General features: G+C 37.9%; 1 protein-coding gene, 1 long non-coding RNA gene and 3 other non-coding genes across 5 annotated transcripts; 2 read left to right on the top strand and 3 right to left on the bottom strand.

Annotated features, from left to right (window-relative positions):
• Nucleotides 1–14,800: 14,800 nt before the first annotated feature.
• On the bottom strand, nt 14,801–14,907 carry LOC128295788 (small nucleolar RNA R71). The gene has a single exon (XR_008286339.1). It is a non-coding gene; the product is annotated as a small nucleolar RNA R71 (small nucleolar RNA).
• Nucleotides 14,908–21,135: 6,228 nt separating this feature from the next.
• LOC128295631 (uncharacterized) lies at nt 21,136–23,028 on the bottom strand. The gene is made up of 2 exons (XR_008286185.1): nt 22,656–23,028; nt 21,136–21,374 (listed from the first exon to the last, which is right to left on the bottom strand). It is a non-coding gene; the product is annotated as an uncharacterized LOC128295631 (long non-coding RNA).
• An 18,544-nt stretch (nt 23,029–41,572) lies between these two features.
• LOC128295909 (small nucleolar RNA R71) lies at nt 41,573–41,679 on the bottom strand. The gene has a single exon (XR_008286458.1). It is a non-coding gene; the product is annotated as a small nucleolar RNA R71 (small nucleolar RNA).
• A 9,906-nt stretch (nt 41,680–51,585) lies between these two features.
• On the top strand, nt 51,586–51,692 carry LOC128296109 (small nucleolar RNA R71). Its single transcript, XR_008286657.1, has one exon. It is a non-coding gene; the product is annotated as a small nucleolar RNA R71 (small nucleolar RNA).
• A 9,162-nt stretch (nt 51,693–60,854) lies between these two features.
• LOC128295443 (uncharacterized) lies at nt 60,855–61,283 on the top strand. The gene has a single exon (XM_053031022.1). It carries the CDS (start codon nt 60,855–60,857, stop codon nt 61,281–61,283), a length of 429 nt encoding a protein of 142 aa, XP_052886982.1.
• Nucleotides 61,284–72,089: the final 10,806 nt, after the last annotated feature.

Here is a 72,089-nt window from a genome sequence, read left to right as displayed (position 1 = left end):
ACTACAAACTCTTAATTTTTAAAAAGAAATGAAGGCGTCTATAAGAGAATTGACCATATCAATTGAGAAAATGAGTTCTCAAGGTAAGCTGCTGTCACAAACAGAATCAAACCCAAGACAACATGTAAATGATGTGACGTTCGAAGTGGAAAAGTACTGGTACCAATTTCTGGTAGGAATCTTGGCCAAGAAATCGGTTAGAAAAATCCCAAAAGTGACGAACAGGTCTAAGTGAAACCCCCATTGCCAAAAATTCAACCTCCATTTCCAGGATGATTAAATCAATGTCGAAAGGGTAAAGAAGACAAGGAGATCCTCGATACATTCAGAAATGTCAAGATTAACATACCACAGTTGGATGCTATCAGACAGATTCCGCGGTATGCCAAGTTCTTTAAAAACTCTGCACTAACAAATGAAAATTAACAGGTAATGAAAAGGTAAGTGTTGGTAAGAATGTATCTACAGTGTTACAGCGGAAAATGCCAGCAAAATGTAAAGATAGGGACATATTTGCAATACTATGTAAAATAAGCCATTTAGGAATTAAGAAGGCTATGTGTGATTTAGGGGCCTTCATAAATGTCATGCCTTTTTCTATTTATGAATCACTTAACGCGAGTTTTTTGACAACAAGTGTTATCATTCAGTTGGCAGACAGGTCCATTGTGCATATCGAAGGAGTCCTCAAGAACGTATTAGTCAAAGTCAATGGACTTATCTTCCCTGCAGATTTCTATGTGATAGAAATGGAGGCGGATAATACTTCTGGGTCTTCAGACATCTTGTTGAGGCGACCTTTCCTTAGCACTGCAAATACTAAGATTGACGTATGAAGCGGAACCTCACGATAGAGTTTGACGGGGAGATCGTGAAGCTTAACGTTTATGGCACTATTAGTCACCCAAGTGAAGTCTTGGCCGTAAACCGTGTTGACATAGTTGACTCATCAGTAGAAAAAACTTTTGAGTCATCTTATGGAGATAAATCTAAAATAATGTTTGATGATTTTGAATTTGTTAATAAATTCTTGGCTCCTATGGATACTAAACTTCTACCTTCTGTTGTGCAGGCACAAGATTCGAAATTAAAACCATTTCCCAAGCATCTCAAATTCACATTTTTGGAGAATGATAAGACCATTGCCGACTTAAAAGGGATCAACCCATTAGAGGAAAATATGAAACCAAGTAAAGAGGCGCAAGGACAATTAAACCCAAATATGGTGGATGTGAAAAAAAAGAGAATTTCCAAACCCATGCGAACGAAAGAATTCAGCTGGAACAGCCCCAATACTAGTTGAGGTGTCAAGCTAGCGATGTTAAACAAGCGCTTGGTAGGAGGCAACCCAATTTTTATTTCTCTATATTTTTATTTTTTATTTTATTTTAATTATTTATTATTTTATCTTAATGATTTATTACGTAATTATTAATTTTATTTTGGATATTAATAAAAATTCTCTTCTTCTAACTAGGTGAACCGAAACGAAAATAGGGAGAAAAAAGGAGAAAAGACAAAACCTGCAGCCAAACAGCTCATATTCCATCCTTATTCTAGCTTGAAATATCACATTCCTTCGATGACTGTTGAGCAACGTTTAGAGTGCATCGAGGTTTGACTTGACACTTTTGGCCAGCAATTAGCTGAACTCATTGCCATTATGCGTGAACGACAGTAATTACATGGGGAGTTCTTCTAAACTTTTCTTTCGCCTATTTATTTATTTATTTATTTATTTATTCCACATCGAGGACTATGTGTTTTAAGTAGCGGGAGACATTTCTCATTATTTCTGTCATTTTAGATGCTGATTTTTTTGTTGTTGCTGCTGCTTTGGTCGTTGCTACCCATATAAATTTTTTTAGAATATTCTGCCTCTTTTCATGCCCAAGAATTTGACCACGACTTGCTCACTGTTTGACCCACATGCATGATTTTTGTCTACTGAGTTAATTATGATTTTGCTTGATAAATTTCATCTCCACTGTTTTATTTCTTTTAATTAAAATAATTATGATTAATAAAGTTAACCCTATTTTTCTTTTAGTAAATTTGATTAAGTCTAAATGACAAGAAGACACTTAATACAATTGCATGCTTAAAATATGTTCATGACTATTAAGGTGGATGCTGAAACTTATTTTTGGCATTTAATTGTTGCTCCTAAGTCCTCCAAAATTAAAATTTCATTTAATAATAATAAAGTTTCCGTGGTTATGAGTGCAACTCAAAACGTGACTAGCTGAGTAACCGGGGTAGGGTGCTTGGGTTGTCATTCTATTTCGCGTCAAAAGGTTGTGTGACGTGTTAGGTAAAACTTCCTTAACCAGAATTAATTTTAAGAATATGTTGAGCTAAGTAACCGGGGTGAGGTGGTTGGCTGTCATCTCTCTTCGCGTCAAAAGGTTCGATATGTTCTTAAGAAAAATAAGAATTAGGAGTATGTTGGGCTGAGTAACTGGGGTGGTGCTTGGCTGTCATCTCTCTTCGCGTCAAAAGGTTCAATATATTTCTAAGTGAAAATAAATAATTTAAATTGAATAAAAAAAGAAAAAAATGAGAAAAAAGAAAAAAAAGACATATTAATAAAGTGTGGGGACTAAAGGTAGAAACGAATAGGGTGTCTTGATAGGTTTGGTAAATTACCTAATTTTCATGAAATAATCAAAGTCGATCTTAATTTTTGTGTGTGTTAATTGGAATACTTTTTCAATTTTACTTAAAGCAAGCTAAGGGTTCTCTTTATTTTTCTTATGCATTTTTGACTAATTTTTATAAAACTTTGGAGTAGTATTTCTTTCATGGCAGGATTTAATTTTCACAGTGGACACGAACCATACTTGAGGGCAAGCATGAGCTAAGTAGAGGGAATTTGATAATACTCTAGAACAACATATTTTATGTGCTAATTGCATGTTTATTTTAAGTATGATCCTACTAGACCTGCTCATGGGTCGGGCTACCCGACCCGGCCCGAAGGCCCGCCTGAAATGTGGGAGGGTTTGGGCAAAAATATAGGCCCAAAAAATGGGCTTGGACAAAAAAATGAGGCCCATTTAAAAAATAAGCCGGGCCTCGGGTAAGGTATTTTTGTTCCGGGCTCGGCCCGGCCCGACCCGAATTCACTAAATGACAAAAAAATTCTGCTATTTTTTTTTGTTTTTGAATGTTATTTTCTTATTGTTTTCTCCCTATTTTGCTACCATATTACTATTAGTTGCTCCTATGTTGTTGTTATTATTTGGATATTGTATAAAACTTATTTTATTATTAATTTTGTTATTATTTTAAAGGCGCTTGTTAATTTTATTATTATTTTAGAGGTATTTGCTTATTAAGTTGCATCTATCTTAGTGTTATTTAAGTCTACATATTTTTAAAATTTATTTTCAATTTGTTAGAAAATTTATTTTGATTTTTTACTATTTTGATGTATTATATATATTTAAAAACTATATAAAATAATATAAAAATAAATACTGGTGGTAGAAATGGGCTCGGGTTTTAGTATTTTTATTTGGGTCGGGCTTGGGCAAAATTTTAAGCCCATTTTTTGGGGCCAACCCTGCCCCAGCCCAATGAATGGGCCTAAATTTTTAGTTGAGCCCGGCCCGAACCCAGCCCGGCCTGGCCCATGATCACCTCTAGGTCCTACTAATTTGGGTTATTTTATGGTCTTTTATCTTTTAGGGACTAAATTGAAGGCAAAAGTAAATTTAAAGGCGAAAAGCGTGAATTTGGAGATAAAGTGGGCCAACATGCGAAGTAAGAGAGAAGTGGTGCCGAAAATGCAAAGTGTGGAAGACTTTTGGGGCCAAGATGCAAAAGAAGAGATTTTATAGCACAAGACTCTATTTAATGTTTTATTATATTAGGATAATTATTAAGGATAATTATTTAGATTTAAATTTAGGATTTATTTTTATTTATCTTCAATTATCTTTATTTATTTATATTTATCTTTTAGAATTTAATTAGGAATAAACTAGGTTTTTTAGTACTATAAATAGGGGATAAAGTGACACAAATTTTGTCAATCTTTTTTTGTAACACTCTCTCCCCCATAAATTTAGTCTTTTCATATTTCAATAAAAAATTTCCCTTTCTATTATTTTTTGCTTTTCCTCAAAGATCATGAGCCACTAAATCTAATCTAGCCGAAGGTTGTCAAAATTCTTCAAAAAGATTCATGAGACTTAGAATCCATGCTTAGCTTTCTCAACAGGGTATTCATCGCTTCTCCGCATTTCGGGGATGAAGCTTTCGTCCGTGTCCCTTAATAGGTGATCTTTTCAACTTGTGCAAGGAACGACCGCTTTGTACGTTTTGGGAAGATTGCACAGTCGGTTCGTTGGCTTTCTGCGTCAGAGGTTGACGAGTCCAAGAGACAAAATGGCGTGGTATTCGCCATTGGAAAGTAATGATCTAGCAGAAGATAGTCCCACAAAAGCGATTATTGGCTAGAGTCAGGTTTCACCAAATCTTAAGTCTAAATTCTTGGAGTTGGTGGTCGTAGGCATCCTCTTCCACTATAACTGGCTTATTCTGCTTGAGAAGGATCACTTAAAAGCCAAGGATTGGACCCAAGGAGAATCGAGACAATCGGAAGCTGGAATCTCGCCACATAAGAAACTCTTTTTTTTTTTTCAAATTCTGTTTATTTTTATATTCTCCATTTTAATTTTCGCAATTTATTTAATTTCGCAATTTCAATTCAACTTTTAATTCTATTTTTATTTTATTTTTCTATATCAAAACTTTTAATTCTATTTTTTTTTATTTTTCAGGAACGCAGATTTTCTTAGGCACGATTCTACCCAGGATTTTGATAAACAAGCATTCGTGCAATCCGGTACCTGAGGATTTGACCCTACTTCCCTTTTACTGTTTTTTTCATTATTTTAGGAAATAGGATATTTTTGGTGCTCTCAACAACCGCATTAACGGGTTTGACATTGTCATGGTTGAAAGCCAATTTTGAACATTTATCAATTAATGCCACTGAGCAGGAGGTGATGTGCGTAGCTCGAGTGTATATTTTGCATATTATAGGGGGTGTACTGATGTCGGATGTGAACAACAATAGGGTTCATTTGATGTATTTACCCCTATTAGCTGATTTGTAGAATGTTCGCTCGTATAGTTGGGGTTCCACAGTTTTGGCTATGTTGTATCGTGAGCTTTGTTGGACGACAAATGTAACATCCTGATTTTTGGGTTTTCGCGATTCTTGATATTTTAAGTAAGTTTCTAAAATTTGGTATGTGATTATGGAATTCATAATTTGAGTATGTAAATGGGCTTATGGAAGGCCCATGTGTTGGCCAAAACCCGGTAGAATTTTCAAAATTTGGACTTAAGAGTTAGGGGTTCTGGCTAGGTGACCTCATGTAAAGTTGTGGGAGAAATGTATCACAAAAAGAGCTTTGGTAAAGTGGCAAGGGTGACGCCACTAAGCTCCTAAAAAGGTGGCGTGTGGACCTTAAAGGAAGACATGGGATCGATTCCCTGTGTTGGCAAATAAGGGTAATTTATTTTTATGTGCAGGAAAGGTAAGTGTTGGAACCCAGGTGGATTCTGTTGGAGGAGTTTGAATTAGTCAAGTGCATGGATTAAGGAGGGATAAGGGGAGAGATTTTAGGGATTTGATACAAAGATAGAGTTGGCCGAATAAGGGAGATTGGAGAGGGGATTTTCGGCAAAGGGGGTTTAGTTAGGGATTTTTGGCACTTAGGTACTTGTGTGCCGTTTTCTCCCTTTAGGTTAGTCTTTTCTCTCTTTTTTCTTTTTGCAGTTGAATCTATTATCTCTCTATTCACCTTTTCTTTCTTCTCATTCTTTCAAACCAACCCACTATTTTCCTCTATTCATCCATTGTTTCTTTCTTTTATCTCCACTTCTGCTGAAATACCGCAAAAGCCGAAATCAGTGAAGCTGGGGGGGTGCCGAATCTTTGTTGACCAGCAACTCTCTATTTCCTTTTCACTTTTTGGTGTTCAATTCCCTCATCTTTTAGGCATAACGGATTCAATAGGAGAAAGACTGTGGTAAGTGCTCGAACTCTAAACGATTCCTAGAGTAACTAGTGGCCAAAAGCTGAAACCCTTGTAGGTTAAGGGGGTGGCCGAATAAGGGTATAGGCTTTATGGGGTTCTTCTTTTAATATTTTATGGTTTCTATAGTGGAGGACCAGTAAGGCGTAGTGTCAATTTGGATTAGCTTGGATCACCGGAGTGGCTAGATCTCGTCATAAATCTCGGTAAAGGTAAGGTACCTAAGGCCATTATGGATGGTGGCCGAATGTGTAAGTGTTAATATTGAATGGTTCTTGATTTGGTTCAATTATTGTGAGCTGATCTATTAACGGTTGATTATAAGAGAAATCGTGTAGGAGATTTCGTCGAGGAATATCGCAAAACAGGTGTGTAACGAACCCTTTTTCATAGCTTAAAGCGATAAATGCCGAAAAGCCGAAATGCTAAAATTCTGGCATTTCGAGGACGTGTGAGCAAGAGAACACTCATTAGTTAGGTAGATTCGTTGAGATGATAATCAGAAACATTGGAAACGGTAAGAACGTGATTTTTGGCTTTCATGGTAAGTTGGGCCTTGAGGGGCTGAAGTATGGCCAATGGGCTTTTGGGCCCATTTGTGTAAAAATTGGTGGAAAATGAAAACCTATTAAATTTCGCATCGAGACTGATAAAACCATTATGGAATATAGGCTAAATAGGCCTAGATGACAAAATCGGCTATGTAGGGCCCATTAAGGGTTTTAGGCCCAATAACTCAATTTCGCTAAAAATGGGTCAGAATCACTGTTTGCACTCATGAATTGTTAGTAACCGTTAATGAACATGGAAACCTTAATTTTTGATAAAATTACAGAATTACCCTTATAATATGAAAATGACCGTTTTACCCCTAGATAAAAATGACTATTATACCCCTAGGGTTTATATATGAATTTAATACATGTGATTTTGATAAACATGGTATGTATGATATGCACATGACATGTATGATATGAACATGATATGTATGATATGCACATGAGGTATTCATAAATGCATTGGGTTGGGTTTTTATATGGATGGAGGAAGTGCAAAAGGGCTTATGCCCCAGTTATTAAAAGGGCTTCTGCCCCAGTTATCAAAGGGGCTTATGCCCCAGTTATTAAAAGGGCTTTTCTCCCAATTATCAAAAGGGCTTATGCCCTAGTTATTAAAAGGGCTTATGCCCCAGTTATTAAAAGGGCTTTTGCCCTAGTTTTTAAAAGAGGCTAGGCCTCCAGTTATATGATAAAGCAGCTATGCTGCCAGTGGAGAGTAGTGTGTTGGTTGGTACGGGTGGAGAGTAGCGGATGGTGGGTCGAGTAGTCTCCCCAAATGGGCTTGTATTCATTTGTTGTTTTCATTGACGATACATGTGATATTGAAATGGGCCTATGGGCTAAACCGTTTATAGTAAAAGGCTTCGGCCCAGTTATATGATTTATGAAAAGGCTACGGCCCAGTATATACATATTGAGATTGGACTTGGGCTAAGGCCCAACAAAGTTGATATTGTTTTGGGCTCGAAAGGGCTTGTTGCACATCGAGTTTCCAAACTCACCCCTTTCCTTAACCTTGCGGTGAGCCTTGATGTGGGGACTTGGAGCCAGAAGGGATTGAGTGGCCACGATGATCGCTTTGGGCTTTTAAATAAGCATTGGTTTTCTTTAAATTTCCTTTAATTATTATTTATTCTTGGGTTGTAATAAGGCCATTTTAACTTTTCTTTTAATTCTTTTCGGGATTATTTTATTTTTAATAATTTTAAAACTGGTTGATAATTATACAAATGGGCTAGACTTAGGACGTGTTTTCAAAACGATACTTGATTTCAAAATATCACAACACCACGATTATTCTATTTATCAAAGACGTCCACTTAAACAAATTTAAACTCGATATAACAAAGTGTGGCAATGGTCGTAGGCATGTCTAGGATTGGATCCGATCAAAGAGCTTGGTACTTAAGCGACCTTCATTGCTCACCTCCTCATCTCGGATACCTACACGGTGCCCGACTTCCATTCACTTTGTTAACTCAACAAAATATATGGTTTTAAAACACTAAACGGAACATGGGTTTTCAACTCCAATGTGGCACGTCAGATTCGGCCATAACGTCTAGGCCGGGTTTGGGGTGTTACATTTAGTGGTATCAGAGCCTAGGTTGCAACAACTCGGCTGTGGATCAGGTCCGAAATTTTTTCGAAAACTTAGGCCTAAGAAGGGTATTTTTGGAAATGGTTTTTGAAACTTCTTTTCAAAGATGTTTTACAGAGTATACATGTTAAATGGTCCAAGTTTTTCTGTTTTAAATCAAGAGTTTCAAAATAAAGGGTGTTTTCAAATCAAAGTTTTTAAATTTCTATTTTCGGTGATCAAAAACATGGTTTTCGAGTTTTAAATGGATTGAAAAAGAAGTGGTGTACTGAATCCCCGGCACCAAGTCTGTAAGTATATTTTCTTTACGATATATGATATGATGCTATGAATAGAATTGAGACCCTACTATGATACTTTAGATAGGGTAGAGTTGTAAAACGGTAGAAAGGAGACTGTAGCTAGGCTACGAGGATACGAAAACAATTCTTGAACTGCTATATTTCCATAAGACACTTTCTTAATAAATAGTGGAACATTATACTAATATCATAAAACTCGTAATCAGATAATTCGACACGAGTACAAGAGGAGCTCGTGGATGAGGCCGCGAAAGTGGTCGCGGAAGGGTGCATGCTGAATCTTCATCCTCAGGGCATAGGCCAGCTGAGGAGGCATCTGTGCCACAAGCAACGGAGACTGGGTCTTATGATCGGGCTGCGGGGGATGATGTTTGTCTCAAGCCATGTTAAGGGTTCTAGAAAGGGTTGTTGGAGCTAGCACTGGGACAGTGAATAGGGGGTCCATATCGGAGCGACTCCGGGCCAACGGAGCAGAAGTATTTAGGGGTGTATCTGCAGTAGCCCCAAATGTGGCAGAATATTGGCTAGAGGCAACAGAACGGATCATGGATGATCTAGACTGCTCAGTGAAGCAAAAGCTGAAAGGAGCTGTGTCACTGCTACGTGACGAGGCATACCAATGGTGGATCACCGTAAGGGAGAGTACCCCAATTGAGCAAGTAACCTGGGAATTATTCAAAACTGCTTTTAAGGGGAGGTATGTTGGAGCTAGTTATGTGGATACTCGTCGGAAGTAATTTTTGAATCTGACCCAGGGTAATAAGACTGTTGCGGAGCTTGAGGCAGAATTTTTGAGGCTGAGTCGATATGCCAGTGGGATAGTGGCAACTGAATATGAGCGCAGTGTCCGATTTGAGGATGGCCTCCACGATGAGCTTAGGATATTGATAGCTCTATACAGGAAGCGTGGTTTTGCTACATTGGTAGAGAAGGTTAAGATAGCCGAGGAGGTGAAGCTGACTGAGCTGCAGAATCGTGAGAAGGATCGACCCAGGTTTAAGAGGGATTTTAGACCCTCAAGTGCCACGAATCGAAATGTTAAAAGAGCAAGGATGGAGGAACCGATTCGAGCAGTTCCATTAAATACTTATAGACCGCAGGTTTATGGGGGAGTGTTGGAAATGAACTGGAGCATGTTTTCAATGTAGGTCTAAGGAGCATAAGTTTAGAGAGTGTCCTCGAAGGACAGCTCAGGAGCTAGCTGCAGAGTAAATGGATGTCCAACCACGACGAGGAGGACCACCACCACAGAGGGGTCGTGGGCAAGGTAGAGGTGGCAATGGAAATGGACGAGGACGTGGGGCACCTGGCAGGGGTGCTGGACATGCTGAAGCTCGACAACCGGCATTGGTTTATGCTGCATGACGTCGGGAGGAGGGTGACGCTCCAGATGTTATAACTGGTACGTTCTTCATTCATAGAACGCCTTACACTGCTTTGATTGATGTGGGTTCCACTCACTCGTATATTGCTTGTGATGTATCTGGGGCTTTGGATGTGCTTCCTGAGGAGACTGTGAGTGGGGTATCGGTGGTAAGCCCATTGGGACATTCGGTTAAGGTAGATAAACCTTTTAGAGCAGTGCCTTTAATGACACAAGATAAAACTTTTGAAGGAGATTTGATGGAGCTACCATTTGGGGATTTTGATCTTATCTTGGGAATGGACTGGTTAACTAAACACAAGGCGACGTTGGATTGTGCTGTAAAGAGGATGGTACTAAGAACTGCTGAAGATGAGGAGATAATGGTCATAGGGGAACGAAGGGATTATTTGTCCAATGTTGTTTCGGCTTTAAGAGCCGAGAAGTTGATTCGGAAAGGTTGTGAGGCGTACTTGGCCCTTGTAAGTCAAACTGGACTTGAGGAGATCACAGTAGAGTCAGTTAGGACCATTAAGGAATTTCAGGATGTATATCCAGATGAACTTCCTGGATTACCCCCGAACAGAGAAGTCGAGTTTGGAATCGACTTATTACCTGGAACAGCTCCTGTGTCCATTGCGCCTTATAGGATGGCACCAAAGGAGTTGGTGGAATTGAAAGCTCAGATTCAAGAGTTGTTGGATAGGGGATTTATAAGACCAAGTGTTTCCCAGTGGGGTGCACCGGTACTATTCGTAAAGAAGAAAGATGGGACTATGCGTATGTGTATTGACTATCAGCAGTTGAATAAACTGACTATCAAGAACAAGTATCCGTTACCAAGAATTGACGATCTGTTCGACCAATTAAAAGGAGCCTCGGTATTTTCCAAGATCGACCTTCGGTCAGGATATCATCAGTTAAGAGTGAAAGAGGTGGATATTTATAAGACGGCGTTCAGGACTCGATACGGTCATTAGGAGTTTCTGGTAATGCCTTTTGGTTTGACTAATGCACTGGCAGCATTCATGGATTTGATGAATCAGGTGTTCTAGCCATACTTGGATTGGTTCGTAGTCGTTTTTATTGACGACATCTTGGTGTATTCGGAAACGGAAGAGAAGCATGATGAGCATCTTCGTGTAGTGCTGCAAGTGTTAAGGGAAAAGCAACTTTATGCAAAATTTAGTAAGTGCGAGTTTTGGCTGAAAGAATTTACCTTCTTGGGGCATGTTGTGTCTGCTGAGGGGATCAAGGTGGACCCTCGAAAGATTGAGGCAATTTTGGAATGGAAGCCACCGAAGTGGTAACAGAGATCCGAAGTTTTCTGGGGTTGGCAGGTTATTATCGGAGATTCATGGAAGGATTTTCTGTGTTGGCAGCACCGTTAACGAAACTTATAAGGAAGGGAGCACCTTTTGTTTGGACAAATAAACAGCAAGAGGCTTTTGAGAAGTTGAAGAAGGTTTTGACTGAAGCGCCGGTGTTGATTGACGAGTTTGGTAAGGATTTCCTTGTATGTACGCATGATGCGTCACATGTAGGTTTGGGCTGCGTGTTGATGCAAGAGGGTAAAGTGGTCGCTATGCTTCACGACGGCTTAAGCCGTGACGAGGTGAACTACCCTACGCATGACTTGGAATTGGCAGCGGTAATCTTTGCACTTAAGATATGGAGACATTACCTGTATGGGGAGAAATGCATTATCTATACGGATCACAAGAGTCTTAAGTACTTACTGACTCAAAAGGAGCTGAATCTTAGGCAACGAAGGTGGATAGAGTTGTTAAAGGACTATGACTGTTCGATTGAGTACCATCCAGGTAAGGCAAATGTCATGGCTGATACGCTAAGTCGAAGGGCTGTGGTGGAGTTGAAGGCGATGTTTGCTCGTCTAAGTTTGTATGACGACAGAAGCTTATTGGCTGAGTTACAAGTGAGACCAACTTGGGTAGAACAAATTAAGAAGCAACAGTTGAAGGATGAGTCGTTGGTTTCTCGATTTCAGCAAGTTGAGAAGGGGGAGAATCCAGACTTTGGGTTAAATAGTGAGGGAGTTCTTTGTTTTCGAGGGAGAATTTGTATGCCGAAAAACTCCGATTTGAGATTGATGATTTTGAAAGAGGCACATAATGGACCTTGTGCTATACGTCCAGGAGGGAGTAAGTTGTATCGAGACTTGCGAGAGCTATATTGGTGGCCTGGGCTTAAGCGAGAAGTGACCAAATTTGTAGGGAGATGTTTGACATGTCAACAAGTGAAGGCCGAGCATCAACTGCCTTTGGGATTGTTACAGCCGGTAAAGATACCACTTTGGAAGTGGGAAAGGGTAACTATGGACTTTGTAAGTGGGTTGCCGTTGACACCTTCTAAGAAGGATTCGGTTTGGGTGATTGTGGATAGGCTCACGAAATCTGCTCATTTCATACCTGTCTGAATCGATTACTCACTTCAGAAGTTATCCAAGTTGTATGTGGCGGAGATAGTGTGGTTGCATGGTGTGCCAGTATCGATAATTTTAGACCGAGACCCAAGGTTTACATCTCGGTTTTGGCAGAAGTTGCATGAGGCATTGGGAACGCTATTGGATTTTAGTACGGCTTTTCACCCTCAGTCGGATGGGCAGTCAGAGAAGGTTATTCAGATTTTAGAGGATATGTTGAGGGGTTGTACTATTGAGTTTAGGGGCAGCTGGGAGGACCATTTGCCATTGGCGGAGTTCGCGTATAACAACAGTTACCAAGCAAGTATTTAGATGGCTCCTTATGAGGCACTATATGGGCGAAGGTGCCGTTCACCCATTTGTTGGACGGAGTTGGGAGAAAGGCAAGTCCTTGGGCCAGAGTTTGTAGCAGATACCGAAGAAAAGATTAAGGTGATCAGGAATCGGTTAAAGGAGGCAGCGGATCGACAAAATTCTTATGCTGATTTAAAGAGTAAGGATATTGAATATGCAGTTGGGGACATGGTCTTCTTGAAAGTTTTTCCTTGGAAGAAGATATTGAGATTTGGCAAGAAGGGTAAGTTGAGCCCATGGTTTATTGGGCTTTACCGAGTTATTAAGCGGATAGGGCTGGTGGCTTATCAGCTAGAGTTACCTCCAGAGCTGGATCGTATTCACGCCCGTGTGTCATGACCATGTCGACATTAATCCAAGTTAAAATTGCACACGATTTTAGCACTTGTACACGGGCGTGGCACATGGCCATATCCCTGTTGAGCCCAAGTCTAGTTCTACTAGGAAAAAGGCCACTTTTGAGGGTTTGGAAGCATTCTAAAGCTTATATAAACACCCTAGAAGAGGATTAGAGGAGACACAGAGAGTTGGAGGCAGAAAATACTCGAGAATAGCTATCGGAATCACCTTGGATCCAGGATTTACATTAAGACTGAAGATTTCCATCCAATTTCCTAGAAGTTCTTTGGGTTTCTTTATGTTTTGTTGTTTTTCAAACTTTGAGATGTTTTCTATTAATATTATGAACTAAACTCCCTAAATACCTAAGGGAGATGAAACCTAAGACGAATCTTATTACTCTTTGATTTATATGATAAATACTTGTTCTTATTCTTAATTGTAAGTTTTAATTCTTGCTTAAATATTCCAGGATATTAATTTAGGTTTTCTTGATGTGCTTATTCAGTAGAGGAAAAGTCCCTGTTTAAGAGTAGATCATTCATAATTAAGCGGAGTTGCATGCAATCCTGAGATAGGACGACATAAATCTGCCGGATTAGAGTCAAATCTAATAAGGGAATCCATAGATCGAGTTAATGCGATAATAGGGGTTTTAATTGCAAAGAGATTTCGATTAATCAACCTAGAGTCAGTTGTTTTTAGTCTCGAAAGGGATAATAACATAAATCAGAGATTTCTAAGGAATAAGTCAAGTGAATAAATCGTCTAAGTCAAAGGTAATAAGTGAAGTCTAGGTGGATTCTTTCTTGGGTATTGTCTTCTCAATCGGTTTTTCAAAAGTATTTTCCAACTTTCATCTATGTCGTAATCTTAGTTAATTAGATAATTAGTTTAGTTTACAACATTCTCTTATATTTTAGGCTAGATAATAAAAAGATAGTAATTACTAGTACTTTTAGTCCTCGTGGATACGATATTTCCGGTCTCAGAATAACTATACTATTGTTTGATAGGTGCGCTTGCCTTAAGTCAAATTTTTAGTTAGTTTCACGACCATCAAGTTTTTGGAGCCGTTGCCGGGGACTAAGATATTAGAAACGCTTAATTTTTATTACTTTAGCAATTTTTTAGTGCAATTTAATTTTATTTTTGCTTAAATTATTAAGTTTTCTTTTATTTACTTCTAGTAGGTTTTAATAGTTTATGACTAGAAGAAACCTATCAGGACCTCTACTTTTTGATAGTGAGATCGAAAACACAACTTACAGAAACCGAAGAGAAATAAGACGAAGCCTACGGTACATAGAGGAAGGGAAAGAGGACGATATTCAAACCAAAACCGAGGAGATGGCTGATAATTAAAATAATTTGTTACCTTCTATGGCTGTTGCAAACTCAATAAATCAAGATCATGCTCCTTGTACTATGTATGATTATGCTAAACCTACTTTAATTAGATCTGAATCGAGTATAGTTAGACATTGCTGCAAATAATTTTGAACTGAAACCAAACACGATTCAAATGATATAACAGTTTGTTCAGTTTTATGGTTTGTAGGATGAGGATCCAAATACTCATTTAGCAAATTTTCTAGAACTCTGCGACATTTTAAAGATCAATGGCATTTCTGACAATGCCATTTGCCTTCGGTTGTTCCCATTATCATTAAGGAACAAAGCTAAACAGTGGTTAAACTCGTTACTACGAGGGTCAATCACTACTTGGGAACAAATGACCGAAAAATTTTTACTAAAATATTTTCTGCCAGCTAAAACGGCTAAATTAAGGAATGATATTTCTTCTTTTGTGCAGATGGATTTAGAAACACTTTATGATGCATGGAAGAGATACAAGGGCTTATTGAGAAGGTGCCTTCATTATGGTTTACCCCTTTGGCTACAAGTTCAAACTTTTTACAACGGTGTAACACCTCAACAAGGCAACTTATCGACGCAGCTGCCGGTGGAACCTTAAATAATAAAACACCTGAAGAGGCTTACAAATTTATTGAGGAAATTCCACTGAATAACTATCAATGGTAAGTCATGAGAACAAAGCCGATAAAAGCAGCTGGTGTTTTCAACCTCGATACGGTTACTATGCTATATAACCAGGTAGAACTTTTAAATAAGAAGATTGATGGTTTGTATGGTTCTATTCAGGTACATCCAGTAATGAGGTGTGATTCGAATGGAGGAGGAGTACATAACACAGAATATCAATACTTCAACCCTACCACCGAGGAGGAACAAGTCCACTATATGAGTAATAATAATTTTAGACCTCAAAATAACCCGTATAGTAACACTTATAATGTAGGTTGGAGGAACCATCCCAATTTCTCTTGGGGAGGTCAGGGAAATCAAAGACCACAAAATTCCCCAGGTTTTTAACAACCACCTTATCAGTAGGAAAAGAAACTGAACCTTGAGGAGATGCTAACGAAATTCATCTCGGTGTCAAAAACTCATTTCCAGAACACCAAGACAGCTCTTAAAAATCAGCAAGCGTTAATTCAAGGGCTCGAAAGTCAAATAGGATAGCTTGCTAAGTTGATTTCCGAATGATCACAAGGTAGTTTACCGAGTAATACTGAAACTAACCCAAGGGAGCAGCTTAATGTGATTACTGTTCGAGATGAAAAAGGGCTAGTTGAACCTGAACCAGAACCGAGGTAAGAAATTGTGGTAAGTAAAGGTAAGGATGAGGTGGACCACAATGAGCAAAAACCGGTAAGTAGAGAATATAAACCTCGTGTGCCGTACCATGGCACAACAAGGATAGATAACATGGATGAACAATTTGGTAAATTCTTTAAATTATTAAAGAAATTACATATTAACTTACCGTTTATTGAAGCCCTTTCGCAGATGCCAAACGCAGTTAAATTTTTAAAGGAGCTTTTAGCAAATAAGCAGAAGTTGGATGATGCGTCACATGAGGAGTTGAACACAGTTTGCTCAGCCATTCTACAGAATAGACTACCCAACAAGTTGAAGGATCTAAGGATTTTTACGTTTCCTTATTTAATTGGTAGTTTAAATGTTAACAATGCTTTGGCTGATTTAGGGGTGAGTATTAATGTTATGCCCTATAAAATGTTTAAACAACTAGGTCTTGGGAAACCCAAACAAACTAGGATGAGCATTCAATTGGCAGATAAAACAATCAGATTTCCTAGGTGTATTATTGAAGACGTCCTTGCTAAAATTGACAAATTTATATTCCCAATTGATTTTGTTGCTCTAGACATGGAAGAGGATAGTGACGTGCCTTTAATTTTAGGACGACCCTTTTTAGCAACTACTAGGACTATCATTGATGTTGGTACAGGTGAATTGATAGTTCCTGTAGGGGATGACAAAATTACTCTCGAAACTCGTGATTCTGCTAAAATATCTAGCAATCGAGATGATTCGAGTAACTTAAATAATGTTACAACTCAAACTTCTTTGCAGGAGTCCCTTAGGAAGAATGTGATGGAGCCTTATTCTAATCCATGCCAGAAAAATAGAGCGACTCATGAAGAACGAAGGCTTCAGATCGATGAACTAGATGAATGGCGAACACATGTCAAGGAGAAACCAAAAGTATACAATGAATCTAAGCGACACCATGATGAGTATAGGGATGAAACAACACAATTTAAGGTCGGGGACAAAGTTTTGTTAGATAAAAAGGACCCTCAATTTGATACTTTAGAGCACAATACAGATGAATCGACTCCCTTCACGATAATGAACATCTTCCCACATGGTACAGTCGAGGTAACACATACTAAATTCAGAACTTTTAAGGTAAATAATACTTAACTCATGCCTTATTTTGGTAAAACTGATAGAAGAAGTGAGGAGCTTCAACTCCTCAATCCACCGTAATCATGCGAATGAGAGGTAAGTCGAGCTTAGACTCTAAATAAGCACTTCTCGGGAGGTAACTCGAGCATTAACATCACTAACTAGTTTATTTTAGCTATTTTTAGTGTTTTTGTGTAGGTACAGTGACCCACATGGCCTGGACACACGGGCGTGTCCTTGGCTGTGTGGAAACAAGGTTAAAAATTTCCCAAGTATCGATCCACACGACCATTGAAGCACACGGGCGTGTCCTAGGCCGTGTGAAAACTAGAGCTAATTTTTCAAATTTTAAATAAGTCAGGGAGCCACATGGGCAAAGCACACGGCCGTGTGTTCAGACACACGAGTGTGTGGAATACCACATGGGCGTGAGAGAAGTGAAGGACTTGGCACACGGCCGTGCGACGCAACCGTATGCACCACACGGCCAAACTACACTGGTGTGTCCTCAGGCTGTGTGACGAATGGGTAACAAAATTTTACGATAAACACGGGCTAGGCTCGAGCCACAAGGGCGTGTGACACGGCCGTGTGGCCCAACACGGGTCTCACATGGCCGTGCTCCTTTTTAAACCCCCTAAGTCCTAATTTCTTTTTTCTTCTTCTTCTCAAAAATCTCTCAACCTTACTCGCCTCAGCCCCCTTTCTCCGGCCACCTTCAGCCGTCGACCACACCAGTAGCACCCTCCCCCTCATTTTCCTTCTTCCTTCCCCTTCTTTTCATCTTCTTCCCCTACCCCAACCCCAACCCCAACCCCAACCCCTACTCCCTCCCCACCCTCTCCCCTCTTCATGCCGCACAGCCTAGTCCCCACACCCGTGTCCATCTCCGCACAACAGCTCTTCGCTGTCCAACTAACCCACGCCCGAATGGCCTAGTTCCCAAGCCTGTGTCCCCCCGCAGGCCGACCCCTTCTCTTCCCTTTCTTTTTCCTTTTCTCCTTTTTTCTTCTATTTTCTTCTCTACCTTTAACCGTCGAACCACCGCTACCCGTTTCTTCGATAACCAGTAACAGTTTCCCCTTTTACCGCTCTCAATAATTATTATTATTCGATTTTATTTCTATTTCTGTTATCATTTTCTTTATTTTAGTTTTTTTATTATGCATTTCAGTTATTTTAAGTTTTCTCTTAATTTTTGTAACACCCCGAATTTGGGCCTAGAAGTATTGGGCCTTGAGTGCGGGTCCGTAAGGAGGTTGTATATAGGTATTTAATTGTGCAATGAAATGACACAATTAAATGTCTGCTTTGGTGGTTAATGGCCCTGAGAAGTGTTAGAGAAATCTTGGGTTCAAACTTGGGCTTTAGCAAAAATTTTGATATTAAGTGAAAAAAAAACCTGGATGCTTGGATGAGGGTTTTTAAATTATTGTGTTAAATAAATGACACAAGGAAGCTTGTAGTCTAGTGGTTGTGGCATCATTAAGGTTGTATGGAGCACTGGTTCAAGTCTTGGCTCTTGCAATTTATTTTGGTTTTTAAGGGAACTCGGACTTTGGCCTTTAGACCTTATAATTAATTGGGGATAAATTATGACACAAAAAGCCTTGTGGCTTAGTGGCAAGTAGCGTGTGAAGCATCTGAGGGGAGGCATGGGTTCGAATCCCATGGCAAGCAAGGAGCATTTATTTTGCTAACAGGGGGCGGCAAGAGTTGGTGTTGAATTTAAACTCTGATGTTGGAAGGATCCCACATCGAGAAGCTAACATAAGAGTGGTTGCGAAGCTGGCTTTAAATAGAGGGAACCATGAGGAGAGTAAATGTACCTTTCTTGGCTGATCCTTTTCGCTGTATGGCGTGCTCGTTTGGGTTGGGCATCGGCTAAGAGTGCTCGGAGCGTGGATTAACTCCAGTCTCCTATCAGGTGTGTATTTTCTCGCTACTCTAGCTGTAGGATGGCTACTTCGGGCCGTGATGAGCCGAAAGGGGCTATGTGGCCCAATGGGCTTACGGGCCCAATTGGATAAGTTGTTTGATTGTGTAGTAAATATTGGACTAGGCTAGGTGAATCTCATATTTGTGGCTAGATTTGGGCTAAAAGGGCCACACGAGTGTGTGGGCCCATTTAGGCTGAGAATGGGCTTTAGGGCCATTCATATTGTTATCCCTGTTTAGAATACTTTAGTTTCCAAATTACTAAAATACCCTCGACTTGTAAAATTACCAAAGTACCCCCGATTTATAAAATTACTAAAATACTCCTGTAAGATAGAATTATCGTTTTACCCTCGATTTATAGAATTACCATTTTACCCTCGATTTATAGAATTATCGTTTTACTCTCGATTTATAGAATTACCATTTTACCCTCAATTTACAAAATTACCGTTTTACCCTCAGTTTACAAAATTACTGTTTTACCCTCAGTTTACAAAATTATCATTTTACCCTCGATTGTGAAATTACTGAAATACCCCTATAGGATAGAGTTACCAAAATACCCCTAGTTTGTAAAATTACCGAAATACCCCTAGTTTGTAAAATTACTGAAATACCACTGGTTTGTAAAATTACATAAATACCCCTGATTTACAAAATTACAGAAATACCCCTGATTTACAAAATTACAGAAATACCATTGACTTTCTAAAAATTGTAGAAATACCATTGGTTTACAAAATTACTGAAATACCCTTGGTTTGTAGATTTACCAAAACACCCTTGTAGGATAAAATTACTAAAATACCCCTAATAGGTAAAAAGACCGTAAAACCCCATGTAGGGTAAAGTGACCGTAATACCCTTGTATGGTAAAATGACGAATATGCCCTTATGTTTCGTATGACTGATGTGCTTAGGATTTACATATATTGATATTGGATTAGTTAAGTTTGAGTGATAGGTGGTGGTTATTGTAGGTGATTGATTATGGAAACGTTTCAACTTCAACCCATAATAGGTGTGTACTAAGCCTCGTAGTAGCTTAGATTAATATCTGCTGAGAAGCCGAAATGCTAAACTACCGGCATTTCGGGAACTTGTAATGTTGCTTGTGGGTATAGATGCGATAAATACGATAAGATCGGTGTTTGGATCGATGGAACATGTAAGAACTTAATTTTGTGCACGATGGTAAGTTGGGCCTCAATGGGCAAGAATTGGGCCAAATGGGATTTTGGGCCCATTTGGGTAAAATTGATAGAAAATGGAATTTGGAAAAGTTGCATGTTAACACGGTTAGTATTGTTGTAAAATTGGGTTAGTGGGCTAAATCAGCATTCGTAGGGCCCATTAGGGGTTTTGGGCCCAAAAGCCCGAATTTGATAAGTGGGTTAAAGATCATTGTTTAAACACTCGAAAATATTGACAATTGTAATGAACATGGAAAGCCCTGATTTTTGGTAAAATTATGAAAATACCCTTATAATATGAAAAATGACTGTTTTGCCCTTGTAGGCAAGTGGTGACTTAATTTGTGTGGTTGTGGATTTGATTGTGAATATATGTTGGTGATATGAATGACTTGACTGTGATTGTTTGATTCAAATATGGGCATGACATTCTGCATACATGACATGTTGCATAGGTTAGGTTTTATAAATGGAGGAAGGGCTAAAAGGGCTATGCCGGTTGGGCCATCAAAAGGGCTTTGCCCAGTTTATCAAAAAGGCTTTGCCCCAGTTATTAAAAGAAGCTAGGCCTCCAGTTATATGATAAAACAGCTATGCTGCCAGTGGAGAGTTTGGTTGGGTGGGTTGAGTTATTCCCCACATGATGTGTTGGTTGGTACGGGTGGAGAGTAGCGGATGGTGGGTCGAGTAGTCTCCCCAAATGGGCTTGCATACATTCATTGACATTACATGTGATATTGAAATGGGCTTGCAAAAATTCATTGACATTACATGTGATATTGAAATGGGACTAAGGGCCATACTGTTTACAGTAAAGGCTTCGGCCTAGTGATATGATTTATGAAAAGGCTTTGTGTAACACCCCAAACCCGGCCCAGACGTTATGGCCGAATCTGACGTGCAACATCGGAGTTGAAAACCCACGTTCCGTTTTTAGTGTTTTAAAACCATATATTTTGTTGAGTTAACAAAGTGTATGGAAGCTGGGCACCAGGTAGGTATCCGAGATAGAGGAGGTGAGCCATGAAGGCTGCTTAAGTACCAAACTCTTTAATTGGATCCAATCCTAGACATGCCCACAACCATAGCCACACTTTGTCATATCGAGTTTAAATTTGTTTAAGTGGACGTCTTTGATAAATCGATTAATCGTGGTGTTGAGATATTTTGAAAACAAGTATCATTTTGAAAACACGTCCTAAGTCTAGCCCATTTGAACAATTATCAACCAGGTTTGAAGTTATTAAAAATAAAATAATCCCGAGAAGAAATAAAAGAAAAGTTAAAATGGCCTTATTACAACCCAAAAATAAATAATAATTAAAGGAAATTTAATGAAAACCAACGCTTGTTTAAAAGCCAAAAGACGATCACCGTGGCTACTCTGAATCCTTCCGCCCAAGTCCCCACATCAAGGCTCACCTGCAAGGTTAAGGAAAGGGGGTGAGTTTGGAAACTCAGTGTGCAACAAGCCCCTTTCAGAGCCCAAAACAATAACTGCCTGTTGGGTCTAAGCCCAAATCCAATCTCAAACATGTACTGGGCCATAGCCCTTTTCATATTTCATATTTCATAACACTGGGCCGAAGCCTTTTCAAATTTCATATTACTGGGCCGAAGCCTTTACGGTAAACGGTATGGCCCATAGGCCCATTTCAATATCACATATAATGTCAATGAAAGAATGCAAACCCATCTGGGGAGACTACTCAACCCACCATCCGCTACTCTCCACCCGTACCAACCAACACACCATGTGGGGATTAACTCGACCCACCCCGCCATAACTCTCCATTGGCAGCTTAGCTGCTTTATCATATAACCGAGGCCTAGCCTCTTTTAATAATCGGGCAAAAGCCCTTTTTATAAGCGGGGCATAAGCCCTTTAATAATCGGGCGTAAGCCCTTTTGATAATCGGGGCATAAGCCCTTTGATAATCGGGCATAAGCCCTTTTGATAAGCGGGCATAAGCCCTTTAATAATCGGGGCACAAGCCCTTTTCACTTCCTCCATTCATATAAAAACCCAACCCAATGCATTTATGAACATCCGTGTGCATATCATACATATCATGTGCATATCATACATGTCATGTGCATATCATACATATCATGTGCATATCATACATATCATGTTTATCAAAATCCCATGCATTAAGTTCATATATAAACCTTAGGGGTATAATGGTTATTTTTACCTAGGGGCAAAACGATCATTTTATATTATAAGGGTAATCTTGTAATTTTACCAAAATTAGGGTTTCCATGTTCATTAACTGTTACAAACAATTCATGGGTGCAAACAGTGATTCGGCCCATTTTTAGTTTAAACGAGTTATTGGGCCAAAAACCCTAATAGGTTCTACTTAGCCGATTACATCATCTAGGCCCATTTAGCCTATATTCCATAACGGTTTTAACAGTCTTATCATGCAATTTAACAGATTTCCCATTTTCTACCAAATTTACCCAAATGGGCCCAAAAGCCTATTGGGCCCTAATTCAGCCCCTCGGGGCCCAACCTATCTGTAAACGCCAAAATCACGTCCTTACCATTTCCATTGTTCCCAATCCTCATCTCATCGATTCCAACTAACTAGTGAGCGTTCGCTTGCTCACAAGTCCTCGAAATGCCAGAATTTCGGCATTTCGGCTTTTCGGCATTTTATCGCTTTAAGCTATGAAAAAGGGTTCGTTACACACCTGATTTGCGATATTCCTTGACGAGATCTCCTATGCGATTTGTCCTTTGCCGAAGTTGATGACTAGATTTAGTCACTCCGATGATCCAAGCTTTTCACACACTCCTCGATCGGTAGCCTTTAATCCTCACAAGAGATCTACTCATTGAAGAACGTTCCAAATACCTTCCTACCCCATATCCGTTGTGAATCCAACTGTTATGGGTTGAAGTTGAAACATTTCCAAAATAAATCGCCTACGATAACCACCACCTGTCACTCAAACTTAACTGATAGGAGACTGGAGTTAATCCACGCTCCGAGCACTCTTAGCCGACGCCCAACCCAAACGAGCACGCCATACAGCGAAAGGGATCAGCCAAGAAAGGTACATTTACTCTCTTCATGGTTCCTCTATTTAAAGCCGACTTCACAATCACTCTTATATTAGCTTCGATGTGGGATCCTCCAACATTAGAGTTTAAATTCAACACCAACTCTTGCCGCCCTTGTTAGCAAAATAAATGCTCTTTGCTTGCCATGGGATTCGAACCTATGCCTCCCCTTAAATGCTCCACACGCTACTTGCCACTAAGCCACAAGGCTTTTTGTGTCATATTTTATCCCTAATTAATTATAAGGTCTAAAGGCCAAAGTCCAGGTTTCCTTAAAAAAAAAAAAAATAAATTGCAAGAGCCAAGGCTTGAACCAAGGCTCCTATACAACGTTAATGACACCACTACCACTAGACTACAAGCTTCCTTGTGTCATTTATTTAACACAATAATTTAAAAACCCTCATCCAAGCATCCAGGTTTTTTTCACTTAATACCAAAATTTTTGCTAAAGCCCAAGTTTGAACCCAAGATTTCTCCAACACTTCTCAAAGCCATTAACCACTAATAGCAAACATTTAATTGTTTCATTTCATTGCACAATTAAATACCTATATAAAAGCTCTTTACGGACCCACACTCAAGGCCCAATACTTCTAGGCCCAAATTTGGGGTGTTACAATTCTACTCCCCTTAAAGAAATTTCGTCCTCGAAATTTCCAACTATCAACTAACCGTATTACTCAAGTCAAACCTCTATGCTTCCGCACGCACTCTAATTAAAAATAATTCTTAGTACGACCCGTAACATCTAATTACCAAAGTAAAGAAACATTTATCAAGCACGCATACAATTCATAACACATATTTAAATAAAATAAACTTGGCGATCCCGAGCTCGATGCTCCTTGGACCCACATCTAAGACATGCTCCTGTCTTCCTATGGCATTCACCCGGATGACGTCCGTTGCAGTTTTTGCAGATTGGATAGTTTGGTCGTGCCTTAACATGTTTCACAGAACGAGGCTTGGTTTTCTAAGAACTAGAATCCTTCTTTTTCTTACACTACAAGCACCCTGCTTGAAGCGTTTCCCTAATTTCCTTAATTTTGGTATCCAATACTTCCTCTACCACTTTCCTTACTAACTCGGCCAATGCCTCAGTACCAACCTCCGAGTTACCGCTACCCGAAGTTGGTAGACTTTGCTTACCCTCAGAATTCATATCAATACTTTACATTGCCAGTACACATATCAATTAACTACAAAGATCTAAAAAAATTTACTATTTATTCACATGTCTTATGCAGAGATAGTATTTTAAAGTTTCTATTTTCACTGATTCATAGCCTAGCTACTGATCTCAGATTCTAGAGTTTTAAGGTTGCCCTAGTTATAATGTCATGATATGGTCTCAGTTCTATCTACAGTAATATCTTAATACGAAGGCAATATGAGGAATGAAATACTTACGGACTTGGTGCAGGGGATTACGTGCGCCACTTCTTTCTCAATCCATTTAAAACTCGAAAACCATGTTTTTGATCACCGAAAAAAAATCTTTGATTTGAAAACACCCTTTATTTTGAAACTCTTGATTTAAAAGCAGAAAAACTTGGACCATTTTAACATATATACTCATAAAACATCTTTAAAATGAACTTTTCAAAACCATTTCCAAAATACCCTTCTTAGGCCTAAATTTTCAAAAATTTTAGACCCGATCCACAGTAGAAGTTGTTGCAACCTTGGCTCGATACCACTAATTGTAACACCCCAAACCCAATTTCGGACGTTATGGCGAATCGACGTGCCACATCGGAGTTGAAAACCCACGTTCCATTTTTAGTGTTTTAAAACCATATATTTTGTTGAGTTAACAAAGTGTATGGAAGCCGGGCACCAGTAGGTATCCGAGATAGAGGAGGTGAGCCATGAAGGTCGCTAAGTACCAAGCTCTTTAATTGGATCCAATCCTAGACATGCCCACAACCATAGCCACACTTTATCATATCGAGTTTAAATTTGTTTAAGTGGGCGTCTTTGATAAATCGATTGATCGTGGTGTTGAGATATTTTGAAAACAAGTATCATTTTGAAAACACGTCCTAAGTCTAGCCCATTTGAACAATTATCAACCTGGTTTGAAGTAATTAAAAATAAAATAATCCCGAGAAGAAATAAAAGAAAAGTTAAAATGGCCTTATTACAACCCAAAATAAATAATAATTAAAGGAAATTTAATGAAAACCAACGCTTGTTTAAAAGCCAAAGACGATCACCGTGGCTACTCAATCCTTGGCCCAAGTCCCCACATCAAGGCTCACCTGCAAGGTTAAGGAAAGGGGGTGAGTTTGGAAACTCAGTGTGCAAAAAGCCCCTTTCAGAGCCTATAACAATAACAGCCTGTTGGGTCTAAGCCCAAATCCAATCTCAAACATGTACTTGGCCATAGCCCTTTTCATATTTCATATTTCATAACAATGGGCCGAAGCTTTTTCAAATTTCATATTACTGGGGCGAAGCCTTTACGAAAGCAGTATGGCCCATAGGCCCATTTCAATATCACATATAATGTCAATGAAAGAATACAAACCCATCTGGGAGACTACTCAACCCACCATCCGCTACTCTCCACCGTACCAACCAACACACCATGTGGGATTAACTCGACCCACCCCGCCATAACTCTCCATTGGCGGCTTATTTGCTTTATCATATAACCTGAGGCCTAGCCTCTTTTTAATAACTGGGCAAAAGCCCTTTTTATAAGCGGGGCATAAGCCCTTTAATAATCGGGCGAAGCTCTGTTTGATAACTAGGGCATAAGCCCTTTTGATAATCAGGGCATAAGCCCTTTTGATAAGCAGGGCATAAGCCCTTTAATAACCTGGGCACAAGCCCTTTTCACTTCCTCCATTCATATAAAAACCCAACCCAATGCATTTATGAACATCTCGTGTGCATATCATACATATCATGTGCATATCATACATGTCATGTGCATATCATACATATCATGTGCATATCATACATATCATGTTTATCAAAATCCCATGCATTAAGTTTATATATAAACCCTAGGGGTATAATGGTTATTTTTACCTAGGGCAAAACGGTCATTTTCATATTATAAGGGTAATCTTGTAATTTTACCAAAATTAGGGTTTCCATGTTCATTATGATTTACAAACAATTCATGGGTGCAAACAGTGATTACGGCCCATTTTAGCGAAAGCGAGTTATTGGGCCAAAAACCCTAATAGGCCTACTTAGCCGATTTTGTCATCTAGGCCCATTTAGCCTATATTCCATAACGGTTTTAACAGTCTTATCATGCAATTTAACAGATTTCCCATTTTCTACCAAATTTACCCAAATGGGCCCGAAAGCCTATTGGGCCCGAAAGCCTATTGGGCCCTAATTCAGCCCCTCGAGGCCCAACCTATCTGTGAACGCCAAAATCACGTCCTTACCGTTTCCATTGTTCCCAATCCTCATCTCATCGATTCCAACTAACTAGTGAGCGTTCGCTTGCTCACAAGTCCTCAAAATGCCAGAATTTCTGCATTTCGGCTTTTCGGCATTTTATCGTTTTAAGCTATGAAAAAGGGTTCGTTACACACCTGATTTACGATATTCCTTGACGAGATCTCCTATGCGATTTGTCCTTTGCCGAAGTTGATGACTAGATTTAGTAACTCCGATGATCCAAGCTTTTCACACACTCCTCGATCGGTAGCCTTTAATCCTCACAAGAGATTTACTCATTGAAGAACGTTCCAAATACCTTCCTACCCCATATCCGTTGTGAATCCAACTGTTATGGGTTGAAGTTGAAACATTTCCAAAATCAATCGCCTACGATAACCACCACCTGTCACTCAAACTTAACTGATAGGAGACTGGAGTTAATCCACGCTCCGAGCACTCTTAGCCGACGCCTAACCCAAACGAGCACGCCATACAGCGAAAGGGATCAGCCAAGAAAGGTACATTTACTCTCTTCATGGTTCCCTCTATTTAAAGCCAGCTTCACAACCACTCTTATATTAGCTTCACGATGTGGGATCCTCCAACATTAGAGTTTAAATTCAACACCAACTCTTGCCGCTTCGTTAGCAAAATAAATGCTCTTTGCTTGCCATGGGATTCGAACCTATGCCTCCCCTTAAATGCTCCACACGCTACTTGCCAATAAGCCACTAGGCTTTTTGTGTCATATTTTATTCCCAATTAATTATAAGGTCTAAAGGCCAAAGTCCGTGTTCCCTTTAAAAAAACAAAATAAATTGCAAGAGCCATGGCTTGAACCTGTGCTCCCATACAACCTTAATGACACCACAACCACTAGACTACAAGCTTCATTGTGTCATTTATTTAACACAATAATTTAAAAACCCTCATCCAAGCATCCAGGTTTTTTTCACTTAATACCAAAATTTTTGCTAAAGCCCAAGTTTGAACCCAAGATTTCTCCAACACTTCTCAAAGCCATTAACCACTAATAGCAAACATTTAATTGTTTCATTTCATTGCACAATTAAATACCTATATAAAACCTCTTTACGGACCCACACTCAAGGCCCAATACTTCTAGGCCCAAATTCGGGGTGTTACAATTCTACTCCCCTTTAAGAAATTTCGTCCTCGAAATTTCCAACTATCAACTAACCGTATTACTCAAGTCAAACCTCTATGCTTCCGCTACGCACTCTAATTAAAAATAATTCTTAGTACGACCCAGAACATCTAATTACCAAAGTAAAAAAACATTTATCAAGCACGCATACAATTCATAACACATATTTAAATAAAATAAACTTGGCGATCCCGAGCTCGATGCTCCTTGGACCCACATCTAAGACATGCTCTGTCTTCCTATGGCATTCACCGGATGGCGTCCGTTGCGATCTTTTGATTGGATAGTTTGATCGTGCCTTAACATGTTTCACGAGCGAGGCTTGGTTTTTCGAGAACTAGAATCCTTCCTTTTCTTACACTCCAAGCACCCTGCTTGAAGCGTTTCCCTAATTTCCTTAATTTTGGTATCCAATACTTCCTCTACCACTTTCCTTACTAATTCGGCCAATGACTCAGTACCAAGCTCCGAGTTACTGCTACCCGAAGTTGGTAGACTTTGCTTACCCTCAGAATTCATATCAATACTCTACATTGCCAGTACACATATCAATTAACTACAAAGATCTAAAAAATTTTACTATTTATTCACATGTCTTATGCAGAGATAGTATTTTAAAGTTTCTATTTTCATAGAATCATAGCCTAGCTATAGTCTCGGTATTCTAGAGTTTTTAAGGTTGCCCTAGTTATAATGTCATGATATGGTCTCAGTTCTATCTACAGTAATATCTTAATACAGTGCAATATGAGGAACAGAAATACTTACAGGCTTGGTGTCGGGGATTTAGTGCGCCACTTCTTTCTCAATCCATTTAAAACTCGAAAACCATGTTTTTGATCACCGAAAAAAAAACTTTGATTTGAAAACACCCTTTATTTTGAAACTCTTGATTTAAAGCAGAAAAATTGGACCATTTTAACGTATATACTCATAAAACATCTTTAAAATGAACTTTTCAAAACCATTTCCAAAAATACCTTCTTAGGCCTAAATTTTCAAAAAATTTAGACCGATCCTGTTGAGTTGTTGCAACTTTGGCTCGATACCACTAATTGTAACACCCCAAACCCGGCCCAGACGTTATGGTCGAATCGGCGTGCCACATCGGAGTTGAAAACCCACGTTCCGTTTTTAGTGTTTTAAAACCATATATTTTGTTGAGTTAACAAAGTGTATGGAAGCTGGGCACCAGGTAGGTATCCGAGATAGAGGAGGTGAGCCATGAAGGCTGCTTAAGTACCAAGCTCTTTAATTGGATCCAATCCTAGACATGCCCACAACCATAGCCACACTTTATCATATCGAGTTTAAATTTGTTTAAGTGGACGTCTTTGATAAATCGATTGATCGTGGTGTTGAGATATTTTGAAAACAAGTATCATTTTGAAAACACGTCCTAAGTCTAGCCCATTTGAACAATTATCAACCAGGTTTGAAGTTATTAAAAATAAAATAATCCCGAGAAGAAATAAAAGAAAAGTTAAAATGGCCTTATTACAACCCAAAAATAAATAATAATTAAAGGAAATTTAATGAAAACCAACGCTTGTTTAAAAGCCAAAAGGCGATCACCGTGGCTACTCAGAATCCTTCCCTAAGTCCCCACATCAAGGCTCACCTACAAGGTTAAGGAAAGGGGTGAGTTTGGAAACTCACATGTGCAACAAGCCCTTTCAGAGCCCAAAACAATAATGACTGTTGGGTCTAAGCCCAAATCCAATCTCAAACATGTCTTGGGCCATAGCCCTTTTCATATTTCATATTTCATAACACCGGGTCAAGCCTTTTCAAATTTCATATTCTTGGGCGAAGCCTTTACGATAAAACAGTATGGCCCATAGGCCCATTTCAATATCACATATAATGTCAATGAAAGAATGCAAACCCATCTGGGAGACTACTCAACCCACCATCCGCTACTCTCCACCCGTACCAACCAACACACCATGTGGGATTAACTCGACCCACCCCGCCATAGCTCTCCATTGGCGACTTATTTGCTTTATCATATAACCGAGGCCTAGCCTCTTTTAATAAGCAGGGCAAAAGCCCTTTTTATAAGCGGGGCATAAGCCCTTTAATAAGCTGAGGCGTAAGCCCTTTTGATAATGGGGCATAAGCCCTTTTGAAAACTGGGGCATAAGCCCTTTTGATAACTGGGCATAAGCCCTTTAATAATTGGGGCATAAGCCTTTTTTCACTTCCTCCATTCATATAAAAAACCCAACCCAATGCATTTATGAACATCTCGTGTGCATATCATACATATTATGTGCATATCATACATGTCATGTGCATATCATACATATCATGTGCATATCATACATATCATGTTTATCAAAATCCCATGCATTAAGTTCATATATAAACCCTAGGGGTATAATGGTTATTTTTACCTAGGGGCAAAACGGTCATTTTCATATTATAAGGGTAATCTTGTAATTTTACCAAAATTAGGGTTTCCATGTTCATTATGATTTACAAACAATTCATGGGTGCAAGCAGTGATTACGGCCCATTTTAGCTTAAAACGAGTTATTGGGCCAAAAACCCTAATAGGCCTACTTAGCCGATTCATCATCTAGGCCCATTTAGCCTATATTCCATAACGGTTTTAACGGTCTTATCATGCAATTTAATGATTTCCCATTTTCTACCAAATTTACCCAAATGGGCGAAAGCCTATTGGGCCCTAATTCACCCTCGAGGCCCAACCTATCTGTGAACGCCAAAATCACGTCCTTACCGTTTCCATTGTTCCCAATCCTCATCTCATCGATTCCAACTAACTAGTGAGCGTTCGCTTGCTTACAAGTCCTCAAAATGCCAGAATTTCGGCATTTCGGCTTTTCGGCATTTTATCGCTTTAAGCTATGAAAAAGGGTTCGTTACACACCTTATTTGCGATATTCCTTGACGAGATCTCCTATGCGATTTGTCCTTTGCCGAAGTTGATGACTAGATTTAGTCACTCCGATGATCCAAGCTTTTCACACATTCCTCGATCGGTAGCCTTTAATCCTCACAAGAGATCTACTCATTGAAGAACGTTCCAAATACCTTCCTACCCCATATCCGTTATGAATCCAACTGTTATGGGTTGAAGTTGAAACATTTCCAAAATCAATCGCCTACGATAACCACCACCTGTCACTCAAACTTAACTGATAGGAGACTGGAGTTAATCCACGCTCCGAGCACTCTTAGCCGACGCCTAACCCAAACGAGCACGCCATACTGTGAAAGGGATCACCAAGAAAGGTACATTTACTCTCTTCATGGTTCCTCTATTTAAAGCCGACTTCACAACCACTCTTATATTAGCTTCGATGTGGGATCCTCCAACATTAGAGTTTAAATTCAACACCAACTCTTGCCGCCCCCTGTTAGCAAAATAAATGCTCTTTGCTTGCTATGGGATTCAAACCTATGCCTCCCCTTAAATGCTCCACACGCTACTTGCCACTAAGCCACAAGGCTTTTTGTGTCATATTTTATCCCCAATTAATTATAAGGTCTAAAGGACAAAGTCTAGGTTCCCTTTAAAAAAAAAATAAAATAAATTGCAAGAGCCAAGGCTTGAACCCAGGCTCCCATACAACCTTAATGACACCACAACCACTAGACTACTAGCTTCCTTGTGTCATTTATTTAACACAATAATTTAAAAACCCTCATCCAAGCATCCGGTTTTTTCACTTAATACCAAAATTTTGCTAAAGCCCAAGTTTGAACCCAAGATTTCTCCAACACTTCTCAAAGCCATTAACCACTAATAGCAAACATTTAATTGTTTCATTTCATTGCACAATTAAATACCTATATAAAACCTCTTTACGGACCCACACTCAAGGCCCAATACTTCTAGGCCCAAATTCGGGGTGTTACACTTTGGCCCAGTGATATGGTTTATGAAAAGGCTTCGGCCCAGTGATATGATTTATGAAAAGGCTTCAACCCACTGATATGATTTATTGGGATTACACACTGAGTTTTTGTAAACTCACCCCGATTCTAATGCAAGGTAATCCCTAGCTTAGATGGTTTGGAGCTGCGAGGACGATAGCCACACTCATTTACATTTCTTTTAATTGCAATAAGTAGCCGAGTGATTTCTTTATAAGTTTAACTTATTAATATTATTATTTGGTTTTGGGTTGTAATAAGGCCATTTTAATTATTTTTCTGGGATTATTTTATCTTATACCCTATATTTTTCTGATAACAATATGAGTTAGACCTAGGGCGCGTTTCCAAAATGATAATTGTTTTCAAAATAACGCAACGATACAATTAATCGGTTTATCAAAAATATCTACTTAAATGAATTCCAAATTGTTTTTCTCAAAACCTAACCTCGCACCAAAGTGTGGCAATGGTTGTGGGCATGTCTAGGATTGGATCCAATCGAAGAGCTTGGTACTTAAGTAGCCTTCATGGCTCACCTCCTCTGTTTTTGGATACCTACTTGGTGCGCAGCTTCCATTCACTTGGTTAAGCCTTATCAAACGACGGTTTTTCTTAAACACTAAAACAAAGCGTGGATTTTTTTTTAACTTCAATGTGGCACGTCGGATTCGGCCATAACGTCTGGGCCGGGTTTGGGGTGTTACAATTTTAATTTTGTTTGCTACAGATTAGTTTAGGTTAACTATATTTACTTTGCTACTGCTAGACAAAAGATCCATATTTAGTTCATCATTTTGGTCATATCTATCCTCTACTAATGCAAATAGTATATTGACTTATATTACCCATTTATAAACGTATTACTTATTATGCATTTTAAGACTGAATTCTACATCTTACAATTAAATTCTTTGTCATTTGTTATTTCCTTTTCGAATTTTGCATGTTTTACTATTTGAATATGCTATCTTAGGAATAGATTAATATTAAGAATTATTTACAATTTTTATTTATTTAATTCCTTCTTTTATTTTTGTAGGCCTATAATGACAAACACACGAGGCAAGAAAATTACTGTTCCCGCTTCAAAAAAGCAGAAGGGTCCTAGCACAACTTCCTCAGGCAGTTCAACTGGAGCTCGCCACCCTCTACTTCGGTTCTCGTCAGGCCCACAGAACGACCTATTTCAGCTTCTTCGAGTACGATCGCTAAGAGTGGGCCAATGTATTGATTGGGCTGCTTTGGAGCAAGTCCAACTTGCTCACCTTGTTTGCTTCCATCTTGATATTGCGCCATGGGATCAGTTCTTTGCAATCATCGAACCCACCTATTCAGAGCTGACATTGGAGTTCTGCACTACCTTCCATTTACAGCACGAGATGAACACACATGACTGGGCTGGTACTATCGTTTTTAGACTTGGTGGACTTGTTAGACATATGAGTGTACCCGAGTTTGGAGCTGCTATGGGCCTCTAAACGGAAGAGTTCATGGATTCGGAGAATTATCTACAGCTTTACTGACACATACACTATTCGCCATCTTGCTGTTGGACCGACCTTATGGCGAGCACGGTTCCCTATCGCTCAAAGGCGACCTCTTTCCCTCCAACACTATACTACATTCATGCTATCTTAGCTCACACTTTGATTGGGAGGAGAGAGAGCACTGGAATAGTTAGCACCACCGAGGCGTACTTCCTATGGAGCATGGCGACTGGCCATATATTTGACTTAGCATATTTTATCGCCCTTACGTTTCGCCACCAGACGGGTCGCCATAGGAGGGGCCCCATCTGCCTTGGCCCTTACGTGACTCGCCTTGCTCGACATTTCGGCCTCTTTGACACTCCAGAGATGTCATCGACACTTACATTAATTGGCTAGATGTCTCCGCAAGAAATTTCCAGTATGATCCACATATGGATGATAGAGCGACGCCGTGGAGTCGACCCACCTCAGTACAGACTCGTCCAGTCTGCTGACCAAGATGAGCCAGAGGACACTACTGACGATGTCCCTCCTCCTCATGAGGACCCACCCCCACCCCCACTATCACCACCACCACCGCGTCACCAACCTCTTGCTGCCACTTTGACAGACTTATCTGAGCGATTCACTCGCTTTGAGCATCAGTGCTTCGAGCGATTTGATAGCATCGATGCCACTCTCCGATAGATTTGCCACCAGCTCCATATCTCTTCTCCAGCGCCATCGGCTCACGACTCTAATGATGAGGACCTTTGAGTCCCTTTAATTTACTATTATTTTTATTTTTATTTTTTTTATTTAAATTTTATTGTGTCTTATTTATTTTTTAAGACTTATGTTTTATATTTTAAACTCTTCTTATCTTTATTATTATTATCGAATTATACCTTAATTCTCTTTCACAATGGTGTTTATTTTCTTATGAGTACCTCAGAATCATGCCTTTTATTCGGCTTTCTCTACAATTCATGCTCTCGCTACTCCAAGGATCTCATCCAAATATTCAGGGCAGTTTTGCTTCTATCTCTCGCTTACGCTATTATGCTTATATTGTTATTAACTATCTTTGTACATTGAGGACAATGTACATCTTAAGTGTGGGAAGTTACCTATATGATTATCGGAAAATCCACGAATTTTATCGTGTTCTTAAATAATTTTCTCATATCATTATTAGAATAAGTTATGATTGATTTATGATTTTTATTGATATGTTTTGAATTAAATCATAGGTAATTATGCATTGATTGTTCAAAATTTAAGAAATTAGAGAATCAAGTATGATGTTGAAATTTTTTAGAAGTAAAATTGTTAGGTTGTTTCCCTGAATTGAGGTAATATCTTGAAGTTTTGAATTTACAAGATTGACATCAAATACCCATAATTTTCGTGAGATTTTGAGCCTTTTAAGAGCATATATCTTTCTTGCTCACTAATTTTATTGGTTCTGAGTGTGTCAACATTGAATTGTTATTCTAGAACTTGCATTGATTATACATGTCAAGACAACACCTTTGATTTGTTATACTAAAATTATAAAGGCACTTAGGTTTTAACTCATTTACCCCATAAAAAGCCTACCCTTATAATTAACCCTTAGTGAACCCCTTTGAGCCTTAACTATTATTTATTGAATTTTTCCCTTAATATTAACCCATAACTTAACCATTTTTTATTCGTTAAGAATTTCTACTTTTTTATTGACCTCCCTTTTTATCGAGATTTAATTTAATTAGTTACCTAATTATTTTCGTTCATTCCAGTTGCTGAATTATTTCTTATTATGTATTTTCCATTATTGTTCTTGTTCTTATTCTTAAAAAAAAAACATACATACATACATATTAGTAGTAATTTTTTATTTTTGAGCTTAAGTATTTAATTCCATATTCTGAGAAGAAGCTCATGTTTATTCAATGGATGTTAGTTATTTTTTTCCAGTTAGGTAATTTATCAATTTAATCCTGATTCTAACTGTCTTTTTAAGCCTGTATGCACACCTTTAACTCAAAGCCCCGTTACAACCCTTCAAAGAACTTTTGATTTATGTATCATCTCATTTATAGTGGTGGAGATTTGATTTTTATGCAAGCCTATGGTAATAACTTTTCATGTTTGACTAATGAGTGCTTAATCATTGAACCTTAAATACATTGAGTGATTTGAATGAACCTTTAGTGAGGATGTCAATCAATATCAATTTGGAATTAAAGATAATTACTTAGATAAAGGGGCATGGATGCCTATAATTTTATGATTAAAATGATCAACTTTGACTATTTGAAACTTTAATATTCTTTTAGCTAAATTTTTAATGTATGATTACTTGTGAATTATTCAGAACATTATTGATGAGAATTATAAGTTGAGAAGAATTTATTTTGGTTGTGACTTGAGGATTTTGCTTGAGGACAAGCAAATGCTTAAGTGTGGGGATATTTGATAAATCGTAATTTATACATATTTTTACCCCATGCTTGACATATTTATGAATGATTTTTCCTTGATTTTAGTGAATTTAATGCTCCTAATCCTTTAATTTCATGTTTTTATACTCAGGAGAGCTTGGAATAGCAAAAAGAGCGAGAAACGGGCCAAAAACGGACAAATTGGGCTTAAAACAGTGTTACACACGGCCTAGGCACTTCCACACGGGTAAACCACACGCTCGTGTGAGGCACACGGGCAATCCACACGCTCATGTGTCATGGCCGTGTCGACATTAATTCAAGTCAGAATTGCATACGGTTTGAGCACTTGTACACGGGCGTGGCACACGGTCGTGTCTCTGTCGAGCCCAAGTCTAGTTTTACTCGAAATAGGCCACTTTTAAGGTTTGAAAGCATTCTAAAGCTTATATAAACACCCTAGAAGAGTATTAGAGGGGACACAGAGAGCTGGAGGTAGAAAATACTCGAGAATAGCCATCGAAATCGCCTCGGAGCCAGGATCTACGTCAAGACTGAAGATTTCCATCCAATTTCCTAGAAGTTCTTTGGGTTTCTTTATGTTTTGTTGTTTTCCAAACTTTGAGATGTTTTCTATTAATATTATGAACTAAAATCCCTAAATACCTAAGGGAGATGAAACCTAGGACGAATCTTATTATTCTTTGATTTATATGATAAATACTTATTGTTATTCTTAATTGTGAGTTTTAATTCTTGCTTTAATATTTCGGGATATTAATTCAGGTTTTTTTTATGTGCTTATTCAGTGGAGAAAAAGTCCCTGTTTAAGAGTAGATCATTCATAATTAAGCGGAGTTGCATGCAATCCTAGAGATATGACGACATAAATTTGCCGGATTAGAGTCAAATCTAATAAGAGAATCTATAGATCAAGTTAATGAGATAATAGGGGTTTTAATTACAAAGAGATTTCGATTAATCAACTTAGAGTCAATTTTTTTTAGTCTTGAAAGGGATAATAACATAAATCAGGGATTTCTACGGAATAAGTCAAGTGAATAAATCGTCTAAGTCAAAGGTAGTAAGTGAAGTCTAGGTGGATTCTTTCTTGGGTATTGTCTTCTCAATCGGTTTTTCAAAAGTATTTTCCAACTTTCATCTCTGTCGTAGTCTTAGTTAATTAGATAATTAGTTTAGTTTACAACATTCTCTTATATTTTAGGCTAGATAATAAAAATATAGTAATTACTAGTACTTTTAGTCCTTGTGGATATGATATTTCCGGTCTTACAATAACTATACTACTGTTCGATAGGTGCACTTGCCTTAAGTCAAATTTTTAGTTAGTTTCACGACCATCAGTTTGATATCTTTAGTCTAGTACCACCATAGTACTGCACTCCTCCTGGCCCGTATCCAACGCATTACTCCACTCCTCTTAGGTCGTATCTACTGCAGTACAGCACTCCTCCTGGCTCAAGTTCATTGATGGCGGTTAGGGCATATGATTTTTCTTCCATGTTTTGCACACCTCCACCTGCAATGAAGAGGAGGTTGATCGTCGGGATCACCAACAACGTGAACATCGACCCCCGCAGAAATATACCCTAGGGCCACACCATCAAACCATCAGTTTTAAAGGTTTCTTGCAATTTAAATATTACAAAGTTTGTACTTTTTTTTCTAAAAAAATTATAATCAAGAAAAAAAATTGTTGTATTTATTTAATTAGATTGGTTGCAACATTACAATATTATAACACGAAAACTTGGAACAAACTTTGTAATATAAATTTTGTAATATAAATTAAATACATTACAATATTAAAAATTGGAACAAATTTTGTAATATAAATTTTGTTATATAAATTAAATACATTATAACATTAAAAATTGGAACAAACTTTGTACTATAAATTAGGTACATTAGATTACATAAGCTCAATTCCTACTCGATCGTGACGATTGTCCAATATGGTAGTTTCGCTACGGGTATTTACTCCGATTATGACCAGCTGATTTGCATAATCTACAATGTTTACTGTCAGATTTCTCCCCAATGTCCATTTCATTATAGATTCTGGATGATTGCAGACAACCTTTCGGATTCCTTCGTAACCCTTGGTCTGGGACAAGCTCTAAAGTCGTCGGAGGCACCTCCCACGTAGACAAGTCAGGCAGGACAGGGAATTTATTTTCCCAGACACGTAATGTGCACTCGAGGGTGTACACATCATCGAATTTTTTTTTCAACATTGAGCAAGACTTTAGCTCACGCTGTCACGACATGCGCACATGGATAATGAAATGTTTGGAACCTTCTGCAATCACACCGTCTGTTTTGGAGATCAGCTCCATAGGACCTAGGTGGTATACCGGGTCGAAAACTGATGGTCTCCGTAACTCGAAACATTTTAAGACGTCGTGAATATACTTCTACATTCATCGACCTCACCATCCGATGGTTTCAACCATTGCATCCCTGACATCTTCGACTAACACATGTCCTGCCTCCATCTGGTTGACTTTTTGTTGACCTATTCTTGGCATCAAGGTAGCCAACCTATAGAATGTAGCCGAAAAGATAGATGAAATCAAAAGATGTCGTATTTTCAACAACACAACGTTGATCCCTTTTACCAAGTTTGTGGTTATTTGACTATAACGAAAGCCTTCCTCAAAACTTTGAGCCCATTGTCACAGCTTTATGATACCCAACCACTGTTGAAAAGATATGTTCGTTTGACCCTCTATGTCACTCTCAAGTCGAGTCATTCTTTGGCGGAAAATGTGTGGCTTTAGCTAGTGCGTTGTACATGTATTAAGAAAAGATTAGGTATCGCCTTAAAACATTAAAACTTATATTAAAAATATAAGGTTATCCTTTACGCATTCTTACAACTTGTCTCCGCTAGTCTGCATTTTTATAATCTTGATGAAAGTTATCCGCGATGTGCCGGATGTAGTAAACGGATCTCCATGGCACACCAGAACACTTAATGGCGTCAATTAATCATTTCCCTCTATCAGGGATGATACAAATATTATCGTTGCTAATAACATACCTTCGCAGGTTGGTAAGGAAAAATTCCCACGATTCCATGTCTACTATGGGAAATACTATAGAGAGCACGTTCTTGTTGTCGTCTTGAACAACAGCAAGAAGTAGGATCTATGTATATTTTTTGTATAGCCAAATCAAATCTACTTGCACAAATGGCTTGCAGTTGGAAAATGCGCGCACACATGGATCAAACGTCCAGAACATTTGATGGAAAATTTTTTTTCCTGGTTGTAGTTGGTCATCCGGGCCGTAATAGGGTCGTGTCTATAACGCAATGACAGTCCCCGGTACATACTCCAGCATAGCGGCTATCCATCCCTGTAGCTCATTATACGACGTATCAAAATCCCTATACAATTGCTCTATTACCATTTGTTTAGCTATCCACGCCTTTCGGTATGATTCTCGATACTGGAATCGTGCCTATGTTTCGGCAATCAGTACTGAAACTTTAATGGTCGGCATGTCCTTCACCATTGGCATGATACACGTATAGATAGTTTTAGAATCAAGTTTTCGATGATCTTCTGTCATATGTGTTAATGTGCATGTGAGGCCTAACAAATTTTCGTATCTCCCACATCTGCGAATTTTAATAAATGCAGCTCGTACCCGCCAATTGTAACCTTTCACCGACTTCCAACACTCCCCAATATATAATGTCAGTTGACATTGTGACTTTGTAGTCCACTGATCTATTCATGCTCTACCGCTTAATAGCTAATACCTATTCTTCCTTACTTTCAAATCTTTGGCCTACAAACAACTCCTCAGGATAGGAATCTACAGCCAGCTAGTGAGCAGGTAGTATTTCAGGGTACTCCGAGAACTCAGCTACATGCATCGTGTTGGGGTCTATGAGGAACATTTGTGGCCCAGGATTATTATGTATCATAATACATCAAATTTAGTTCCCGATTGAAGACACGTTAATGTTTCCATCGTTATTCACATCTTCATCGAGAATATCATCGGTGACCACGTCTATATCAGGATCACTGATAAACCGTAATTTATACATATTTTTGTCCCATGTTTAGTACATTTATGGATGATTTCTCCTTAGATTTGGTGAATTCGATGCTCCTAATCCTTTAATTTCATGTTTTATACTTAGGTGAGCATAGGAGAATAAAAAGAGCGAGAAACGGGCCGAAAATGGAGAAAATAGACCAACATGAGAAATCAACACGGCCTGGACTTCCTCACACAGATAGTCCACACAGCCGTGTCCATTTGGAAGAATCAAAGCATGACCTATACGGGTAAACCACATGTCCGTGCCTATTTAACAGTCTTGACCACGGTCTGAAGCAATCGCACACGGGCGTGTCCCTGTCGAGCCCAAGTATAGTCCTATTCAGAAGAGGCCACTTTTGAGGGATCTTAGGTATTCTAAAGCCTATTTAAACACCTGAGAAAGCACTAGAAAGGGGGACACAGAGGAGGAGGCAAGGAATTACTTAAGGAAAGTCGATTGATCCATCTCAGAAGTCGGATTCATCGTCAAGATTGAAGATCTCCCTTCAATTTCCTTCAGGAGTTTTGGGTTTTCTTTATGTTTTGTTATCTTTACTCTTTTGAGATGTTTTCTTTCATAATTATGAACTAAACCCCCTAAATACCTAAAGGGAATGAAACTTAAGACGGATCTTGTTATTATTATCTGAATTGTATGATAAATATTTGACTTGTTCTTCATTATGTGTTCTTAATTCTTGTTTTAATATTCTAGAATATTGATTCAAGTTAATGCGCTTATTCAGAGGAGAAAAAAGTCCCTGTCTAAGAGTAAATTTGTCGTAATTAAGCGGAGTTGATTGAAAGCCTAGAGATAGGGTGACAAGATTTTGCCGGATTAGGGTGAAACCTAATAAGGGAGTCCATAGATCGAGTTAATGCAACACTAGGGTGTTAATTAGAAAGAGATTTCAATTAATTAACCTAGGGTTAGACGTTATTAGTCTCGAGAGAGATAATAATGTAACTTAGGGATTTCCACAGATCAAGTCAAATGAATAAATCGTCTGATTCAAAGTCAAATAACAAGTGAAGTCTAGGTGGATTTTTCCTTGGATATTGTCTTAATCAATCGAGTTTTCCCAAAAGCTTTCCCCTAATTTTCTTTCTGTGCACCCTTAGTTTAGTTAATTAGTTTAGATAAACAAATCCCTTAATTTTTAGGCTAGATAATAAAAAGAAAGTAAATACTAGTACTCTTGGTTCCTTTGGGTTCGATAATTCGGTCATACTAAAGCTATACTACTGTTCGATAGGTACACTTGCCTTCATCATGATAATAGTTAGTTTTAAGAACGATTAATTATAAATTTTTAAAACTTGTTGTGAATATCACGTACCAAGTTTTTGGCGTCGTTTTCGGGGAACTAATATAGTAGGAACATTCGATTTTTATTACTTTAGCCATATTTACTTTTAGTGCAATTTATTTTTAGTTTAATTTCACTTTTCTAACTTTTATTTAATTTTCTTCTGACAGGTTTTTCTAGTTTATGACCAGAAGAAACCCATCAGGACCATTACTTTTCAATAGTGAGATCGATCGCACAGTTTGCAAAAATCGAAGAGAAATAAGGCAAAGCTTAAGATACACAAAAGAAGAGCCAGGGGACAATATTCACACCATAACCGAAGAAATGGCTGAAAACCAGGAAAATCTACTACCTCCTACGATTGCTGCTAATCAGAATCCTGCTCCGCGTACTATTTATGATTACGCTAAACCTTCTTTAACAGGAATTGAATCAAGTATAGTTAGGCCTACTGTTGCTGCAAATAATTTTGAACTAAAACCTAACACAATTCAAATGATACAGCAATTTGTTCAGTTTGATGATTTGCAGGACGAGGATCCCAATGCTCACTTGGCAAATTTTTTGAAGTTTTGTGATACATTTAAAATCAATGGCGTTTCTGATGATGCCATTCGTCTTCGTTCATTTACCTTTTCATTGAGAAATAAAGCTAAACAGTGGTTGAACTCGTTACCACGAGGGTCAATCATTACTTGGGAACAAATGATCGAAAAGTTTTTATTAAAATATTTTCCGCCGACTAAAACGGCTAAATTACGTAATGATATCTCTTCTTTTGTTCAGATAGATTTAGAAACACTCTATGATGCATGAGAGAGATACAAGGACCTTTTGAGAATGTGCCCTCACCATGGGTTACCACTCTGGCTACAGGTTCAAACTTTTCACAATGGGCTGAATCCTTCGACTAGAGAGATGATTGACGCAGCTACGAGTTGAACTATCACTAATAAGACACCAGAGGATGCTTATGAATTTATAGAAGAGATGTCAATGAATAATTATCAGTGGCAAGTCATTAGGACAAAGCCAACAATAATAGCCTGCATTTTTAACGTCGATTTGGTCACCATGCTCTCTAATCAGGTAGAACTTTTGAATAGAAAAATTGATGGTTTTCTTGGTTCTTCACAGGTTCACCCAGTAATGCAGTGCGAAGCAAGTGGAGGTGGATCAAACAATTTAAAATACCCACCCTATGGCCACAACATGGAGAACGAGCAGTTAAATTACATGGGTAATAATCCTCAATCTTAAAATAATCCTTATAGTAATTGTAACACCCCCTAACCCCAAGCCGTCATCGGAATAGGGCTACGAGGCATTACCAGACTTATACACTAACATTTATACAAAACCGAGTCATAAGCTTTACATTCTGGATCAATTCTTATCAAATTTCATCTTAAAGTCCTTAATATGGGCTTACGGGGCACAATATATGTTTTAGAAGTGATTCGGAACTAAACTGACAACTTTAGAAATTTTTTCTTGAAGATAGGGGCACATGCCTGTGTGGCCTGGTGAACGCTCGTGTGGCCTGGAGCATGCCCGTGTGGCCTACCCGTGGGCAGATTCTGACTTATTCACATGGTCGTAGAACTAACCTATGGCCAATTCTGACTATTCCACACGGCCTGGGCACACGCCCATGTGACTTAGTCGTGTGAAAAGATGATTTTTGACCATTTTAAAGCTATTTTCACATACTAAACACACCCTATTCATGCCTAAAACATTTACTTATATAACTTGATCAAATAACATTCATCAAACCTTTCAAACTTAGCAAATTCTCATTCATTCATTTCATTACCTCTTAAGGATTATGCACCATATTTACATTCAAAATATAAAGCATTTACAAGTGCCAAAACCAAACCTAGTACATGCCACATATCTAAAAGATAGATGCTTCACCAAAATTGAGCTGAGGTCGAGATTGACTCGGATGCTTGACTGAACTTCAACTTTACCTAACTTGTGCACAGGAAACAACCATACGCTGAGTATTGGAAATACTCAGTGGTATTATCATAATTCAAATTATAACAACAATAAAATATCATAACATACATAGATAATTAGCAAATCATACATATAAATTCTTACCAAACTATCATATTTCCATTATATCATTTCCAATGTTAGATCCAATAAATCACCAATGAGATTTCAAATAACTTATGAACCTTTGATTCATCTCTCAACCACATATAATTATTCAATTCACATTTCAAATATAAACACTTCTAAACCTTTGGTTCATGCCTTCAATCTTTTTACAAATTTCATCTCACATTTCATCTTACAATATCACTTTCTCATTTTATTCGATAGCTCGATTAATCAAATTCATTTGACTTTTTTATTTCACTTATTTTCTCCTATTAACATGACTCAGACTTTAGCGGATACTCGGATCCAACCAATACACCAGAATGGCGACTAACGCCTCATCGGATAGTTTGAAGCAAATAACTGATGACCAACGTCTCATCGGCTAAGCCGAAGCAAAGTGGCGACCAACGCCTCATCGAATCTATCCGAAGTAAATATGACACACTAAGTGTCTCATCGACTCGAAGTCGAAGAATCCCTGAACTCTTCCTATCCTATGGCATGCCAACTATATCCACCCTAGCCCGACTAGTTAATAGGGTATCAAAATCACATATTTATATCACTTTCACTTTTAGTTAATCGTAATCATTCGAATTGAAATCCATCGCAATAACAGTTCAATCACAATTTCAAATTCACCACAAATCATTATACAATTCAATTTCACACATGTATACATTCATCAATCAAATCCAATTCTCATTCAATTCAAATATCACTACTTACCTCACATTCAAATTCCATACACATATATTAAAATTAAACATTTAATAAGAAATAACTTGAATTATGATAATACAAACTGATATTTTTCTCGAGCTATTCCTTGATCACTTTTTCCTTTCCCTTCTCATTCAACGACAGTTCTGGTGCTGCATTAGCTACGAACAATTATACAATTAAAATTTATCAATACACTAATTCATAAATCACATTTTCACTTTCTATTAGAGTTTTACAAAAATTCCAATTTCATCCTTTTTCCATAACCAATCTTTTTCTTTAACTTAATCTTCATATTTTCATTTAATCATCTCATTAATAAATTCTAGCTCATAAAATTCATCATAAAACATAACTTTTGAGCTCCTTTCAATTTAGTCCCTACTTAAACCTAACTTAAAATTCTTTTAACAATTCACTCATTTTCACTTTTAACTTAAATTTCTTTTAAATTAACCCATAAATCCTCAAATTATTCATCTAAATAAACATCTAAAATTCATTATTTTTTTTCATATTAACCTCATACATGTAGAACTTTGAATTAGGATTCCATACACATAAAAATCACAAGAAAAAGAACTAAATCAACTTACCAATCAAGCTTTAAGCCCTTAACCTTCAATTTTCCCTTTTTCTTTTTCTTTTCTTCTTTCTTTCTCTCTTTCACGTTTCTTTCTTTGTAACTCTCTATTCTTTTCTTTTGTTTCTTTATTCTTTATTTCATTTTATTTACTTAATTAATATTTAATTATAAAATATCTATATAATAACAAATAAAAATAATACATGTGTATTTATACACACATGTACACATGTGTTATTTATCACCATACAATTGTCACTATCTCAATTAATAGATAAAATATAATAATAATAATAAAATAATAAATATCTTTTACTTAATATATAAGTAAATGTATGTATAACATACATTTGTACTAATAATTTAAATACACATGTATTTATTCTCTATTTACACATGTCAATAATTTGGTTTAATTACTAATTTAATCCTTTATCCTTTCTCTATTCTATGATTAAGTTTTATACTCTATTCAATTTAGTCCTTTCTAATAATTACTTCTAATTAAACTAAATTCACCTAATCAAAATCTAATTCAACCCATAACTAACTTCATAAATATTTTTAATAAATATTTACGGACTTGTTTTCCTAAGACAGATGCCCTAAATTCACTTTTTCGATGCCCGTGAAACATGAGTCGTTACAGTAATACTTACAATGCATGTTGGAGGAACCACCCAAATTTCTCATGGGGAGGCCAAGGGAATTAGAGACCACCACTTCCAGGCTTCTAACAACCACCCTACCAACAAGAGAAAAAGCCGAACCTTGAGAAGATGCTAATAAAATTCATCTTGGTGTCAGAAACCCGTTTTCAGAATACTGAGACAACACTTAAGAATCAACAAGCGTCGATCCAAGGGATCTAAACTTAGATAGGACAGCTCGCCAAATTAATATCTAAACGACCACAAGTCTGCCGAGTAACACTGAATCTAACCCAAGGGAACAACTCAACGCAATTACCATCTAAGACAAGGAAGGGTTAGTAGAACCTGAACCAAAACCGAGGCAAGGAATCATGGTAAGTAACAGCAAAGGTAAGGTAGATGATCACGTGATTCGTAACAAGTAATAAATATTTAAAATGAAGATCAAACCTAGACTAACTATTATCACGATGAAAAGGCAAGCGCACCTATCGAACAATAGTATAGTAATGGCAAGACCAGGATATCGTACCCAAGGGAACCAAAAGTACTAGTAAGAACTAACTTTTTATTATCTAACCTAGAAATAAAGAGGGGTTGTTTATTAACTAAACTAAAAATGTACAGAGAAAAGAATTGGGGAATTGCTTTTGGGAAAATCGATTGACTTGAGACAATACCTAAGGAAAAATCCACCTAGAATTTACTTGTTATTTTGGCTCCGAACCGGACGATGTATTCATTCAACCTGTTCCGAAGATATTCCTAAGTTATGTTATTATCCCTATTCAAGACTAATAACGTCTAATCCCTAGATTGAATAACCGAGACTTTTCTCTAATTAACACTCTAGGGTTACATTAACTCAATCTATGGATCCCCTTATTAGGTTTCACCCTAATCCGGAAAAATCTTGTCACCCTATTTCTAGGGGCGCAATCAACTCCACTCAATTATGACAAAAGTACTCTTAAACAGGGTCTATTCCTCCTCTGAATAAGAGCATATCTTGAATCAGTATCCTGGGACATCAAAACAAGAATTAAGTACACATAATTAAGAACAAGTTAAATATTTATCATACGGTTCAGAAAATAATAACAAGATTCATCTTAGGTTTCATTCCCCTTAGGTATTTAGGGGATTTAGTTCATAACTAAATAAGAAAACATTTCAGAACAATAAAGAATACAAAACATAAAGAAAACCAAAAACTCTTGAAGGGTAATTGAGGAGAGATCTTCAGTCTTGGTGATGAATCCGACTTTTGAGATGGATCAATCGGCTTCCCTGGGGTAATTCCTTACCCCCCTTCTCCGTCTCCCCTTTTCCTCCTCCTCTAGTGCGTATTTATAGGCTTTGGAATGCCTAGAAACCCTCAAAAGTGGCCTTTTTCGAATTGGACTTAACTGGGGCTTGGCAAGGACACGTCCGTGTGACGTGATTGCCAGACCGTGTTTGATCCATTAAATTACACACGGCCGTGTGGTTCAATAGCCAGGCCGTGTGAATCGTGAAAGCCTTGGTCGATACCCTCGAAAGTCACGAGCGTGTGAGATACTCGTGTGGCAAGGCTTAGGCTGTGTCATCTTCTCGATTTGGTCCGTTTTGTCCCTTTTTGGCTTGTTTTTTGATCCTTTTAACTCTTGGTGCTCTCCTGAGTACAAAATATGAAATTAAAGCATTAGGAGTATCGAATTCACCAATTCTAATGAGAAATCGTCTATAAAATGCATTAAACATGGGATAAAAAATATGTATAATTTACTGTTTATCAAATACCCCCACACTTAATCATTTGCTTGTCCTCAAGCAAAATCCTCAACTCATAATCAAAATAAATTCTCCTTAACTTATAATTCTTATCGATAATATCTCAAAATAATCCATAGGTAATCATACATTGAGAATCCAACTAAAAGAACATAAAAGTTTCAAACATTTCAAGTTGAGTATTTAATCATGCAAACATAGGTGTCTCTCCTCATCTAAGTAATTACCTTTGATTCAAATATCACAGAGTTTCACATCCTCACTAAATATTCACTCAAATCACTCGAGGTGTTTAAGGACAATAAATGTAGCACTCAATAGTCAATAATGAAAAGTCCTTACCATAGGCTTGCATGAAAATCAAATTTCCACCACTGTAATTTAAGATGATACATCAATCAAAAAGTCTTTCAGAATGTTGTATTGAGGCTTGGTTAGGGGGTGTGGTCATAAGCTGAAAGAAAGGATCAAAATTGAGATTGACTTGAAAAGTTGCCTTAATTATAAAAAAGAGTTAATCTTCACTTGCTTACAACAGAGCTTTTCTCAGAATATGAAATTACAGATATGTATACATAGTTTTTTTTGTTTTTTTTTATGAACAAGTAAAATAATATAGACTAAATATCAAGACAAAACATAGCTAGGCAATCCATTCAACTCAAATCTCAACAAAAATGAGGATTAATTTAGGGGATTTCAACAATAATGGGTTAAAGGTTAACATTAAGAGTAATACAAGAATTGGTTTGTTGGGCTCAAGGGGGTTTACTAAGGGTTAATCGTGGAGGTAGGCTTCTCATGGCATGAGTGGGTTAATCCTAAGTGCCTTAATCATTTTGAAATATCAAATCAAATGGTGTGGTCTCGACATGCATATTCAAGCAAGTTCTAGAATAACAGTTCAATACTGACGCACTCAAAGTAATAATAAAGGTGAGCATGAAAGGATGAATAGATGCTCAAAAGGTTCAAAAGTCTCACAAAAAATTATGGCTTTTTGATGTTTAGACTTGTGAATTCTAATTCAAAGTAATACCTAGACTTGGGGAAACAACCTATAATTTTAATTTCTTAAAAATCAACTTATCATGCTTGATTCTCTAATGTCTTAAAGTTTAAATAATCAATGCATAAATCCCTATGTTTTAATTCAAGATATATCAATCAAAATCATAAATCAATTAAAATTTATCCTAAATATGATATGAGAGTTTTTTTTATGAGAACAAGGTGATTATTCAGGGATTTTTTTCTGATAGTGAAATAAATACCCCCCACACTTAAGATGTACATTGCCCTCAATGTACAAAGATAGATGTTAGAGAATAAAAATAAGATAGGGAGAGAAGTGAAACTTCCTGTATGATGAATTCCTCGAACTTAGAGTTTTAGAGAGTGATCGGTTTGAAAGTGGAGGAGGATACTCCGGCGGTCGTAGAGGTTCATTAGGCCATAAGTCCTGTGCCAAAAGAATATTATATCTAGTAGTAACTATGGTTGTGGTCGAGTAGGACATGGCAGTCGTGGAGAATCTTCCCCGGTGGAGTTGTAGTTCCTATGTGATGATGAGCTTAAGAGCTCTATATAACTGTGATAAAGTTAGGAACTTTTTAGGAGATATTAGGAAGAATAAGGACTCAAAAAGAAATAACCGAGATTAATAATAAATAAAATAAAATTCTAAAATCTAACAAAAATCAAAATTAGTTTAGATAAAAATTAAAAACATAAAATAATAAATAAATATTTGTAAACATCTTCATCGCTGGATGGTTCGTGAGGTGGGACTGGCGATGAGATGTGGATGTGCTGACAAATCTGCTGTAGAGTACATCAATGTTGTCAAATCATTGAAAGCACTACTGCTGGAATCGGGTAAGGCGCTCAGAGGTGTTAGCATATGAAGCCTTCGCATGAACTAGACGAGAGGGTGGTAGTCGCTGAGTTGGTGGGTCCTCGTGCTGTGGGGAGGTTTCTCGGCGCCTCTCGATCATCCTCATGCTAAACATGCTTGAGATGCCTTGTGGAGACATCTGTCCTGTTGATGCAACGGCCTGCTGCTAAAGGTCGAGCTCGAAGTATTTGGAAGAGCTCTTCTTGGAGCCCTCGTGGAAATTGTAGGAGAGGGAAAAGAGATGGAGAAATGAGGAATAATGCAGGGGAAGTGTATTTTAGAATGGTTTGAGGGTTAAGGAAATGAGAAGCTGTGAAGTGGTGGCTGGGATAGGAATTAGGGAGTGGGGAAGGGTAGATTTCGGCTAGGGTTTTGAAAGGAAAAAGAAAATGGACATTGATTTACTTATATAGGGGAGGTGCATACAGCCTAGGGCCGCGCCCGTGTACTCTGAATGTGAGCCCGTGTTTTTCGAATTTTTGCAATTTAGGTCGTGCCTGGCTACTATCCCATGCCCGTGTGTCTTGGGCGTGTATGGCACACGACTATGTCTCACGGCCGTGCCTAGCTTTGTTCTCTTCTCCCACACCCGTGTGTTAGGGTACCACGCCCTTGTATTGTTGTCCACGACTTCAAGGCACGGGCGTGTTGCACGCCAGTGTCGAAGAAACAAAATCGAGCCTTGCACCTGGCACGCCCGTGTTTTTCAGTCTCACGCCTGGGGTCTCCTATGAAGTTCATCCACAGCCATGTCGCACGGCCGTGGGTTTATTGCATCCCGTGTTTTGGGGAAATCATGTCCTACTTTTACACGACCGTATCGCACGGCCATGTCTCTTCCCCTGGTTTGCCACAGCTTTAGGCACACCCATGTGCCTGGCCGTGTGTTCTGAAAAACTTTGTAATTCAAATATAAATTTAATTATTTAAAGTGTTTGAAATAAGAAATCAAAATATGTTAGTGCTCGGGTTGCCTCCCGAGAAGCGCTTATTTATAGTCTAAGCTCGACTTACCTCTCTAGTGAATGATCATGGTGGTTCGAGGAGTTTCTACTCGTCGTTTCGGCTATCAATCTGAAAATAAAGTTTTAAACGGGTGTTGTTTACCTTAAAAGTGCCGAACTTGGGATGACTCACCTCCACTGTACCGAATGGGAAAATGCTGAGTATCGTAAGAGAGGTTTCTTCATTCGGTGTGGTAGTGACAATGTAGGGATCTGCGACATCTAACAACACTTTATCTCCAATTTGAAGTTGATTTAGAGAGGTAGCAAGCTCGTTCTGGCATAATTTCTGTTTATCGCGTGTTTTCGGTTTATGTGTTCTCCATTCATCTAGCTCCTCTATTTGCAGCTGTCGTTCCTCATTGACGTCTTTATTCTCTACATGATAGTAGTTCACTGTCTCTGTTGTCTTGGTTCTAGGAGGTTCCTACAAGGACGATTGAGTATTAGTTTTATAATCGACAGGTTTTATAGCATTATATTGAGTCGTAGAGGTTTTGACTGACTCGCGTACTTGGAGTGTTACTGGGTCATCACCTGCACGAAGTGTTAGCTCTCCTGTACCTACATTAATAATGGTTCTGGAAGTTACTAAAAAGGGTCGTCCTAAATTTAAAGGTACCTCGTTATCCTCATCCATATCCAAGATGACAAAGTCTACTGGGTAAATAAATTTATCAATTTTAACGAGAACATCTTCAATAATACTCTTAGGAAATCTAACTGTTTTATCAGCCAATTGTATACTCATCCTAGTCTGTTTGGGTTTACCGAGACCTAATCGTTTAAACATTTTATACGGTATAACATTTATACTTTCCCCTAGATTTGCTAAAGCATTATTCACAAATAAACTACCAATTAAGCAAGGAATTGTAAAACTCCCTGGATCTTTCAATTTGTTAGGTAGCTTATTCTTTAGAATAGCTGAGCAGACTGCATTGAGTTCCACATGTGATGTAGCATCTAATTTTCTTTTATTGGTTAGAAGTTCCTTTAAGAATTTTGCTGAGTTGGGCATCTACGACAGAACTTCAATAAAGGGTAAGTTAATATGTAATTTCTTTAAGAGTTTGACAAACTTACCAAATTGTTCTTCAGTTCTGTCTTTCGTCATCGCTTTAGGATATGGCACACGAGGTTCATAATTCGTACTTACCTGTTTAGGATTATTATCGTTTACCTCTTCTCGACCTTTGTTGATCACATTGTCTTGCTGTAATTCTGGCTCCGGTGCAATGAATCCTTCCTTATTTTGAGTACTGATTGCATTGAGGTGTTACCTCGGATTAGGTTCAGTATTACTTGGTAAGCTACCTTGTGGTCGTTCAGAGATTAGTTTGGATAGTTGGCCTATCTGAGTTTTGAGCCCTTGGATCGATGGTTGTTGATTCTTAAGTGCTGTCTCGGTATTTTAGAAACGGGTTTCTGACACCGAGATGAATTTAGAAAGCATCTCTTCAAGGTTTGGTTTCTTCTCTTGTTGATAAAGTGGCTATTGAAAACCCTGAGGATTTTGTGGCTTTTGATTCCCTTGACCACCTCAGGAGAAATTTGGATGGTTCCTCCAACCTGCATTATAAGTATTACTATATGGGTTATTTTGAGATCGGAAGTTATTATTACCCATATAGTTGACTTGTTCTTCTTCGGTTGTAGGATTGAAGGGTTGGTATTCTGTCTGCACACCTCCGCCACTTGAGTCACACCTCATTACTGGATGTACCTGCGTAGAACCAAGTAAACCGTCAATCTTTTTATTGAGAAGTTCTACCTGATTAGAGAGCATGGTGACCGAATCAATGTTAAAAACGCCGGCTATTTTCGTTGGCTTTGTCCTCATAACTTGCCACTGATAGTTATTTAGTGACATCTCCTCTATAAATTCATTGGCATCTTTCGGTGTTTTATTGTTGATGGTTCCGCTAGTAGCTGCGTCAACCATTTGCCGAGTTGAGGGATTCAGACCATTGTGGAATGTTTGTACTTGAAGCTAAAGCGGTAACCCATGGTGAGGACACCTTCTCAATAAGTTCTTGTATCTCTCCCATGCATCGTAAAGTGTTTCTAAATCCATCTGCACAAAAGAAGAGATATCATTACGTAATTTAGCCGTTTTAGCCGGTGGAAAATATTTTAGTAAAAATTTCTCGGTCATTTGTTTCCAAGTAGTGATAGACCCTCGTTGTAACGAGTTCAATCACTGTTTAGCTTTGTTTCTCAGTGAAAAGGGAAATAACCGAAGACGAATGGCATCATCAGAAACGCCATGGATTTTGAATGTATCGTAAAATTCCAGGAAATTTGCTAAGTGAGCGTTGGGATCTTCATCCTGCAAACCATCAAACTGAACGAATTGTTGTATCATCTGAATTCGTGACTGGTTTTAAATATTTATAATGAATTGTTCTTGAAACTAACAATTATCACGATGAAAACAAGTGTACCTATCAAACAATAGTATAGTTTTAGCAAGACCGGATTGTCGAACCCAAAGGAACTAAAAGTACTAGTAATGACTGTCTTTTTATTATCTAGCCTAAGAATAATGGGGTTTGTTTTAACTAACTAATTAACCAAACTAAGAAATAACAGAAAATAGAATTGGGGAATTACTTTTTGGAAAAAATGATTGAATCAAGACAATACCTAAGGAAAAATCCACCTAGACTTCACTTGTTATTTGACTCTGAATCGGACGATTTATTCATTTGACTTGATCCTTAGAAATCCCTAAGTTATATTATTATCCCTCTCGAGACTAAAAATGTCTAACCCTAGGTTCAATAATTAAAATCTCTGTCTAATTAACTTTCTTTCTATGGTTGCATTAACTCGATCTATGGATCCCCTTATTAGGTTTCACCCTAATCTGGAAAAATCTTGTCACCCTATCTCTAGGCGCACAATCAACTCCGCTTACTTATGACAAATGTACTCTTAGACAGGGTCTATTCCTCCTCTGAATAAGAGCTAACTTGAATCAATATCCTGGAATATCAAGACAAGAATTAAGAACACATAATTAAGAATAAGCCAAATATTTATCATACAATTCAGATAATAATAACAAGATCTGTCTTAGGTTTCATTCCCCTTAGGTATTTAGGGGTTTTAGTTCATAACTAAAAAGGTAAACATCTCAGAAGAATAATGAATACAAAACATAAAGAAAAAACCCAAAACTCCTGAAGGGAAATTGAGGGGAGATCTTCAGTCTTAATGATGAATCCGGCTTCTGAAATGGATCAATCGGCTTTCCTTGAGCATTTCCCTGCTTCCTCCTATGTGCCTCCCCTCTTTCCTCTTCCTTTAGGGTGTATTTATAGGCTTTGGAATGCCTAAGAACCCTCAAAATTGGCCTTTTCTGAATTGGACTTAACTTGGGCTCGACAGGGACACTCTCGTGTGACACGCCTGTGTGCGATTACTTCAGGCCGTGGTCAAGCCTGTTAAAGAGGCACGGACGTGTGGTCCATCCGTGTGAGTCGTGCTTCGATTCTGCCAAATAGACAAGGCCGTGTGGTCTGCTCGTGTGAAGAGGCCCAGGCCGTGTTGATTTCGTATGTTGGCCAATTTTCTTCGTTTTTGGTTCGTTTCTCGTTCCTTTCACTCTCCTATGCTTACCTGAGTATAAAATATGAAATTAAGGCATTAGGAGCATCGAATTCACCAATTTTAAGGAAAAATCATCCATAAAATATGCTAAGCATGGGATAGAAATATGTATAAATTGCAGTTTATCACTATTTTTTTAACTAATACTTTAAAATTAAGCTGAATGGGGTAGCTAGGGAAAAATGCAATTGGTACCGCCTATCAGATAGGCACCACCAGTGCTGCCTACCAGATAGGGGTCACTAGTGCCACCTATCAGATAGGCACCATACCCCCATACCCCTTTCGTATTTTTATACCACGTGTACACCAAAATGGACTAAGTGGTGCCACTTATCACTTTGGTTGGACAAAGTGGTGCCACCTACGCACCACCATCCACATCTTTGAATGTACCATTTTGGTACATAATTTTTGAAACATGCCATTTCAGTATTTTTTTTAATTTTTTATTATATAGGTAAAAAACCCCCCATCGAATCGAATGAAAATATTTCAAGTTAACAAATCATATTTTATCATTTTTACTCGATTTGAAATTTTTTGAATCAAGTTAAGCTGAAATAAAATTTGAGTCGAGTTGAATCAAGTGAAATTGTTCAAGTTAAATTAAAAATTAAACATGTCAAATTAAAATCTTATTACATTATAACTAATTCCAAGTTAGAGAAAACTTTTTCAAAGTAAAATAAAAAAATACTTTAGCTTGATAAACTTGAATAATTAATTAACTTATGTAGGTTCTAAAATTATTATCCTAGAATATTTTTATTTTTAACTTTCTTTATATATTTTTAGAATTTTTTAAAAATTTTAGAATTTTTAAAAATATAAATTTTGGAATTTTATAAATATTTTGAATTTTTAAAATATTTTGAATTTTTTGTAATTTTGTTGAGAGAAACTAATTTAATCATTTTCAAACTTGACAGGGACCAAAAGGGTATTTACACCAATTTGTTATTCGAATTATTCAAATTATTCAAATTGTAAAATTCAACTGGTTTCGAACTCGAAACTCGAATTACTTAATCAAGTTGACTTGAATAACTCGATTTGATTAACTCGAAATGTAATTTTTTTTTATTTTTCTGAATCAAATCAAGTTTTACTGACTCCTAACCTAAATTGTTGTGTTCATCCAAAAAAATCAACCTGCCTCAGTGAAATGACCAAAATCAGTAAATCTCTAACATCTTAACTTCAAATGATTTCATAAAAGTAGTATTCAATAAAGGAAATCAATAACAGCTTAGTGAAGAAAAATCAAGAAGCCAATACCCTTGTTCTTTAGAGCGACAGAAGCAGAGTTGTTGCGGCCACCATTGTTGTCTTCAACATTCTAGAGAAGAGGACCAGTTTCATAGAAATGGACATCAGTGTGCAAGTTACAAAGAATCCAATAAACAAAACTCTTTATCTTCTGTGTTTCCACCTGTATCTATGGTTGCAAATATCCTTGCTATAGAAGGAGCAAAGGAAATATATTTTTGCAGGGAAGCCACTGTGACTAAGAGAAAGTTTTTTTTTTATAAAAATAGTGGGGATATTTTTTTTCTCATTTTTTGTTAGAAAAATACTAGAGATTATGTTATTGCGGAAAGATCTATTTTCATGGGGATAGATTTTGAAGTGACTTTTGGACTATTAGATGAGATTGGAAAGATAAATAAGGGATTGTTTGTATAGGGATAGTAATTTTCAGAGTGCATTGCAAATTCGATGTAGATAGATATCAATGCATATTAAATATTTCTGATGCTAGGATTAATAAAGGAAGAAATACAGAGGAGGAGGATATGGTGTTGATGGAGGCTGGTTCATCCAATGAGGGCGGAGAGCAAAAGAGTTAAATGAGCAAAGAGGTTGAGAATACAAAGGAAAAGGATGAGAATAACATGATGGATAGGGTGCTTAAATGTCGATCCTATCTTTATCATGCAAAGGGGTATATATAGAGGAGGTTTCATGTGTAGTGGTGTTAACGTGGTGAACTTGCTATCATGCCACCATTGTGAGAAGCACAAGAAGGATATCAGTGATGGGATAAATTTTGTTATTCCTTCAGAACCATGGTGCAGAGTGGTCAGGCCCAAATGGGGTTTGATGGTCTAAAGAGTCACGTTCTGAGCAAAGGAGTGGGTGTAGAGCAGAAGCCTTTTGTAGAAAGCGGGTGGTTATCTTATAGGGTAATTGACCAAGACCCTTTTAGAGAAAACAGAAGGTCAGTTAGAACTAAGCATTCCAAGCCACTTTGTCTCTTGATGACTAGTTGGCCAACATTGATTAGAGAGGTGTTTCTCAAGTGCCTTACTATTGTTGTAGGCCAATTTAACCCCATGGCCCATTTACATTTTATAAGCTCGTGAACAACATCAGCCTAACTAAACCATTAGCCTAATACCAAACTAATACACAAAACCCATTACATAAACCCAAATACAATCCATTTCTAACACTCTAAAACCCAACAACCATTAACCCACTAAGCCCAAGTCAGAAAACAGAAACCCTAGCCGAACCTACCCCCCACTTGCCCACTTGCGCCGCAACCACCGACACCACCGGCCAACCACCCTCTGACTCATCTGCTCCACCGTTTGCCCATCCCCTGCAAGGACAAAACAGAAGACATGATAGAAACAATAAAAAAGGGATGTAAAAGGGTTATAAAACCCGATTCAAAAACATTGTAAAGTGGTTCGGCAACTAAAAAAATTATGCAAAGAAAAGCATTCGATTTTTAAGCAAAAAGATAGCGATTCCATCAATATTGAAGAGAATAATCACCAAATCAAACGCAAAATCGGAGAAACAGAGAACAAAAAATCGAAATCAAAGAACGAAGGTGATTTCCTTTTTTTCCTATTTTATTTTCATTTTTTAAGCTTATTTTCTTACCTATATATTTTAAAACATATAAAAACATAATAACAAAAAAAAATTACCTTTTCCGGCCACCGTGGCGCCGGCCCCGGCGACGGTCCGGCGATCGGACCAGTGACCGGCCCATGGCCGGAAATTTCCTTCCCCCCTTTTTCTCTCCCTTCTCTCTTCCTTCTCTCTTCTTTTTTTCTTTCTCCCTCACCAAATGATTTTTTTTTGTCAATTTTAGGCCTTTTATAGCCCCCCAAAACGACGTCGTTTTGGCCTTAGCCCGTTTGTTGACCCGACCCGCTCCAAGGATCCGCGTGTTTTTCATTGGAGGGGCTAATTGCACTTTTAGCCCCTCCGCTTTTCATGCCTCTGCAATCAAGTACTTTTTCAATTTTTTAATTTGGCCCCAAAGTATGTAGTGCTTTGCGATTTAGTCCCTCTTGCTATGTTATGTTTTGAGGGAAGGATTAATTGTGTTTTTAGTCCCCCTTTGTTTTGTGCGCGTTCAAATAAGCCATTTTCCCTTTTTATTATTTCAAATTCGCCCCAAAACTTTGATTTTAATTCAATTTTAGTCGTTTTTTTCATTTTATTTATTTATTTATTTTATTTTCGTTTTTTTATATTGTTATTATCGTTCCTAATATTATTAGTACTATTATTTCTATATTTATTATTGTTATTATTAATTTTCTTGTTATTAAATATTATTATTTTAATGTATTGTTATTTCTAGTTATTATTATTTCTAGTATTATTATTATAATATTAGTGTATGTTTCATTATATATGTATGTACATACATTTTATATACAGATATTATTCTCATTACTTTATTCTAATAATATTATTATTATATTATTATTATTATTATAATATTATATTTAGATATATACATATGTATATTTATTTTAAAATGTCTCATTTTTTTACTATTATGTACATATGTATTTATCATTATATTTATTATTATATTATTTACTTTCACTATATTTTTTAAATATTATATTTTTCATATATTATGTATTTTTTATATATTATATTATTCAGTATATTTTATTGTATTATATATATATATATTAAATAATTATATTATGTATACATTTGTAAGTATCATACTATTCATATATTTTATTGTTATTTCATATATATATGTATATTATTAGTTATATATATATTTTTATACTATTTCATGTATGTATTTTTATATTATCCTTATTATTGTTATTAATATTAGTATATGTATATATCTTTAATATATATATAGGTACATATTTATGTGACATTATTAATAGGTGTTTTCAACATTATTATTATGTATGTATATATTATGTAAATATTTTAACATTATGCATTTTTATATATTATGTATATACATACCTTTTAGTATTGTATCTTTATATATATCATGTATATAATCTGAATACTATATTATATACTATATTATATTTTTCTTATATATTATCTTCTATATATATATATATATATATATATTAATAACTCTATATTATTTATGTATTTTTAACATCTTGCTATGTTTATACTTTGTAATACTATTATTATGTTTATATTTATAATATATATATACGTATGTATATGGGTAACATTATTAGTGTTTTTAATATTATGTTTCCGTCACTTCACTTATTATTATTATATGTTTATATATATATGTTAGTCTCTATTTCGTGTTTAATAATATTATTACCATGTTTAATATCGTATATATTGTCATTGTTTTAATATTATTGTCGTATTTATTATTTGCTTGATGTATTTCCAATTCGGTTCTTACCCATTCGTATTGGTTTGTTTTTCTTATTATATTATTAGCATATTATCATTTATATTTTATTATAAATATTGTTTTTACTTTTATCTTTATCTTAGCATTCTTATATTATACGTTCATATTCGTCACTCCTCATATCATCATTTGTACCATTTATTCACTTATGATTTCTTTGTATTTATTTATTTTATTTTAAAAATATATATTTGATTCATTTCTATTAATTTCAATAAATAAGGCAATGTACCGATTTAACATTAAGTCATCGATTTCATCGCTCTGTTGGGTGAAATTCGTCGACTTGTGTAAAAAACGGAATACCCTTCTAAAAAACTCGAAAATTAAAAATTCTCACTTTTCAATCGGATCATGGTTAGATGTCAAATTGAATTCGTACTTTTGAAAATCAAGACAACACGAGTTTAATAAAGATACCAATTTTGGGCGCCACGGGGGTGCTAATACCTTCCTCGTGCGTAACTGACTCCTGAACCCTATTTTTCTCTGAATTTTAACATAGCCCTAAACCCGGCCTTCATTGTTGTTCAAGAATAAATCTTCTTTTCTAAAAAATGATTTATAAGGTGTCCGATCACCCCTAGGAAAAAAGACCGATGGCGACTCCCTGTTTATTTTAAAATCAAATTTCAACTTATCAAGTTTCCACTCAATCGCCACAATTAGCGACCAAAAGCTAAAATTTTACGTCGCTACAGCTGGCGACTCCACTAGGGACCCGTATTTTTTAGAGTCGAGTCGAATTAAACGCGTGTTGTCAAAATTTTCAAAATTCCTTGTTCAAATTAATATTTAGTCGTGATCCTAAAATTGTGTTTTTGAAAAATCATGCATTTGCATCGTGTTGTATATATTCTTCTAACTTGTTTTGTCTAGTTGTTTTAAAGCTTTAAATTCTTATGGTTTTAGTTTTGGTTTAGTTTTTAAATAAAGCGTAAAGGTTTGTGAGTTTCTCCCCACACACCGTGCACGTGCATTCTTGCATAACATGAGCTCTATACCCGGGCTCCGTCTGTTTAAGTGAAAGTAAACGCTATGCCTTCGTGAGTTAACTCGTCCCTCCAAACAGGCTAGTGAATACTTTCGGGTTACATATGACTTATGCTTTCGTGAGTTAACTTGTCCCTCCGCATAGGCATAAGTAAATGTAATCCCTCGAATTGAACTCGTGAACCTGTGATTGGCTACAACCGAGGCTTCGTACTAATCTTAGTAGATGACAGTACGGACAATTCGAGTACCTATCTAGAACCGAAACCACATATAGTGAACCGTACGAGCCACCTAACTAGAGCCATACCGAACCTCCGTCCGTTAATGGTCACCAAAATAAGTACACGGGAGAAACGCCTCTTGTCTCTCATTTTCTTTACATTTACACTGTTTATGCAAAAGAACTGAATCGGGTAACTTAATTTGTTTCTTAATTTATAATTGTTGTGGTTACTAACCAAGTTTGTTTGTTTTCATTCTTATTTTACATCATGCATTATAGGCATCATATTAGGAAGGTGTTGACTAGAGATTGGTTGCCAAAAAATGGGTTTCTAATGGAAGAGTCAATTATACAAACAACCGAGAAGAATGCCGTGGTTCGGGACTGGTCTCTAAAAACTTAAAAAGAAAAAAGGGGATAGTCTAGTGGAGGGATGTATTGCCAATCTGCCCAAGCACGTAACTGTGAATGTTCGCCAGAATAACCTTGAAGATTTGGTTCGGGTTTGGAATCAGTGGGACTCAGACACTAGGGGTATCTTCACTGAAAGATATGGGGACATAGCCAATTTGATTGCTGTTAACGTAGACGAACGATTGATCTAAGCCATGGTCAAATTTTGGGATCCGGCTTACCAATGTTTTACCTTCGATCGAGAAGATATGACTCCGAATATAGAGGAGTATGTTGCTTTGCTTCGTGTTGAAAACGCGTAATTCTATAAAGTATATGTGAAGGAGCCTAAGCCGATGACCTTTAAGAAGAAGTTAGTAAGATTGACAGACATGACTGACGCATGGGCCGAAAAATAGATAAAGAAGAAGAATGAAACCATTTGCATTCTATGGTCTTCGTACGAGAATTGGTTCTGAACCATCCTGACATGTTGAAAAGGGTAAATCTATTCGCTTTGGCCATTTACGGTTTGATCATCTTCCCGAAAGTCCTTAGACACATAGAAGTTGTGGTAGTGGATTTCTTTGAAAAATTAAAACAAGGAATCAACCCTGTCCTGACTATCCTAGCCGAGACCTTCAGATCCCTGAGTAGTTGTCGGAGAAAAGGGGAAGGACGATTTATCAGATGCGCACAGTTGCTGAATGTTTGGATTTTGAGCCATTTCTGGAAAATAGAGCGTACACCGTACCACATGTTTTCAAAAACTTTCGCCTCATTGGAAGCCTATATTGAGAGAGAATGGCCAAAGGATGTCACTGAAGAACATTGGGTTTCAGTTTTTCAGAACCTTCGAGCTGAAGATGTAACCTGGAGAGCACCGTGGATCCTCCCTTCGGTTCTGTTATACAAGGTTGGAAATCAAGATTGGGTACCACTACTCGGATTATGGGAAGGAGTTGGATATGCCCCGCTATTAGTCCAAAGGCAATTTTCTTCACGACAATTCATACCCGCCACTGGAGGATTAGCACAGTCCGAGTTCGCTTTTGTGGGTGAAGGGTATATGAAGAAGGTCTGAGACACTGCAAAGTCTTGGAAGAAAATTCATCTGATGGAATTGGCCCTATATGCTGATACCCTCACCCAAGATTACAACATCTGGAGGAAGCAACGGGTGAATAGTCAGCAAATCTCGTCAATGAACTACACCGTCTAGAATCCTTTCTCGGAGGAAATACCGTCTGAGATAGAAATGGCAAGACAAGAATTTGAACGAGAAAAGGCCAAGATGTCTCGGGACCTTAGTGCTCTTCAAGAGGAAAACTACCAATTGAAGATCCAGAACTGAGAAAATGCAAAAAGAGGTTGAAGTCGTAAGAAATGACCTAAGAGATCTTCATCTGGAAAATAAGAAGTTAAAAAGCACAATAAAGAATAGTGGGCTGGGCAAGTCGTCGGCAGAATGGAAAGAAGAAATAAGCAACATTAAAGGTGAGATGGAATTTTGGAAAGGAAAAGCGATGAAAGAGGAGGAAAAGGCTACGCGGGATATGATCGAGCTAAGGAAGAAGAACGCCGAATATGAAGCTGTGTCTGCTGAGGTAATGACTAGTCGATCTAAGTGTCAAGAACTAAAAAAGAGGATACAAGAGTTAGAAGACATGTTGCAAGATCGTCAACAACAGCTGGATACTCTCTTGAAGGCTTTGGAAGAAAAGAATAGTCAAAATGATAGAGATATTCGTGCTTACGAAGAGGGCCTCCAAGAAAAAGAAATGTAACTTAGCTATTTGATCAATGAAATTCGTGGGGTAGCCATGCATATGGTACAACTATCGGAAGAAGCTGAAATTCTCATTTGCCAATTCCCTCCAAGTCGAAGATCGAACATATCAAAATTCTTAGCACGAGTAAAGAAATATGGCGATATAGCTAGGAAGTTTGTGTAATGGCTGAATCGAAAATGGCAAAATATTTTGTAATGAACTCTTTTGATGAATGAAATGCCTAAATAGGGGCTATCTTGAAATTAACACCCATTTATTGCATTTTTTTCATGATTGACATTCATTTATGCACTCATTCATTCATTACATATATCTATCCTATAATCATTCGCTAAGGTTAGAATCATATAATTCGCAGTCACAACACTTCAAATCTGGAATCACGCCATTCGTATAGAACGCGTCGACAAGCTAGAACAATAGAGGCTGAGTTCAATGAAAGAATCGAAAGAATGGAAAGAGTCCAAAGGGAATTACAAGAACAACTGGCTAAGTCACAGCAAGAGACAAGAGACTTAATGGTGAGATCTCGAGAAGAATCACTCGAACAAAGGGACTAAATGGCCAAGATGATGGAAATGATGTCAGCTTTAGTTAAAGGAAAGGGACCCATGCAGAGCCCTGACGTCGAGGAACCTCGGTCAAGAGTTAATCATAATCAAGATCCGCTCTATCCCCCAGGATTCACTCCACCGCATGCCCACGCAATACAAAGAGGGTACACCCAAGAGGAACCCACAGACCTGGAGCAACGGGCGGTGCCACCTGCTCACATAGGGCAAGGAATGTTTGTATCAAACTCGGGGGCTAGTCTTGCTGATCCACTCGTTCCAGATTTGGACAATCCAGCAGAAATAGCAAAGTTAAAAATCGGTGATCACGAGGTTCAAGAGAAGTATAGGAGCTTAGAGGAAAGACTTAAAGCAATAGAGGGTACTGAAGCCTTCTCTACACTGAGTGCCAAAGAGCTCAGTTTGGTGCCCGATCTGGTTTTGCCTCCGAAATTTAAAATTCCAGATTTTGAAAAGTATGATGGGACAAGGTGTCCAAAAGCACATCTTGTCACGTTTAGCCGAAAAATGACTAGTTATGTGAACAAAGATAAGCTACTCGTACATTGTTTTCAGGACAGTCTAGTAGGATCGGCTCTTCAGTGGTACAACCAGCTTAGTAGGGAAAAGACCCGATCCTGGAAGGACTTGGCATCAGCCTTTTGTGAGCAGTACAAGCATGTATCGGATATGGTGCCTGATCGAATGACCCTACAAATGATGGAAAAGAAACCAGCAGAAACCTTTAGACAGTACGCGCAAAGGTGGAGAGATATCTCGGCCCAAGTGGAGCCTCCACTGATTAAGATTGATATAACAGTCCTTTTCATCAATACTCTGAGAGCACCATTCTATGACAAGCTGGTGGGAAGTGCCACGAAGGACTTTGCAGATATTGTAATATCCGGTGAACTTATAGAGAATGTCGTCAAGAGCAGTAGAATGAAAGGTCAAGAAAGTTTAAGAAGGGTAGTGTCCATGAAGAAGAAAGAACCAGAAGCCCATATGGTGGGAATGAGAAGCCGTTATACCCCTAATCCATATCCAAACCAACCCCGACCTCGAAATTATCCTCCTCTAAATTTCTATTATCCTCCTCAGACCCCTTACTACCAAGCATCACCTCCTTCCTACCCTGTATACGCCATGAACAACCAAAGGCCCGTCACTACATTCCCACAAAACACTCTACCCATTCAAAGCCAACCCAGAAATGAACCAAGACCAACAAGGCCCAATCCCGAGAGACCACAATTCACCCCTATTCCTGTGTCGTATAGGGAACTGTACCCAAAACTCCTAGAGAAGCAATTAATATCTCCCCATTACATGGCACCCCTTAAACCTCCATACCCGAAATAGTACAATCCAAATGCTAGTTGTGCATACCATGCCGGGAACCAGGGAAACTCTACGGAAAACTGCCTGGCCTTCAAAAAGAAAGTTCAAGGACTCATCGATGCGGGTATTCTACGATTTGATGGCACTGGCGGTACATTCGGGAACCCATTCCCAAACCACGTCGAAGGGAATGTGAGCACAGTGGGAGAAGAGGATAAACGACAAAGTAGAATATGGGTTTCTGAAATAAGAACACCTCTGCAGAAAATCTGGGAGGTGCTAGTTGAAAAGGGGTTACTCTGTCATCTTAACAGAGTATTCGAGGGAAGGAATACAAAAATCAAAGTTTTTGCGAATTCCATGGTATTGAGGGGCACGACATTCAATCCTGTGAAGAGTTTAGGAGATTACTGCAAAATATGATGGACAATAAGGAGATTGAGATTGTCTATAAAGGCGAAGAGGCCAATAGAGGAGAAATATGCGCTTCTGACCATCAATCGTCAGGTTTCCCGTATAGCACCGACCGACCTGTTAATAATTTATTATGACGCGAAGGAGCCGGTGAAACCAAAAGTGATAATCGAGTTACCATCTCCTTTCCCCTACAAGGACAATAAAGCAGTACCATGGAAATATGACGTCAATATCGTCACACCTGAAGATGAAAAACCCAAAGCCATGACTGGAAGCGTTGGGGAAGTAGGTCATTTCACTCGTAGTGGAAGATGTTATTCAAAAGAGGTCGAACTAGTGAAGAAGAACAGTGACTTGAACAGAAAGGAAAAGCACCGATGCACGTGACCGAAGATGAGCATGAAACTGTGCCTGAACAAGAAGCTAAAAAGTCTGTGGATGAAGAGGAAGCACAGGAATTCTTAAAATTTATTAAGCACAGTGAGTACAACATGGTGGAATAATTGAGTAAGCAGCCAGCACGAATTTCGGTATTATCTCTACTGTTAAATTCAGAACCGCACCGAAACGCCTTGTTAAAGGTGTTGAATCAAGCTTACGTCGCAAACAATATATCCATTGAGAAGCTTAACAGATGGGTGAATAACCTAAACGCGGATAATTTCATTTCTTTTAGTGATGATGAAATACCACCCAATGGTGGGGCTCCGTGAAAGTATTGCATATCACAACCCACTGCAAAGGTTATATAATACCGAACGTGCTCATCGACAATGGATCAGCACTCAACGTCATGTCTTTGGCCACACTTTCCAAGATTTCGATGGATTTGTCCTATTTAAGGCCCTGCCATTCTACAGTAAGGGCATTCGATGGAACAAGACGAAAAGTCATGAGAAAAATCGAGATCCCTTTAGAAGTGGGTCCCTATATATACGATGTTGAATTTCAAGTCATGGACATTACACCATTATACAATTGTCTCTTGGGAAGACCTTAGATCCATTCTGCTGGAGCAGTCCCATCATCCCTCCATCAAAAGGTGAAATTTATCATGGATGGCTGTTTGGTCACTGTCGAGGGAGAAGAAGACATTGAAGCATCTATTTCTGCCGACGCACCATACATTGAAGTGAGTAAAGATGCTATGGAATGTTCCTTCCGATCTCTTAAATTTGTCAATGCCACATTCGTCGCTGAGGGAAACAGAATTCCCGAGCCAAAACTATCGAGAAATACCAGGATGGGTGTCAAGTTGACTACAGGAAATTGAGCCCGAGCAAGGAAAGGTTTGGGAAGGTACCTGCAAGGAATAGTCAGGGCTCTAAAGCCAGTGCACCACAAGGCCCAATACGGTTTCGGGTTCCAGCTGGACATGCGCCAAAGAAGAAAATAGTGGAAGAAGGATCAGGAGAGAAGGATTGCGAGAACTTTGGGCCAAGAAGTAGAATGAGAGCCCATAACGTACCCTCCTTTGTCAAAAACATTTACATCTGCAGGGATGATATACCCCGGACAGGATAATATACAAAGCACGCTGTTATTAATTGAAAGGGGTCTTCAGAATGTCAGTATAAATGTCATTGACAAAGGAAGTGGGGCAATTAAATATGTTTCAACGATACGCCATTGTCCTCCTGGTTTCATGTTGAACAATTGGACTGCCGAGGACCTTCTTGTAGTTTATAAGTCTTCAGAGTAATGCTCAAACATTAACCCTCTATTGTGTCCTTAGATATAATAGAATTCTTTTGTAAGAGCTTGCATTCACTCTTTATCATTTAATTTAATATCAATGAAGATGCATTTTGTCACGATCTTTTGCATTATCACTAATTTCATAATCATCTTATCATTTTATAGCCTATCTGTACATTTGCCTCAGACCATGCCATAACATTTCGTTTGTTGGTTCCAATACTTGGATGCCCCTTTATAGTTTCCTTTTCCATTCACTTTTCAGGTGCTCAGATATCAACAGCATGAACAAACCCGTTACGAGTCCTGAAATCGATTTTGAGAAGGCTATTTGTTTAGGAGAATTTGAAGTCGAAGAAAATACCAAAGACTATGTCTCGTCTCCTGACTTGCTAAGAATGGTGGAGCAAGAGGATAAACAGATTTTGCCTCATCAAGAATCTGTTGAAACAATAAATTTGAGAACTGAAGAAAAGAAGCAAGAAGTGAAAATTGGGACCTCTATTTCAGAGGACACCAGGCATAATTTGATTGCTTTGCTCCGCGAGTACAAAGATGTATTCGCATGGTCATATCAAGACATGCCAGGATTGGATGTAGATGTAGCAGTCCATAAACTCCCATTAAAGCCAGAATGCAAGCTTATTCAACAAAAGCTAAGACGGATGAGACCTGAGATGTTGTTGAAAATAAAAGAGGAAGTCAAGAAGCAATTTGATGTTGGCTTCCTACAAGCCTTCAAATATCCAGAATGGGTGGCTAATATAGTCCCGGTACCAAAGAAAGATGGAAAAGTACGAATCTATGTGGATTATCGTGACCTAAACTGAGCAAGTCCTAAAGATAATTTTCCCTTACCACACATTGACACGTTGGTGGATAACACAACAAAACATTCATTGTTTTCTTTCATGGATAGATTCTCGGGGTATAATCAGATCAAGATGGCCCCTGAGGATATGGAGAAAACTACCTTCGTAACAATGTGGGGAACATTCTGCTACAAGGTGATGCCATTTGGGTTAAAGAATGCTGGGGCAACATATCAGAGGGCTATGGTGACATTATTTCATGACATGATGCATAAAAAAATAGAGGCTTACGTCGACGACATGATTGCTAAATCCCGAGGGGAAGAAGAGCATATAGCGAACCTGAATAAGTTGTTCGACAGATTGAGAAAGTTCCAGCTAAAGCTCAATCTGGCCAAATGTACGTTTGGGGTTACCTCAGAAAAGTTACTAGGCTTCATCGTCAGCAAAAGAGGCATTGAAGTTGATCTAGATAAGATAAAAACCATTCAAGAACTACCACCTCCGCGCACGCAAAAAGAGGTCAGAGGATTTTTAGGGAGGTTGAACTACATCGCTCGGTTCATCGCTCAACTGACCAACCAGTGTGACCTAATTTTTCGACTCCAACAAAAACATAATCCGGGAGAATGGGACGAGGAATGCCAGATGGCCTTTGATAAAGTAAAACAATATTTGTCTAGTCCTCCAGTGCTAGTACCACCAAATTCCGGAAGACCATTGATATTATATTTGACTGTGTTTGAAAATTCGATGGGTTGCGTACTGGGGCAACACGACGAGTCAGAAAAGAAAGAAAAAGCAATCTACTACCTCAGTAAAAAGTTCAATGAACATGAGGCAAAGTATTCATCCATTGAAAAATATTGTTGTGCTCTGGTTTGGGTAGCTCGGAGACTTAGGCAATATATGTTGTATCATACGACATGGTTGATTTCAAAGCTAGATCTAATAAAGTACATGATGGAATTACCTGCACTCTCAGGAAGAATGGCACGATGACAGATCTTACTATCAAAGTACAACATCATCTCTGTGAGTCAAAAGTCGATAAAAGGAAGTGCAATAGTAGATTTCTTAGCAGCTCGAACAACGGAAGAATACGAGCAATTGAGATTTGATTTCCTGGATGAAGACTTGATGTGCATCACGGGAAAAGAATGCGAGTCATCAAAAGAGAAATCATGGAATATGAGCTTTGATGGTGCATCGAATGCATTGGGGCATGGGATTGGAGCAGTCTTAGTATCACCAGAAGGGAACCATTATCCGTTCACTACTAGGCTGAACTTTTTCTGAACCAATAACATAGCGGAATATGAGGCTTGCATCATGGGACTGCGTGTAGCAATTGAACGAAACATCCAAACTTTAGAGGTATACGGAGACTCAGCATTGGTGATTTATCAAATCCGTGGAGATTGGGAAGTGAGGGATTCAAAATTAGTCAAATATAGTGATCTCGTGGAAGGGTTGATTAAAGAATTCAAAGAAATAACTTTTAATTACTTCCCACGAGAAGAAAACTAGTTAGCTGATGCCCTGGCCACTTTGGCTTCAATGTTCAAAGCAAACAGAGAAACAGAAATAATACATCTTCAAATGAGCATATATGAAGTCCCTGCACATTGTTTTAGCATTGAAAAAGAGCCAGATGGACGGCCATGGTTTCATGATATCCTAAAATATATCAAGAATCAAAAGTATCCCGAACAAACAAATGAGAACGACAAAAGAACAATCAAAAGAATGGCAGTGGGATTTGCTCTTGATGGGGACATCCTGTACAAAAGAGGAAAAGATCAAGTGCTCTTGAGATGCGTGGATGATGTTGAAGCTAGCAAAATACTTGAAGATATCCATGAGGGAATTTGTGAGACACACACCAATGGTTTCACTATGGCCAGGAAGATTATAAGACTCGGTTATTACTGGCTGACGATGGAAAGTGACTGCATTAGTTTTGCACGAAAATGTCACAAATGTCAAATTTATGGTGATAAAATTCATGTAGCCCCGTCGCCCCTTCATGTCATGACTTCTCCGTGGCCCTTTTCTATGTTGGGCATGGATGTTATAGGGCCAATCTCCCCAAAAGCTTCTAATGGACACCGATTCATTTTTGTGGTCATTGATTACTTTACAAAATGGATAGAAGCCGTTTCGTTTGCCAATGTGACGAAGACTGCAGTTTGTAGGTTTTTGAAAAAGGAAATCATTTGTCGATATGGTTTGCCTGAAAGAATCATTTCAGATAACGCCATGAATCTGAACAATAAGATGATGAAGGAGGTGTGCGAACAATTCCAAATAAAGCATCATAACTCATCACCCTATCGCCCGAAAATGAACGGGGCTGTTGAAGCGGCCAATAAGAATATTAAGAAGATTATTGGGAAAATGACCGAGACATATAAAGACTGGCACGAGAAGCTACCATTTGCTTTGTATGCATATCGCACATCTGTGCGGACATCTACGGGAGCAACTCCTTTCTCTCTGGTCTATGGAATGGAAGTTGTACTACCCATTGAAGTTGAGATCCCCTCTCTACGAGCCTTAATGGAATCAAAACTAGAATAAGCAGAATGGGTTCGAGCTCGATATGACCAGTTAAACCTTATTGAAGAAAAATGTCTGAAGGCAATCTGCCATGCACAGATGTACCAGAAGAGAATGATCACAGCCTATGATAAGAAAGTACGGCCAAGAGAATTCCACGAAGGAGAACTCGTGCTGAGAAAGATTCTCCCAATACAAAAAGACTTCAGAGGAAAATGGGCACCAAATTGGGAAGGTCCATACGTCGTAAAGAAGGCATTCTCGGGCGGAGCTTTGATTCTCACCGAGATGGATGGGAAGGAGTTATCAAATCCAGTGAACTTAGATGCTGTAAAGAAATATTATACTTGAAAAAGGAAACCAAGATGAAAACCCGAAAAGGGCATCTTAAAAAAAAAAGAAAAAAAAGGGGGATCAAGGTGAAAACCAGAAAGGGCATTTTAATGAAGCAAACCCGAGCTTAAAGAATAAGGCGTTTCGAACGGTAGGTCAAACAGCGAGACTACAGTATTTGAAGCATTTATGAAAGCTTGAAATCTTCTACACAAGAAGCAATGCTCGAAAAGATTCTAAATAAAGGAACGTGGAAGAGTTCATGTGTTGAATATGTAGAGCATTTGTATCCGTTGAATGTGATCCCTTTTCTCTTTATGACACTTTTTACTATATTGATTAACTTTCTTTGTTTGCTACATTTGAAATAAATAAATGTGAGGTAGCCTTTTTGCCCCTACCTAACCATTTTCATGCATCTCATTATGTGTTTATTTACATGATAAATAGTGAAATGACATACTCTAAACAAAAGAAATGTTAAGCATTACCTAAATGAAAATTTGACAAATACAAGAGCCTCAATGCAAGGACAAAGTTCAACCAGGGACAAAAGAGTGATATCTGAGAAACACAGATTACTCGTGAAACTTAGAGACGGGTACAAAGCCTAAAGAGAAAGTCAATAGTCAAAGTAATGAACGCAGATCCAAAAAAAATCGTGACGAAAAAAGGACATATGACAAACATGCCTAGGGCGCATAGCATAATCATGTAGGCATAAAGGCATTTAAGACAAACATGTGCATATCATGATAACATTATGCATGACATATACAGGTACTCCAATATAGCAAGAAGATGTGATGATAGTAGTACTGAATCAAAGGAAAAGACACCTGAGCTCCACCAGTTGACAGGTTTTGGTATTTTGATTTTTTATTTCTGCTTTCAGAAATCAACTCATATTGCGAGAGGTGAGTTGAGCCTCGGCTCACACATGCTGAGGTATTTCCAATTTCTGTTTTAGTTCATGTTTTCAAAAAATCAACTCATATTGCGAGAGGTGAGTTGAGCTTTTAATTTCTACTTTTCCAAAATCAACTCATATTGCGAGAGGTGAGTTGAGCCTTAGGACACGCTGAGGTAATTTCAATTTCTATCTTTAATTTCTACTTTTTCAAAATCAACTCATATTGCGAGAGGTGAGTTGAGCCTTAGGGCACGCTAAGGAATTTTTAATTTTTGTTTCCAATCTCTGTTTTTCAAAAATCAACTCATATTGCGAGAGGTGAGTTGAACCTCAGGTCACACGCTGAGGTATTTCCAAATTCTGTTTAATTTATACTTTTCAAAAATCAACTCATATTGTGAGAAGTGAGTTGAGCCTCGGCTCACATGCTGAGGAATTTTCAATTTCTGTTTTAATTCATTTTTTCAAAAATCAACTCATATTGTGAGAGGTGAGTTGAGCTTTTAATTTCTGTTTTTCAAAAAAATCAACTCATATTGCGAGAGGTGAGTTGAGCTTTTAATTTCTATTTTTCAAAAAAATCAACTCATATTGCAAGAGGCGAGTTGAGCTTTTAATTTCTGTTTTTCAAAAAAATCAACTCATATTGCAAGAGGTGAGTTGAGCCTTTGGTCACATGACGAGGTATTTTCAGTTTTTATTTCAATTTATACTTTTCAAAAATCAACTCATATTGCGAGAGGTGAGTTGAGCCTCGGGTCACATGTCGAGGTATTTTCAAAATTTTCTTTTAAGTTTCACAAAGACCAACTCATATTGCGAGAGGTGAGTTAAGCTTTGGCTCACGTGTTGAGTTATTGTCACTTCTTGTTTCTAATGTCAATTCATATTGCGAGAAATAAGTTGAGCTCAAGATCACATGCCGAGTAAAGAATAAAGATTGAAGTTGATTGAAGTTGATTGAAGTTGATTGAAGACACCAAATTTGGCCTCCCTGAAGTTGCAGTGGAGGAGGTCAAAGTTGCAAGTCTTGTCTCCCTGAAGTTGCAGTGGAGCTGATCGAAGATATCAGATCCTGCTTTTCTAAAGTTATAGAAGAGAAGACCACAAACCCTATCTCACTGAAGCAATAGAAGAGCAGATTGAAGATGTATGTCTTATCTTTCTAAAGTTACAAGTGAAGCAGATCGAAGCCACAAATCTCATATCCATAAAGTTATATTAGCGAAGATTAAAGCTACAAGGCATATGTCAGAAGATACAGTGGATTGAACCAAAGCTACAAGATGCGATGGACTGGAAAGAGATTACCTGAACAAGAAGAGCACCAATGAAGTCAAGACTCAACAAGACTGGGCAAAATTGGCCTTCCTTTGTATCTTTGCTCTATTTCCGTTACACGACAATAAGCAAAGAGGGGCAGCTGTTGTAGGCCAATTTAACCCCATGACCCATTTACATTTTATAAGCCCGTGAACAACATCAGCCCAACTAAACCATCAGCCTAATACCAAACTAATACACAAAACCCATTACATAAACCCAAATACAATCCATTTCTAACACTCTAAAACCCAACAACCATTAACCCACTAAGCCCAAGTCAGAAAACAGAAACCCTAGCCGAACCTCCCCCCTACTTGCCCACTTGCGTCGCAACCACCGACACCACCGGCCAACCACCCCTCGACTCACTGCCCACCGCTTGCCCATCCCCGCAAGGACAAAACAGAAGACATGATGAAACAATAAAAAGGGATGTAAAGGGTTATAAAACCCGATTCAAAAACATTGTAAAGGGTTCAAGAACTAAAAAATTATACAAAGAAAAGCATTTGATTTTTAAGCAAAAAGATAGCGATTCCATCAATATTGAAAAGAATAATCACCAAATCAAACGCAAAATCGGAGAAACAGAGAACAAAAAATCAAAATCAAAGAACGAAGGTGATTTCCTTTTTTTCCTATTTTATTTTCATTTTTTAAGCTTATTTTCTTACCTATATATTTTAAAACATATAAAAACATAATAACAAAAAAAAAATTACCTTTTCCGGCCACTGCACGGTTTGTGGGCCGCCTTCCAAGAACGGTGTCTGCGATCGGACGATCAAGGATCGCCCATGGTAGAAATTTCTTCCCTTTTTCTCTCTCTCTCTTCCTTCTCTCTTCT

The sequence above is a fragment of the Gossypium arboreum genome, chromosome 7 (genome assembly GCF_025698485.1).
Source record: "Gossypium arboreum isolate Shixiya-1 chromosome 7, ASM2569848v2, whole genome shotgun sequence".
NCBI lineage: Eukaryota > Viridiplantae > Streptophyta > Magnoliopsida > Malvales > Malvaceae > Gossypium > Gossypium arboreum.
Note: the sequence above shows the minus strand (reverse complement) of the source record. Positions and strands in the feature narration are given on the sequence as shown.

Bases quoted from the DNA above. Each gene is read 5' to 3' on its own strand.
- LOC128295443 (XM_053031022.1), top strand. From the start codon at position 60,855: ATGCAAAAAGAGGTTGAAGTCGTAAGAAATGACCTAAGAGATCTTCAT.